The sequence below is a fragment of a genome, unplaced genomic scaffold, assembly GCF_019419815.1.
Source record: "Pyrus x bretschneideri cultivar Hongxiangsu unplaced genomic scaffold, Pyrus_bretschneideri_v1 Contig41, whole genome shotgun sequence".
Classification (NCBI taxonomy): domain Eukaryota; kingdom Viridiplantae; phylum Streptophyta; class Magnoliopsida; order Rosales; family Rosaceae; genus Pyrus; species Pyrus x bretschneideri.
The window spans coordinates 2,402,483-2,470,245 of record NW_025999735.1 but is presented as its reverse complement, the minus strand read 5'-3'; the positions used below and the strand labels follow the sequence as shown (position 1 = coordinate 2,470,245).

At 37.0% G+C, this 67,763-nt stretch overlaps 6 protein-coding genes and 3 pseudogenes across 9 annotated transcripts; 2 read left to right on the top strand and 7 right to left on the bottom strand.

The window, feature by feature from the left end:
- The first annotated feature begins 11,564 nt into the window (after window positions 1–11,564).
- LOC103961031 (E3 ubiquitin-protein ligase SINA-like 10) lies at window positions 11,565–16,001 on the top strand. Its single transcript, XM_009373537.3, is given in 3 exon segments — window positions 11,565–12,256; window positions 15,425–15,747; window positions 15,749–16,001. Coding segments are annotated over 3 exon segments (1,071 nt in total). The 5' UTR covers window positions 11,565–11,617; the 3' UTR covers window positions 15,858–16,001.
- A 3,931-nt stretch (window positions 16,002–19,932) lies between these two features.
- Window positions 19,933–26,044, top strand: LOC103961030. Of its 3 annotated transcripts, XR_007251637.1 has the most exons (9): window positions 20,235–20,327; window positions 21,978–22,105; window positions 22,201–22,258; window positions 22,359–22,493; window positions 22,568–23,170; window positions 23,263–23,406; window positions 23,478–23,609; window positions 24,181–24,264; window positions 24,853–24,990. XR_007251637.1 is itself a non-coding variant. In XM_048566464.1 (8 exons), exons 2-8 carry the CDS (start codon window positions 22,002–22,004, stop codon window positions 25,477–25,479), a joined length of 1,803 nt encoding a protein of 600 aa, XP_048422421.1. In that variant the 5' UTR covers window positions 19,933–20,154; window positions 21,978–22,001; the 3' UTR covers window positions 25,480–26,044. The 3 variants fall into 3 exon arrangements, 2 of the variants coding, with proteins under 2 accessions (XP_048422421.1, XP_048422420.1); XM_048566464.1 differs by lacking the exons at window positions 20,235–20,327; window positions 24,181–24,264 and adding an exon at window positions 19,933–20,154 and having other exon boundaries at window positions 24,853–26,044; XM_048566463.1 differs by lacking the exon at window positions 24,181–24,264 and having other exon boundaries at window positions 24,853–26,044.
- Window positions 26,045–33,025: 6,981 nt separating this feature from the next.
- On the bottom strand, window positions 33,026–34,533 carry LOC103961029 (heavy metal-associated isoprenylated plant protein 21-like). The gene is made up of 3 exons (XM_009373535.3): window positions 34,393–34,533; window positions 34,113–34,188; window positions 33,026–33,449 (listed from the first exon to the last, which is right to left on the bottom strand). The coding sequence occupies exons 1-3, from the start codon at window positions 34,462–34,464 to the stop codon at window positions 33,151–33,153; spliced, it is 447 nt and encodes a 148-aa protein (XP_009371810.2). The 5' UTR covers window positions 34,465–34,533; the 3' UTR covers window positions 33,026–33,150.
- Window positions 34,534–37,556: 3,023 nt separating this feature from the next.
- LOC103961028 (methionyl-tRNA formyltransferase) lies at window positions 37,557–43,329 on the bottom strand. The gene is made up of 11 exons (XM_009373534.2): window positions 42,542–43,329; window positions 42,363–42,425; window positions 41,618–41,752; window positions 41,177–41,279; window positions 40,298–40,368; window positions 40,081–40,185; window positions 39,275–39,308; window positions 38,767–38,867; window positions 38,598–38,657; window positions 38,334–38,537; window positions 37,557–37,847 (listed from the first exon to the last, which is right to left on the bottom strand). The coding sequence occupies exons 1-11, from the start codon at window positions 42,668–42,670 to the stop codon at window positions 37,728–37,730; spliced, it is 1,125 nt and encodes a 374-aa protein (XP_009371809.2). The 5' UTR covers window positions 42,671–43,329; the 3' UTR covers window positions 37,557–37,727.
- Window positions 43,330–44,153: 824 nt separating this feature from the next.
- Window positions 44,154–47,457, bottom strand: LOC125467920 (eukaryotic translation initiation factor 5B-like). Of its 2 annotated transcripts, XM_009373532.3 has the most exons (5): window positions 47,263–47,457; window positions 47,100–47,162; window positions 46,355–46,489; window positions 45,912–46,014; window positions 44,154–45,077 (listed from the first exon to the last, which is right to left on the bottom strand). In XM_009373532.3, exons 1-5 carry the CDS (start codon window positions 47,389–47,391, stop codon window positions 44,284–44,286), a joined length of 1,224 nt encoding a protein of 407 aa, XP_009371807.2. In that variant the 5' UTR covers window positions 47,392–47,457; the 3' UTR covers window positions 44,154–44,283. The 2 variants fall into 2 exon arrangements, with proteins under 2 accessions (XP_009371807.2, XP_048422239.1); XM_048566282.1 differs by lacking the exons at window positions 46,355–46,489; window positions 47,100–47,162; window positions 47,263–47,457 and having other exon boundaries at window positions 45,884–46,016.
- A 1,090-nt stretch (window positions 47,458–48,547) lies between these two features.
- On the bottom strand, window positions 48,548–49,526 carry LOC103961056 (annotated as a pseudogene).
- A 525-nt stretch (window positions 49,527–50,051) lies between these two features.
- On the bottom strand, window positions 50,052–51,351 carry LOC103961054 (annotated as a pseudogene).
- A 3,323-nt stretch (window positions 51,352–54,674) lies between these two features.
- On the bottom strand, window positions 54,675–55,510 carry LOC103961053 (annotated as a pseudogene).
- A 2,544-nt stretch (window positions 55,511–58,054) lies between these two features.
- On the bottom strand, window positions 58,055–66,884 carry LOC103961027 (protein AAR2 homolog). The gene is made up of 14 exons (XM_048566425.1): window positions 66,746–66,884; window positions 65,556–65,845; window positions 65,361–65,443; window positions 65,072–65,129; window positions 64,892–64,951; window positions 64,302–64,431; window positions 61,662–61,885; window positions 61,446–61,538; window positions 61,285–61,356; window positions 60,789–60,821; window positions 59,787–59,915; window positions 59,506–59,562; window positions 58,509–58,602; window positions 58,055–58,425 (listed from the first exon to the last, which is right to left on the bottom strand). The coding sequence occupies exons 2-14, from the start codon at window positions 65,649–65,651 to the stop codon at window positions 58,364–58,366; spliced, it is 1,191 nt and encodes a 396-aa protein (XP_048422382.1). The 5' UTR covers window positions 65,652–65,845; window positions 66,746–66,884; the 3' UTR covers window positions 58,055–58,363.
- Between the last annotated feature and the right edge of the window lie 879 nt (window positions 66,885–67,763).

Genomic DNA, 67,763 nt, shown 5'->3' with positions numbered 1-67,763 from the left:
ACCACTTAACACTAAAGTGCGCCGCCGAAAAGAGACACGCTATGGGTTGACTAGCAAAGGTTGGTGATGATGGCCTGACGACTAAAACTACCAAAAAATGATGTTCAAAAGACTAAATTATCCTAAGACTAAAACTTTATCCCCCTCTAAAATCCGGTATTTCTTCTCTTTGAACCCTCATCTCCATACCAATTATTCAATTTTAATACTCGAGGTCTCGAACATCTTTCCCATACTCACACATCGCTATCGGCTACTTTATTATGATTCGAATCGCAATTGTGGAGCTCGTCTTACAATGGAGGGCGTTAACTGCAAGGTTTGTGGTAAAATAAAATATAAAAAAAAAAAAATTTGCACTCGTTTGGGTTAAATGATTGGTGTTATGATCTCTTGGTTTAATTGCTCTTGCTTAGGTTAAGTGATTGGTGTGTTACTCTCAGTAGTGCGATGGTGCCTGGCCCCTGTGGTTCAACAATGGGGATGAGGTTTGAAGTAGAAAAAACAATCTTGGGAAGAAGAGAGTTTTAGTCTAACACTTTGTTTTGGATTAGAAAATTTAAGATTACTAAAGAAAATTTAAAATAACAAAATTTTATTTTCTAAAATTTGTGACTTTTATTTTATTTAAGAGTTTAATGGACTTATAAACTCTATCAAAAGCCTAACACTACATTTTTTTTTTTTTTGAGTCGAGCGATAGCGTTAGTAAGTGTTTGGACCAGATTTTACTTCATCGGCTCGAGTAATCAAGGCCGTTGAATGAGCTGAGTTCTAGACCGTTGGATGACAAATCGGTTGAGATAATTTTCAATATTATTAAAGGATGATATTATGGTTTTAATCATAATGATTATCTCTTAATAGTATTAAATTATCTAGACTTACCATTATCTGGAACACAGCTGGGTGATAAAGCAGTAGCATATGATAATGCCGAATAAAATAAATATTGCAATTGATGAACAATTAGTGTGGCATTGCATGGTTGCACCTATACAAATGAGTGGAAGAGGGAGTCTTTTGTTTAGATTAGGCTACCAAGGAAAGGAAAAGCACAACATGGGCTAAAGTGCTCAGACTTTGGTAATGCATGCACTTGGACGTGAATATGGGTCTAAACATTGCATGGTTATTTAGGATGCTATGGGAAGAGTTCCATGTGCTTGTAAATTGATCTGATTGCATGGTTACCATACGTGGATGACAATTATCATAGTGTAGCTTTGCTCATTTGGAATAATATTCATAGGAATATTATTTATTTCGATTGGATACTCCAAGTCACGGCAATAACTTCATAGCGTGTTCATCAAGGCATGTCCCTATAAATACAAAGCGGCAGACGACATTCAAACTCTCTCCAATTCAACACACAAACTGCTATGTGCAAACTCTTGCTCTACGCGAAACCTCTCAACAACCTTGAGATTTTTATTTTCCTTTTTCTGCCAACACATCTTTTGTTTGGATAAACAGCACTGTGAAGGCAACTGGCGAACATTTTCAGTTTGGATAAACAACATTGTTGCTGTAAAATCAGCCGACAGTGGAGCATTTTCAGTATGGATAAGCAACATTACGTCGATGCCAACTGGTTATCTATCCAAGTCTCAGTCGAGAAGGATTTTTGAATCCTTATTGGCAGAGGTCATCTCATTAGCCTTCTCGGCGAAGTAAGGTATTACAAGTTACTACATTCGGCACATTGAAAGCCAAATTTGATATTGAACTTCGCAGAACTAGCAGCTTTGTCTTCAAGCTCTAGAACTCGAAGGCCGAAAGGTGTTCTTTCCTCGGCCATAGTCGCAAGATCAAGAAGTCAGCAGCTCGCTCAACGCAACATCAACATATTTTACTCCTCGGCTGAGCTCGGCTAACGAGTTGGCACGCCCCGCACACAACTGAAGAACCTAGTTAGCTTTTTAATTACTCGGTCTGCGCACCACGTAGGCTCGGTAGTTTTTAGGGTCAACAATAAATTAGATGTTAGATTAACTATTGACGGAGTTGACGGGGTTTGAATCCACGCCGTCATGCAAGGGCATAACACCTTTCTACCACTGTGGTAAAAGGCCACTGTGGATTAGGAAATTTAAGATTACTAAAAAAAATTTAAAATAACAAAATTTTATTTTCTAAAATTTGTGAATTTTATTTTATTTTAAGAGTTTAATAGATTTATAAACTCCATCAAAGGCCAAGAATTTATAAATCCATAAAAAAATCCTCAAAATCTATTTGAAAAAAAAAAATCCTCAAGATCTCAATTGAATACAACCTCTAAAAGAACAACGAAACTTGCATACAGAATTGTTGTTTTTAAACTCTCAGTCATAAAAATTCAGAAGTAACACCTATTTACATGAAATTTAAACTTGGAAATTGGAAATCACAAATTCGTTTTTTTTTTTTTTTAGTCGGAAATTCTAAATTTCTATGTTTATACATTTAATTAAGAGAATTGGTGCATTTCAATTTATAAACAATGACTTTTGTCAAAATTTCAAATTTATTTCTCTCATTCTAACAGATTGTGTAAAGATAATTGAGTCTTCTCAACATCAATTTTTATTATTTTTATAAGAATTAAAAAAAAAGGTTATATCTCTAATCTCTAATCTCTTAATTAATAAAACACTCATTGTCAACCAAAATCATATGAAATTACCAGTTTAACCCTCTAATTAAAATAGAACATGAATAAGAAATATGTGGCAAAAATGTAATTTCACACAACCAAATTTTGCTATTTTTTTTCTTCAAAGCCTCACCTACATGTAATTTTAACATTTTACACAACAAAATTTTACTATTTTTTTTTTCAAAGCATCACCTACATATAATCTTAACATATCTCTAATTAAAAAATAATAATAAAAAAACAAAACAAAAACATCCGACTCTCTCCACGTTATCTCTCTCTCTCTCTCTCCCCTTCTCATTTTCTAAAAAAATGTGTTTATACATACAAAGTGTGTTGGCAAATGCTAGTTAAAAATAAAAAGAACAAAAAATAGTTACGTGGGGAAAGAATTGTTGACTTGTATAGTTTCCCATAATTTAGGGCTTCCTAGTTTAGGATAAATCTCTTGTAATTTGTGTATATTCCCTGTGTAATCTCCTGTAATTATTTTTCCTTATTTGATTAGATTAGGGTTGTATATCAATACCTTTTTATGAGAGAATAATATAGAATTGAAAGCATTCTTTCTTCTTGGCACCAGAGCCTTGTCGAAAACCAGAAACAAAACCCTATTTGGGTTGGGCTTGCAGTGCTCTGCACACTACTGCAACGAGTGACTCCAAAAAGTCATTGCTGCCTTGAATTTCATCCGCCAACAACAACAATTTCATTGATGTTTGTATTCTGTCAGCTTTTGATGATTATTTATCACGTTTGTTTACTACCGAATTCTTGCCGACAGCAGGCCACATGGCTGATCAGGATGTGAAGGCTGCTGCTTCAATTATGGTACATTCAGACAACTCGAGTTTCAATATTGGTATGGTACTGGATGAGAAGAACTACAATTTGTGGGCTCCTCTCATTCAGATTCATATTGCTGGAATAAAGAAGAAGGGATATCTTTGTGGGTCTATCAAGGCACCCAAAGATGATGATCCTAAATATGATGACTGGTTCTCCGAGGATCAAAGAATTAAGAGTTGGTTGTTATCATCGATGAAGCCGGAAATTATGAAGCAGTACATTCGATTGTCTACTTCAAAAGAAATTTGAGATTTTATTAAAACTGCTTATTTTGATGAGAATGATGAGGCTATAATTTACACATTGAATCAAGAAGCATCGCATCTTCGTCAAAATGGCAGATCATTGGCTACTTATTTTGGGGAGCTAACTGAGATTTTTCAGGAGTTGGATTACTTTAATAAAGTGGCCATGGAGTGTGAAAAGGATATCAAAACATTTCAAAAGGCGACTGAGAAACAAAGGGTCTATTTGTTTCTTGGTGGTCTAGACGATGAATTTGATCAAGTGCGTGGAGAGGTGTTGCGCAAGGATCCCCCGTTGGGGCTTTAGGCTGCTTATGCATATGTTCGTCGCGAAGCAGATATAAAAGAGGCTATGAAGATGGAAGGAGACAAGCATGAGCATGTTGCTATGGCAGCCAAGGCTCGTGGACCGTCTTCTCGATCCAACCGAACTGGGTCAGAATATCGTCTAGGACAAACCCTAACCAACCAAACAAGTCAAGACCGCCCTCCGTGTAAATATCCACATTGTGGTCTAACAGGCCATTCCAAGAGCTGCTGTTTTGAGTTGATTGGATATCCTGAGAATTGGGATAAGACACGTGATCCACGAAGCAATAAATCTCGTGCCTCTGTTGCGGAAACTAAGAGTGATGTGGATCATATAACGGACAAAGCATCAGCTATGATTGCTACGACATGTAATGATGGTAAGGCAGTCAATAGTTGCACTACTGTTTCGAATAATACATGGATAATTGATTCCAGTGCCACAGAACATATGACTTGTGATTCTAGACAGGTTCCATCATTAGAAACCTCCACTCAAACAATGGTTAGTGTGGCTAACGGTAATGCTGCTCCAGTTGTCGGGGAAGACACTGTTTCCTTTTCTGATACCATGAAACTTGAAACTGTTCTTGTGGTTCCATCTTTAAATTATAATTTGTTATCCGTTGCCCAAATAACCCTTGCCTTACACTGTTTGGTTATTTTTTGGTGCTCTTTTTTTGTTTTCAAGGACATCCGGACGCAGAAGATGATTGGTTATGGTATTAGACGAGGGAAGTTATATTACTTGGAGTTGACATCAAATAGTTCTGGCTTGATGACTCAAGCTCTTTCTGTTGCTGGTTCTTGTGGGGAGACTAATAAAGTGTCAAACATATGGTTGTGGCACCACCGTCTTGGGCATGCTTCATTTGGTTACTTGCATAAGTTATTTCCTAGTTTGTTTGTTAAGAATGATGTTTCTTAGTTTAAGTGTGATGTTTGTGAAATGGCGAAAAGCCATCGAACTTATTTTTCTCCAAGTTTGAATAAAAGTTCAGTTCCTTTTATGATTGTGCATTCGGATGTGTGGGGCCCATCTAAATTTGCTACTTTGGGTGGAGCTCATTGGTTTGTTACTTTTATTGACGATTGTACCAAAATGACTTGGGTTAGTTTGTTGAAGTCGAAAAGTGAAGTTAGTTTGGCCTTTCAAAAATTCCATAAAATGGTTGTTGTGTAGTATAACATGAATATCCAAGTGTCTTTGAAATGACAATGGAGGAGAGTATGTTAGTACGAAACTTTGGTCATTCCTTGATATGCACGGTATTGTTCATTAGACTACGTGTCCCTACACTCCTCAGCATAATGGGGTAGCAGAGCGAAAAAATCAGCATTTGTTAGAAGTGGTTCGTGCCTTCCTTCTCATGGCACGACTTCCATTGCATTTTTTGGGTGAAGCACTTAGATTCGCTGCATATCTTATTAATCGTCTCCCATCTCGCACTATCGACTTCCAAACACCGTTTCAGGCACTCATGACTCACAAAAATTGTTCACCAGTACCTAACTTGTCTCCTCAAGTGTTAGGATGTGTTTTCTTTGTTCATCTCCACCCGCCCCAACGACAAAACAAACTTGAGCTCCGTGCTCTCCGTTGTGTCTTTGTAGGCTATGCCATTGCCCAAAAGGGATACCGCTGTTATCACCCTCCAACGAAGAAAATATTTGTCACTATGGATGTCGTTTTCCACGAACATGAGATGTACTATGGTTCCTCCAGGTCCTCACTTCAAGGGGAGATGTGAGATGTTGAAGTCTGAGCCTTTGATTATTCTACGGATTAAATGTAGCCAATGGGGTTGCATGAACAATAGCAACACCAACAGCCAGCGCATGCCGAGCTGCATGACCAGTGAGATGGGCTATCAAAGCAGCAAGATGGCCCATCAGAGCAGCCAATGCATGCTGGGTTGTTGGACCAACAAGATGGGCCATTAATGCAGCAGGGAAGTCTTCATTCTAGCAGACTTAGAGCACTCTAGCCCGCATTCTCACAGGCAGCGCCAAATGCTTCGGGCCAGGGCGTCAGATAACAGCCCACCAGTCCAATCCGTTCGTTTCTCAGCAATAGGCCGTGGTGCCTGATTTGCACTGTCAACGGTCCATGAAATCTGGGCGTCTAGTTTCACACACTGAATCGGAGCAAAGCTCATCAAAATTATTTGATGTTAGGGATGTGGTCTCCAATAATACTCATAACCAATTGCCTACTGCTCAGGATGCTCCACCACTTGGTCGCCTTCCAGAGAGAATTAATTGAGGTATTCCTAAACCCACTTATGAAGCTGACCCTAAATGTAAACAAAAATATCATGTGAATGAACCACACTCGGACTCAGGGGTAAGATATCCATTCAACAATTATGTGTCCACTCGTCACCTGTCGAAATCAAATAAGTCATTTGTATGTCAATTATCTACTGTATTTATTCCTAACTGTGTGTAGGAAGCCCTAGCAGATTCTCACTGGAAATAAGCAATGAATGAGGAATTGAGATCATTGAAGAAGAGTGCTACCTGGGAAGTAACCGATTTGCCAGTTGGCAAGAAGCATGTGGGTTGCAAATGGGTCTATACTATAAAATACAAAGCAGATGGAACAGTGGATCGTTTCAAGGCGAGGTTGGTGGCAAAGGGGTACACACAAAAGTATGGGATTGACTACACTGACACCTTCGCACCAGTGGCAAAAATCAATACGATTCGTGTGTTATTATCCTTGGCAGCAAATTTAGATTGGGTGCTACAACAGTTCGATGTAAAAAATGCCTTCTTACATGGAGATTTGACTGAGGAGATATACATGCAACTCCCACAAGGGAGTAACATTCCGGATATGCATAGACAAAAGGTATGCAGGCTTTGAAAATCATTGTATGGGTTGAAGCAGTCCCCGAGAGTGTGGTTTGGGAACCAGGTCTATAAGAGCGTTTGGATATAAGCATAGTAATTATGATCACACACTGTTCTTGAAACGTCGGTACGGAAAGCTTACAACACTCATTCTCTACGTGGATGATATGGTAGTTACCGGTAATGATCCGGATGAACGTGTGGCCTTGCAAAAGTATTTATCTACAAAATTCGAGATGAAGGATCTTGGGTCTCTAAAATATTTTCTTGGGATTGAGGTATCAAGAGGTCAGTTAGGAATGTTTCTGTCACACAGTAAGTATATTCTTGATCTGTTAAAAGAAACTGGTATGTCGGCATGCAAACCCGTAACTACTCCATTGGTAGAAGGGACAAAGCTGAGTATTGATCTAAATCAAGTGCCAGTTGACAAAGGAAGGTATCAACGACTAGTGGGAAGATTAATGTATTTGGCACATACTAGACCGGATCTTGTTCATGCCTTGAGTGTCGTTAGTCAATACATGCATAATCCAGGGGAACAACATATGGATGCAGTTATGAGAATATTGAGCTATTTGAAAGGAAGTCCTGGGAAAAGGATTTTATTCAGAAAGAACGGTCATTTCAGAGTTGAGGGGTATACAGATGCTGATTGGGCTGGTTCAAGTGATGATAGGCGCTCAACATCTAGTTACTTTGCCTTTGTTGGGGGAAATCTGGTTACTTGGAGAAGCAAGAAGCAGGGAGTAGTGGCGAGGTCAAGTGCAGAAGCAGAATACCGAAATATGGCTCTTCGTATTTGTGAGATCTTATGGCTTAAACTACTATTACATGATTTGGGGGTTAAGCATAGTCAACCGATGCAATTGTTTTGTGATAATAAGGTTGCTCGTGATATTGCTTAGAATCCGGTACAACATGATAGAATCAAGCATGTAGAGGTTGACATGTTTTTTATTAAAGAAAAGCTAGAAGGTAAAATAATTGAAGTACCTCCAATCAGAACAGAAGACCAAATTGCTGACATCCTCACCAAAGCAATTTCTAGTGAAAAGTTCTCTAAGTTTCTAGACAAGTTGGGCATGTGTAACATATATGCACCAACTTGAGGGGGAATGTTGACTTGTATAGTTTCCCATAATTTAGAGTTTCCTAGTTTAGGATGGATCTCTTGTAATCTGGGTATATTCCCTGTGTAATCTCCTGTAATTATTTTTCCTTATTTGATTAAATTAGGGTTGTATATCAATACCTCTTTATGAGAAGAATAATATAGAATCGAAAGCATTCTTTCTTCTCACCATGTCCATCACGTTTGTTCAAACTGCATAGCAGTTCCGTTCAGCTTTCAAACTCCCACGTCCATTTATGAAATCCCTTCAAAGTTTGAGTTTTTTATTGACGTGTTTTTGGGATTTTAGGTTGCTAGTAGACCGTACGTCTATACTTTCAATGGGAAGGATAGTTTCGATCATTTTAGCCATTGCGTTTTTGGTACCATCTTGGCAATTGAAGATATCATACATGGTTTGAGTAAGCTTGGGATCATCTAGTTATAAGAAAGGTTTATATTTGTGATACAAACTAATACAACCTGGGTTGTGTGCAGTGGCTGCTCATCTTGCAGGAATTCAGTGCCATCAAGATGCTAAATAGCAAAATTAGGGTGCTTCATCACCATCTTCTTGCTATGCAAAAAGGTACGCATATACTTATAGTATACTTACACCCTGGTGTTCGTAGTGTAGCGGGGACATGGAATGCACCAAAGCATCTTGGGGATTTGCACACTTTGATTAGGTTTGTATCTTCCTTGGTTGATGTATTTTATTTTTTGCATTCAATTGGTGTGATTTTTTCTTTTCTTTACACCCTTTGATTAGGTTTGTATCATTCTTAGTTTTAATAGGCAGAAAAGTTCTACAATTTTTTCAGTGATTTTAATTCTGCTTTTACATGTACAATATAATATGGGAGGAAAAAGAACGAGAAGGAAGGCTACCAGTAGAAAACAAAACAAGAAATCGGTAAAGAAATTACACATTATGGATTCTAAAGCAAAAATGTGACAGCCCATCCCGGATTTTTCGTACCGTAGGGGTGAAATGACGGTTTTGCCCCTAGTATGTTTGTTTCGTTGTGTGGTTGTTTTGGGTTTTGTTTGGCTGGTTTTGGACCCCACACACACTCCCACACTCCCTCCCCCCTTTCCCTGTCCCGTATCCCTGTCCCTTTCTCTCTCTCTCCCATTTCCATCCCCATATGTACGGACACACCCAAAAACCATTGAAACCTTCATAGATCGAGGAAACAAATTACATATTTGTGCTCATGAGGTCTTTAGGAGTTCAACCATACCCATTTCAGGTAAGGATACCTTCGTTTTCACGTCGAACTCAAGATACCCCGATTTAGTCACTATTCATGCACACGTTAATTCTTGTGTTTTTGGGAATTTCAAGCTTGTAGGAAGCTTGGTGAGGTCCTTAGGAGGCTTGGGGTGGTTCGTTTGAAGGTTTTGGACATCGGGATCATGAGTTACAAGTTTGGCCGGAGTTGGTGGTGCTTTCCCGACGAGATTCCGTGGGTTTTAGTGCTTGAAAGTGGTATGGATTTGTTCCTCTTGTTGTAAGCTTCATTTTGGTACCAATTTTGTGAAATTTGGTTGAAAAACAAAGAAGATACAAGGTTTTAAAGTTTTCCCGGTTTTCCGGCTTCGGCGACGGCGCCGGAGTTTGGCGTGAGAAGATGACAGAATATTTCGTCAGTTTGGACAGAATATTGCTAACGGCGTTAACGACATCAGTTAGATTTAATGGAATATTCCTGACGGCGTTAAGTGATGCCGTCAGTGTGCCAGGCACGTGCCTGCGCGTGGGGGCGCGTGCGGCGTCGGAAAATTTTTCTAAAAATGTGGGGATGTTCCTGAGGTTGAGTAGATCACGTTGGTGTATTCATACACCCCATTTGAGCAGTGTATGAGAAGTTTTGGTTATGTGCTTTAAAATTAACGTTTTTATAGTTGTTTCGCATATAGGTAAGACCTATCCCGAGGACGAGCGCGGTCACTCGAGGCAAGGGGGTTACGACCCTTCTACATACCAGTGAGTGAGCTTTTGGTTTTCCGTATATACCTATATACTTACGTTTTCCCCAGAAAGTGAATGGAAACTTTTATACATTTATATGTCATGCATTATGTTTGCCGTTTGTTTATGCATTATTAGTAGCATATATATAATTGTATGTTGGTGCTGCGGCGCACAGGTAAGTGCCAGGTGAGTATGGTTTATACTTATATTCAGTAGTGATTTGAGATGCATAGAGAGCTCATAACCTGCACCCCCGGTGTTAGTGCTCCCGCCCAGAGTTGGGCACAGTCCTTCACGTGATGTTCACCTCTCGCACCACACACTCATCTTGGATCCAAGTTAGGTGCACAGTCCTGTCGTACAGACCACTTTAGGTGGTTCCGACTCGTAGGTGACCCGCGATTATTCGCCCAGCCTTCACGTGATCATAGCACTTGAGCGTACTTATATTACACCCAGTCCTGTCGTATAGACCACTTTAGGTGGTTCCGACTCGTGTGCAGGTACAGTTAGTGAGATGGAGATCTCAGCTCTAGATTCAGCTGTACAAGTCACGTTAGGTGACTCCGACTGACAGATTACATGGCATTGATTTGACATTTCTTGAGCATTTGCATTTTATTTAGAGGCATTTGACATGGCATACTTCCGAGCATGATTTATTTATATGCATATTATATTCTCTGGGAAGTATACAGGTTTTACGGCGAGGGATTAGAACTTTGTTTATAAAAAATGGTTTTTGAAAAACTTTGTTTTTGCCCACTCACGCTTTCTGTTTTGCGCCCCTCCAAGTTCTAATTGGCTAGCACTTGTGGTGGCTCCCCAGAGGATTTTCCCGGCATATCTGACAGATTATCACCAGTGTAGGACCACCTTTGGGTGTGTTTTTGTTGTGTTGTTTCTCCCGGACTGCATTAGGTCTTCGTGCTCTGAACTTTGTTTTCACACTTGCACATGTATGTTTCTACGCTGTGTATAGCTGGTTTTTATTTATTCATACTTTTATTATTTATTTTATTAGCTTTCATACTGTGCATATGGTTATGTCACTTCCACGTGACGGCCATCATGCCCTGATCTCGGTCGGGGTGTGTCACAAAAAATATGAGTTAGAGCAAGATTACAAATAAACGTTGTATATTTAAAAAAAAATTTAGGGGTGTATAGCACCTACGAGAAATAAAAGGTCTAACAAAAGAAGAAATCGGCAAAGAAATTAAACATTATGAATTAATCTAAAGTAAAAGATAGAGGGACTTAGAGCAAGATTTCAAATAAACGTTGTATATTAAAAAAAAAAAAATTAGGCATGCATAGCACCCGCGAGAAATAAAAGGTCTAACAAAAGAAGAAATCTGCAAAGAAATTAAACATTATGAATTAAGCTAAAGTTAAAATTAGAGGGACTTAAAGAAAGATTACAAATAAACGTCGTATATTTAAATTTTTTTTAAAGATGTACAACGTTTCAATTAATATAATCTGTAACGTAAAAAAGATTTTTCGCACTCAAGAACCGTGCAAAAAGGGTAGTTTTAATAAAATGCTGCTCAAATTGGCATATTTCTAAATTTCTCTTATTTTATTGGGGGGAGAGAGACTGAGAGAGAGGAATGGCGAGATTCTCGTTAGGCGGAGATGAGGATGGAGAAGGCGAGGGATCCCGCAGCCCCAGGCACAAGAGGCCTCGTCTGAACGGTCTGAATTCTCGTCGATTTTACGCATCCACCTCCGCCAGCACCCGCAGCACCCCCATCACAATCGTACGACCGCCGCCGCCGCCACCAGAACCACCACAACAGCTACAGACCGTCGAGGAAGAAGATGAACGAGCATCCGCAGAAGAAGATGATAGTGAGAGCGAAAACGATGTAGAAGAAGACGACGACGAAGAAAGTCCTGGAAATGAAGACGCCGAAACCGGAGACAGCGACGAAAGTGATGAAGAGGAAGAAGCAGCTGAAATTACCAACTTACCCCAACCACCACCACGCATTCCGCGGCCGCTTCTCGTTCGTTCGCTTGCCCAGTACCTCGCAAGAGACAACGACCGTCAAGTGGGTTCTGCTTCGGGCAGCCTTGCATCCGCCGCCACCGCCGCCGGAGTCCAAGTGGCTCCTTCTTCCATCTCACCCTCCGCCGCCGCCGCCACCGCCACCGCCATCGATGCCTCTGTTGTCTTCACCCTAACCGACTCAGACGTCCTTGATTGTTTCATTTGCTGTGAGCCCTTGACGGTCCCTGTCTACCAGGTATGCTCTCTCCCAGATTTGAATTGGTAGCCCTTTTCGTTTCTAACGTTGGGTCTGCACTGAGAATCTAGTGTCTCTGATTTTATATGAGCCGTTCGTTTGTTTGCTTTGATTCGTGTATCAGATTAGGAAATTCTCGTGATTTGTCTGCTAGGATTTAGAATCGTCAACAATTCAATTCCGGTTGAATTCGATTGGGGATTTTGAATGTAGTGATGTAGTTTTTTCATTGTTTTGAGGTTAGCTCTTGCGGCGATATGGTTTGGGGGCTAATTTAAATGTCTTGTTTATATGCTGAAACTCAGAACATCCTTTAATTCAATCCCGATTGAATTTGATTTAGGATCGTCATTGTATTGATGCAGTTTATTATTGTTCTTAGGTAAGTGCTTGCGGCAATATGGTTTAGGGGGTTAATGCTTATAAAAGTCTACCTACCACAAACTTTAGAATAGAGAGAGAAAAGGATACCCCTGAGAGAGGTACTTCAAAGGACATTGGCATGAGCTCCTTATTTACTGTCATTGACTGATGCGCACAAGAGTGTTGCTCTTTATGGAAAGTCAGCCACTTTCCCAGTAAAGCTGTATTTCTCTTCCCTAGGTTCCCAAGTTTTATGCCCGACCATTCTCCTTTGGTTTTTGTAATGAGAGCCTAATTTTTGCTAACACAGATCCCAATATGATAAGGGACAAAGATTACCCCCCAAGGAAAGATCCAAATAGCTTAGTCTCAAGACAACTAACTGCATCCAAATTCGTGGTTTATTATGAATTGATTATGGGACCTCCCATGATGATTAGTGGTGATTAGTGATGCAATAAAGTTGTAGTAATTTTCAAGGTGTTTTTCGATAAATTTATCACGTACCTTTTTGAAGCAACATGTTTTTGTACTTGTTTGTTGTCTATCAGTCAATATGTACGTTTGCCTAGTAAAAGGACAATACTTGGTCTAAAACAGCACCCTCTCTAAAACTCCTCCAAGATTATTATCTGCAGCCAAAGGGACTCCTCATTAGTCTAACTGGTCTCCTTACAGACAAAGACTCCTCCTTGGCTTGAACCACACCACCATGCCAAACGTTGTAGAGGTTCCCCTTGGTTTAAGGCTTAGCATGTCTGAGAGTTGGGTGGTTTTGGTTAGAAGTTGAGCAATTCCAAGGTTTTGACTAATAACTTCGCTTAAAGCTTCATCTGGCGTTAAAAGACACTCGTAGCATCTTTGCACATAAAAGATCCGTTGACTTGGCAAAGAGTAATCTTCTTTCTCCAAGTTGGTTAGTAGAAAGCTTGGAGCCTGAATAATAATTCTCATCATTAATAAAACTGCTCTATTTTGATGTAAAAATAAAAGCAGCATTATGGAATCTAGATGCACTCCTCTCTTTGGGCATCTGGTTGGTGTTAATTTTATCACCTCCTTGGGTCTCAGTGTCTAATGATTATAGGGGTGTGAGTTTGCCTGCCTTGTTGCTAGATTGGAAGACAGCTATTTTATTTGGTGCTTCTTTTTTCTTTTGTTCCTATGGCTAGTTTTTATTTGATCTTGTTTTGTTTGGGTTGCTGTATACAAATGGATTTCTGACCTCTGAAGTTTTTGGTAGTAACAAAGGACCCTAATCTTTTATTGTGGTCTGTTGTTAGTTACATGTTTTCATAACTTTAGGACACAAGTACAGTAACTTTGGGGTCCACATTGGATATGGAACCTGAGTTAACGATGGGCATGACACGACCCAAATGCATTCAACTATGCTATATGCAGCTTAAAAATTCATGAAAACACAGGAAAGCTTTTCTGCAACAGAAGAAGAAAGGTGTTGTAATAGTGCAAAAGCATTAGGAATAATGGTAACTTCCTCAATAACCTGTATTGTTTTAAATGCCGTGGGGACAATTAAACCCCCAAACCAGGGAAGCTTAAGCGTAAAAGAAAGAGTAGGATGATTTGGAATATAGTCAGTGAGCAAAAACTAACCAAATAGAAGGTGTGATCTGATTAATAGTGGAGGATGAAAAAAGTTCAGAGAGTTTAGACATGGCTGTGAGGGTGAAGGGAGAGGGAAAAAAAAACAGAAAGCTGAAGGAAGATCTTAAGAATTTGAGAGCAAATGTTGCTATAACACATGTACTTAAGCAAGCTCTAAGTATTGGTGTGCTATGCGTAAAAGTGGGTCCGGATTTGGACCATTTGCTTCATCCTTGTCCTGTTTCATTGTCTTTGTAGTCTAGGATGTTCGGGGAGGCTGATTTTAGTTGAATGATTCCACGTTCATCAGCTGCTTTTAGTGTGAGACGTATCTCTTTTTTTTTACAAGGGAAGTGTGTTGTACTTTAGGTTGAAAGACATGTATATATATGATATTTTGAGCATGTTTAGCAGGGGAGGAGGTGGATAATTTGTGGGTAAGAGTCTGAATTTGGGCAGCTTTATGTGCTTAGGTTCTCCAGAACTTATAGACTATCCTTTTCTGTTGTACTGTCCGATTGGAAAGTTGTGTCCTAGATTCTTGTTGTGGTAGCCTGTTATTTTTAGTTTTCGGTGACTGTCTTAATTTTATAGAGATTGCTAGTTCGTTGTTCTTTGGGCTCTTCGTTCTGGTTTTCTGTCTTAAATATTCTTCTTCTTCTTCCTCTCTCTCTCTCTCTCTCTCTCTCTCTCTCTCTCTCTCTATTTGCCAGTGCAAGATATATATGAGTACATGAACTGAATAATATAAGTATTATAGGGTGACAGTGCTACTTTGCTTATGTAAAATTGAACCAAATAGGCTTAGTTTATTTGTATCTATTTCGCTCTTGATATCCCTTCCAGGCACATAATTCATGCCTTAGACCTCGTTTGGTCATTAGTATTGGATTGGAATTGTGAATCCTCTAAATTCAAGGCATATTGAAGGTAGAGGAGAATGAATTTTCACTTTGAGGGGATTAGACATGCAAGAAGCTTCTCTCTTCTAATCCTACCGTTTTGGAGGGGATTGGAATGGATAAGTTTTCTACTGAGCAATCCATCTTCTACCTCCAAGTTGGACTTTCCATTTCTTCCTTCAACAAACGTTGAAAATCGTACCTTACCCATTCCAATACAATCCTGTATACCAAACGGGGCTTTTTAAGTTCATTAATCAAACCTCTAACTTTTAAATGCTTTTCTGGAATTCAGTGTGAAAATGGGCATATAGCTTGCTCCTCTTGCTGCACCAAGAGTAAAAATAAATGTCCCACCTGCTCCTGGCCCATTGGTTATAATCGTTGCCGAGCCATTGAGAACGTTCTGGAAGCAATTAGAGTTTCATGTCAAAACATCAAGCATGGCTGCAAAGAGTCGATGACTTACAACAAGAAAAATGAACATGAAAAGGCATGTATATTTTCACCTTGTTCATGCCCCCAGTCAGGATGCAACTTTGTCTCTCCAAGCAAGCAGTTGTACCAACACTTCAGCAGTAATCATGTGAACTCTGCAACGTGCTTCAGGTACAACTGTGTTTTTTCCATCACGTTATTTCACAAGGACAAATCCCATACTCTTCAAGAACAGAATGATGGCACATTATTTATCCTTGACAACAAGGAAGAAAGTCTTGGAAATATAGTGTCGATTAGTTGTATTCAACCCAGCTTCATGGGAGGCTTCTACTATGATCTTCTTGCTCGAACCAAGAATGGAAAGGGAAGTAGTCTCAGACTTCAGTCGTTCGCAAAGAGCATTCCTGGCCAGGTTAGCAACCCTTCTTCGACAGATCACTTGATAATCCCATGTGGTTTTTTCGAAAATGGCGGCAGCCTCAAGATGGAACTCCGGATATGGCATAAAGGTAAGCCTCCCCCAAACTTACTATTGCCCGCTCTGTCCCATACCAAAGCTTGTAGTATAAAATGAACAGCATGGTTTTGCTTAACCATTGGTCGTTAAGGCGTATCCTCAAAATACCGATATCACTCTGAACCGTTGGATCCGCTGTTTTTAATGTTTCTAAATGTTACTGAAGATGGCTTTTTCTTCTTATGGACTTCATTTCTTGTTACTGACTGCACCCGTGGTCACACCCACACCCACCGGTTATGCCTCTTGATGTACATGTATGCAATAAACGTGATGAACGTAGGTAGCTGAGTTGGTTCTTTTCTGTATTATTTTTCGTTTCTGTGAATCTGTGATTAGGACCAGCAGCAGTATGCCTGAAAACCATGTCCCATGTTAAAAAGAACTGAAATCCGGGGAACAGAAACAAAGCACCATTGTTTGTATTAAGATTGAAGATAAATATGGTTGAGAATTGGTTATGTTTATTTATTTTTTGGGTAAAAAAATTCTTTTTATTCTCATCTAATGATATATGATGATATATTTACATTAGAAGGCTAGGGAATAAATTAGTTTCAAATGCGTTATTTACTAGATTCGAATTTATGATTTTTTACCTGAAAGTGGAAAAATACTATTAAATCATAATATGACAACAGAAACATATTACTAAATCGTAATACGACAACAGAAACATATTATTAAATCGTAATACGACAACAGAAAAGAACAACAGAAACGAATAAAGAAAAACTTGAATGGGTTGAAATTCCTTAAATGCAGGTGGATAAAAGCCTCTTGGTCCTTAAATTTAATTTGGTAATGTGCTCCATTGATTACCACTTAGATTTCAGTGTTGTGTAACCATTATCAAATTTCGAACTTGAGATGCATCAGTAAAAATCTGACACGCTATCTATTAAGATATTGAACTATGTGCTTTCAATTTCTTATTCTTTATTAATGGAATAGGAAGGGAATCCGAAAGTCTTGGGATGAGTACTAGTTTAACCTAAAGGGGTGAATAGGTTCTAACTTTAAAAACATTCTCCAATTTTCAAATTTATTTTCACTCATATAACATACAAAAATATCTTACACTTGCAGGTAAATAAACAAATAAAATGTGCACACCGGATGTAGGATTTAGTGAGGCAAAACTAACCGCTCGAAAAGTCCTCGAGCTTTCAACTAGGACAAACACTAAGAGAAATGAGTATAGGAAGGCTTACAAAACTCATCAACTAGACACATATACAAGTAGACAGTTATGCCTTTATGCTTTGTTACTCGATCTCTCTTCAACTTTCGAGTGGAAGTGGCACAATAATTAACATGGCCATCAATTACTTTCTTGTTGAGCTTTTTAAGATACTAACACGATTATAAATAATATGAAATGTAATGATTTTCAAAAATCAACCAATTACAATAATCACAAGGTATATTTTCATAATTGATTTAAAAATTTTTTTTTTTGAACAAACAATAGTCTACGCTAAGGGAGATGGATGACTTAGCCTCATAATGAGTTAGCAATAATTTGGTTGAAAATTGCCTTTGGCAAGAATCGAATCTAAGATTTCTTACTTACAAGTGAAAAAGAAAACCATTAGACAATAATACTAAGTGGCCGTAGTTGATTTCGAATCAAAGCCAAATAAAAAAATAAAAAAACATGAAAAATATGATTTTCACTTAAAAACACATGCAGCCGATCAGCACATAAAGGTCTATGTGCTTGCAGATTGTTCTCTCTCAGTGGCAATATACGCAAGTGGCCTTTTACCATAGTGGTGGAAAGGTGTTGAACCCTTACATGACGGCGTGGGTTCAAACCATGTCGGTGGCTAATCTAACAAAATCTATCGTTTAACAAAAAAAAAAATGGCAATATTCATCTTTGAATTAAAAATTTTGTTGATTTTTTTTTTTTTTGAACAAAAGGGGTGGGGATGCAACACGAGAACTTTTAGGGGGTCACTTATTCTAGTATTATTCGCCTAAACTTGCTTAATTTTGGAGTTCTGATGGGATCCAATGCATGTGAGTTGATATGATTGGATCCTAAAAATTTGTTAATTTAGATCATTGAATATAACAAAACGTTTACAATTGATCTTTGTGGTTATGTAAAACAAATTTGTTAGTTAGATGATGTCACATGTGGATCTCACATGGCTCATATAATTGGACATGTGAAACCCACATGTGGCCGTATCATCAAACTAACGAAATTTCATACATAAAACTTTTTTTTGTTTTTAAAATAGTACGGAAGTTCTCTACACGAAGTGCTTATCATTTGGTACGTACTTTTGAGGAGGTAACAGGAAATGAACCGAGTGGGTCTTCTTTGGGACCTGAAACAAAATTCTTGTGGAAAGCTTCATGGAGGGCTTGTGTACCAGGAAAAGTTAAAATTTGTGTGTGGCGGAGTTGTATGGATGCATTACCAACAAGGGCGAATCTGTTAAAACGGAGAATCATCACGGAGGCCTCGTGTATGTTTTGTGAAGGTGTGGTGGAAACTACAGAGCACAAACTACGAGATTGCCCGCGGATGGCTAGAATTTGGCTTTCGAGCCCATTGGGTCTTTGTGTGAATGAAGCACGTCAGGTAGGTTGGCGGGATTGGCTTGTTAATTTGTCACATTTTATTCATGAAATGGGTCGCGTTGGTATTAGGCTGGATACAGCTAAATGATTCTATTAGATCTAATGTACTTATTAGATCTAATAAGTACCTTGTGTCAGAATTAAGAAGTTCTATGGCTCGAATCTTTAGTATTCTCTTATTTATTACATGTGTCTACTATTTAGGCAGAATACCGTCACCCATTATTACCAAGAAGCCGAAAGAAACCTTATAAACCTTAGAAATGGAAGAAATGGGGGAAAGTGAGGAAGAAACAGATGTAAAAATAGAAGCAACTTCTTAAACGAAGGGGACTAGACAAGACATGAACAAGAGGGATCCACTGAAGAAGATCCTTCCCTCTTTTCGGACTCACGCAATGGCAAGGGAGAGCTTTGATATGGTTTTGATGCTCATTTGGAGTATTTGGTAGGAACGCAACTCCTTTTATTGGAGTAGAGTCTCACAGCAGCCAATGGATATCCATTGTAGCATTCAAGCTTGGCCGCATAAATACAAAAAATGGCACGGAAAGAAAATGGCAATAAAGCAAGTTACTGCGAAGAGGTGGAAGAAGCCTGAGTTGGGTGGTTGAAATGCAATTTCGATGGGGCGTTGGAGGAAAATGGCGAAACAGGAGGAGTGGGCATGGTGTTCAGAGTTGAAATGGGAGAGTGCATGCCGCATCAGTGGAGTTCGAAGGAGATGCATAGTTGGTTCTTACGGCGCTACAACGGAATACAGAGGATGATACGTGTCCTTTGGGATATTTGGTGAATGATGCTCGACACTTCTTGTGTTCGATTCCCCACACAAGGCTGATTTTTACTAAAAGGGAGGTTAACAAGGTTGCACACAGGTTGATTATATTGGGTTTATTCTTAGATGAACAAATGGTGTGGTTCGAAGAACTTCTTGATGTAATCACTGATCTTACGTTTGAGGATAGCATAACTTTGTAATTTTCTTGGTGTGAGATGCTATTTTTCCTTTTAACCGGATTAAAGTCCATGATAAGGTTTTTTATAGAAATCTCTTAATGCACCTTAAACTTTCATTGTACGCTTATATCATTATCGAATCGATGAATACCTATTTTTTCTCAAAAAAATAATACGGAAGTTAACTGGAAGAACCAATCTTCTACCTTTTTATTCGATTCAAGGATCTAAATTAACGAATTTTTATTTTAAAGACAAAATCTAAAAAGAAAATATCATTCTGTTAAAAGAAAAAAAAAAGAACAAAAAAAAGACTGGTTACTCACCTGCTAAATGTGAAAGGAAAACGAAACACCATAGCGAAAATCCAGTTAGTTTCTTTCTCGTTCGACTCCCACTGGCATTCAGCAATCTCTCGTCGCTTTCTCGAAACCCTAGCTTTTTTGAATTCTCCCTTCCAGTTCGCCCTCTTGACCTCAACCGCAGGCTGCAAATCTCCGAAAATAGTACGGCTTCTCAAACTCCGCACAATTTTGTTACGTATTGATTGTGTGTGTGATGATTTTGGGTTCGTTACTTATTGATGAATGTACAATGGTAGATGTATAATTCCAGTTTTTGCAACGGAATGAGATCCAGAAAAGCACTTCTGTTAACCTTTTGCTTTTGGGCACGCACTGTGAGTGTGTTTGGATAGTTTGATTGATATGTGAATTCAATTGTTTGATATAGTTAGATTAGGCCGAAAGATAATTTAGATTGATCTGGTTTATGTACCTCTTGCTGTACTACTGATTTCTGAATTGAAGCATCCTATATTCTGTAAAGTTTCAATTTTGAATTTTTGAAAGAAATCTAAGGGTTGTGATTACGTTATAGAAACAAAGGGAAAACAATATCGCAATGCGTAACTTTGAAAACCATAAGGTGCCTAGAAAGGAGAAAAAAGGTTTGATCTTTATAATGTTAAATACTTAAGGAATCTTGTTTATTTCCTTTAAGAGTTTAATTCTCGGTGGCTGAGGTTGCTGTTTAGTTTTCGCTGATCGAACTGTTTCTAGAGCCTCGGACTTATTACTGAAGAGCATTATGGCTACTTATAGTTTGCTGTTTAGTTAGCGTTGAACTGCTGTCTGTTGAAGCACAATGGCTACTTGTTGTTTGGTGAATCATTGTGCTTTATAACAAAGACATATTCCATTCAGCAAAGAATGGGTTGATAGATTTTCGAACAAACTTATCGTTTGGATAGCCCTAGGGTCTGGCTGGGCTGCAATGCAGTGTAGTGGTGGTTCTTGGGAATCAATTGGTCGTTGCTTCGTGTCTTGCTTATTCGTAATTATGAAATGATTGGTAGAGCTGCTGCTTATGGAACATGTTGTGGGGGTGGAGCAGAGGAATGCATAAATGACGTAGGAACAATTTTTTATGGTGCATATTCAAGACCCAGCACAATACTTGTAAAAGCAGCCTATTTCACATAATTTATGATGTCTCTGGCCAACTACCTACCATGCATGAAACCTTCTGAACTGAAACCTTCTGGAAGTAGAACTAATAACTCAGATACTCACAAACTTAGACACAGAGAGACATACATGCATGTAGTTTTATAAGGTGCATCCAAAACTTTGTGGAAGGTGACCCGTTATATGGGATAACTGAGATTACCTACAAAATGTAACATTTTTTTTCAATTTAAATACTCACATTTTTATATTTAGGGTTAATAGTAGTAGCAAATTCAGGACATTTTTTTAACAAAGGCATGGACAAAAACGTAAATCTAGAATGAAAGTTGTGACTTAATCTTAATGTTTGTGACCTAAACTAAATGAATACATTAAACTTAAGTGGTCCAAGCTATGAAGCATGGATACGGGTACAGGGACGGCGCTACAATACAATTTGACTTTCAGAGCTCCTAAGAAGGACAAGGGCAAGAATGAAGGCAGAGCAGGTCAAACCCGCTGCGTATTGGAAGTAGCTGTTTCATGATTCGTGAGTCGACGCAAATCGGTGGAGAATCGGAAATGTCGCCGTACCCAGACGTGATTTGTCACCCTGGTGACGAATCAGTGCTTCATATGGTCCAACTGAAAAAAAAAAGTGGCAACTACTGTTTTGTCAACAAAAGAAAGCAACTTAGTATTCAGTCTAAATTTTCTGTGTATTGGTTTGCCTATAAAAGAAACACATTTACTGCTGTACCATTTTCTTTTGTTCTTATTGTATTGGTTTTCCTATATAGAAGATCTTCACTAGCTCAAATTGCTTGCTTGCTTGTTTTATTTTATTTTATGCTTCTTTTCTAAATCCAAACCCCCAGGTGCCAAATGAAGGAGATGTTAGGATGGTAAGTGCTGAAGAAAATGTTATGTTACAAGGGAAGATCAAAAGGAAGAAGAAGAAGCAAGTTACCACTCCTCGTCCTGCATGCTCATGGGTGTATTTTAGGTAACAATCAGTTTCTGTAACTTAAATTCCTTTCGTATTACCGTATGTCTTCTTCTCCACATATTCATTGCAAATGTCGAAACCAACTTTTATAGTCGGGATTTCATCAAGGAATACAGCGCTTCCCATCCTGAATCCTCTGGCCTTAAAGCTGTGAGTCTCGTTCTCTTTACTCTCCAAATGTTTGGCAGCGCCTAATCTACTTTGATAGTGCAATTAAAATATATTTAAAAATCATGACCTTTTATTTCAGGCCACGAAGGCAGCTTCAGATGCATGGAAGTCTATGAGCCTTGATGAGAAAGAAAAATACACAAGGCGTGCTCGTGAAGTGTGGGATAACTACTTGAGTACAGCTCCAACCCGCACCCCTAAGCCAAGAAAACAGGTATCTTTTGTTTTCTTGTGACAGTTGTTTATTTGTTCATTGGACTGGCTGAATCTTTAGCTTTGACAATGCAGGCTAAACTAGTCACAAGATGTTCTCCTGGCCGCTTATTCAATGTGATACAACGTCTTACAAATGAACAGAAGGCTGCAGTGAAAAGCATGGGATTTGGGAGCCTTCTTGACCTCAGATGCCGAACTCTCCGCCGCAGCTTGTGTCTTTGGCTCCTGGAGAGGTTTAACACTACACGACGTAGCTTGGAGATTTGTGGTGAGCGTATTCCTATAACACCTAAAGATGTGGAGCTTGTGATGGGATTAGCAGCTAGTGGGAAGGATGTGGTAAACTCAGGGTCTGATGACTTGATTGCGGATTTGCGGCACAGTTATGATGCTACAAATCATGGTATTTCAGTCAGACTCCTAGAGGAGAGGTTGGCAGAGCCTGAAGCAGGAGAGGAATTTAAGAGATCGTTTGTCCTCTATGCACTGGGCACGCTTTTGTCCCCAACAGCAAGGCTGGATGTTAGCCCTTCATTCCTTCACTTTTTGACAAATATGGATGTTGTCCATCAGTACAATTGGGGAAAATTCTTACTTGACCGGCTAGTTTGCGAGGTATCTCGTTTTCATCAAGGGAAGCAACGTGCAGTGGGTGGCTGTCTTTTGTTTCTCCAGGTAAAATAATCCTAAAATTAAATTCATCTTAGTTATATCTTAGTTATTGGTACAAACCAAACAGTATTTTCTGAAATCTTATGTTTTCTCAGCTCTTTTATTATGAAAGCATCTCTGTTGAGGAGAATGGTGCATTGGCCCCTGCCCTTGTTCCATCCTTATCTTCATGGGGTGAGGACGAGATTACTGAAAGGGAGAAGCGGGAAAGAGAGCTTGGTGGCTATGGATGTGGGGAGGTACATTTACATTTGGAAAGTTTGATACAAAGCCATATATTGGGTTCTCAATGCTTGTTGCTCCTTTGCAGGTGGTGTGTAAGGAGAGGTGTCTTGATCTGGATTCTTGCGAGTTTATGGGCCAATTGGATAGGCCACCACCAGCATGCAGTACAATTAATGGGGTTGAGGATGATACTCTTCTTGAGCATAAGGAGAACAAGGTAATGATGGATGGATTTTGCTTGTTGTCCAACAATGGGGTTGGGCATGATGCTCTCCTTGTTGGGCTTTCTTTTCCTTGGTTTGGTTGGTTGGTTAGCTGTGGTGATCGGTTTCTCCTTTCTCGTGTCTGTCTTTCGGATTTTTTGCATTAGCTGCTCTGGCAGGTAGGGTTTTTTTTTTTGCTATCCCTTTGTTGTTCTTTTGTTCTTGCTTCCTGGGTTTGCCTTGTCCCCGAGTCTCTTAATGAATTCATGTACTTACCAAAAAAAAAAAAAAAACTCTTTCTTCTGTTGTAATTGTTTACCAACATTTCTTCCCTCGACAGATTATGAACCCGCAAAAACTCATACTTGTTTTTGGGACTGCCTCTTAATGAGGTTTCTCATTTTCATTTTGTTGTTGCACCATCTGGTAATTCACTTATTAACTGTACAACAACAACAACAAAGCCTTATCCCCCACTAAGCAGGGTCGGTTGTATGCATCCTAGAATGGCATTGGGCTGGTTTTTGCGCCAAGTCTTCCGTTAGAACGCCACTGCGCTCAATTAATATTCTCTTATTAACGTAGGGAAAGAAAATGACATAAATATTTACAATGTGCTTATGTACTCTGTAAGTTGAAGAGCAGATTGGTGAAATTACTTCAGAGGAGGTAATAAATTCACTGCTTTTTCACTTGTTCCTTGCATATTCCATGTCTTCTCTTGGATATGATGATTTTGTTTGTTTGTCATTTTTAAGCTTTTGTAGTATTTTCCCTTTATGTATTTCAAGTACGTAGTAGTGAACTAGCAGATAACCCTGACTCTGAGAAAAGTAACGAATAACAGATCATCCTGCCATGAAAAGTTTGAGGAAAAGAATCGAAAAAGGAAACAACAATAGAAATAGAAGATTTAAATTTATTTTCTGTCCATTGTCTTGCTCTGTCATTTCCTATAAAGGTGAATCCCTTGATAGAGTTCTCTTCCTAAGGTTAGTGTAAGTGTAACAGGAAACCGTTGTGATATTTGCAATGTTTGGTAATCGAAGCGATAAATTTTGGGTCCTAACCTAATGTGCTTTAAAGAGAGAAGAAAAGACAGAAAAAAAAATATAATGAGACTTCTGTTTACTAGGATGTCATGGTTACACAAGTAAATCGATACGTCAGTAAAAGTTATGTTACCAATTTTGAATCTTTAACTGTTTGTCCCGCATCATCTTGTTGTAAATAATCTTCGTTAATATGTTTATACAGGAAAATATGCTAGTCTTTGTTGGGAATAAGGACATAGTGTGTGGTGACATTGAACTAGTAGTTGAATCAGTCAGAACACCGTGTCGGAACAGAGAGTATGGGTGTGAGGAAATAATGGATTACATGAAGAATATTGACCATGAAGAAACATGCATCTATGCACCATGTCCATGCCCACTTCCAGACTGCAACTTTGTAAGCTCATTTGAACAGTTGTCACTGCATTTCAGCAGTAAGCATTGGGATTCTGGAAGGCGTTTCAGGTACAACACCCCTTTAGCTGTCTCATTGGGGATAAACGAACAATTTCTTGTTCTTCAAGCAGAGGAGGATGGCGCTCTCTTTCTACTCAACAAGGGTACAGAAAGTATTGGAAACACAATCACGATAACTTCAATCAGACCAATTTCTTCAAGGGGAAGGTTTGCGTATGACCTTGTATCAATACATGGAAGCAGTTCTCTCAGATTAAAATCAGTGGCAGAAAACTTTCCGGGTGGGGTGGAAGGATTTCGCTCAATGGACTTTCTTCTGGTTCCATTTCGTTTTCTCACTGCAGCCGGGCAACTGAACCTAGATGTGTGTATACAGAATTCTAGTGAGCTCAGTGTGCATGTCCTTGATTGAGTTATTCGTTGGTGAAAATTGTAGTAAAGGACGTGACAAATAATGTTACCTCAGCTGTCATTATGTCCAAGCTAGGTTTCCTGGAAAGTCATTTTGTAAATAGCGATCTCGAAAGTGACTAAACAGCAGGGAAATGCCGTTCGCCAGCCATATAAGGTATGTGTTGAGAATCCGCGACAGGTGTGACTAGGAGTTGATCTGCCTATAAACTACAGTTAAATTGGAGCTTGCAATTCTCCTGCTTCCTGGAAACCCTCTGCAGAGCATCGTTGTGAAGTTTGATCGGTGACACGTTGATCTGTATATACGATATAATCCAGCACGAAACTGATGAAATACATATGCAGATTAGGATATAGGTTACAGATGCAACTGGGAAATGACGGCGATGCAATTTGTACCATGTAGCACAAATCTTGAGCTTTGTTTCTTGTACAGTAAGTTATGTTTGTCCAAATTTTAGATGAACAAGTTGATCATCGTATCAAGTAGTCACACTTGTAACTTTTAACAGATTACAGAGCTGTAGATTAAATTGTGTAGATGTTTGATCCATTTCTCTGTTGATTTGTTTTGCTCAACAAACATTACTCTATCAGTGCTATTCTCCCTGGAATTGAGAATCAGCAGCCCCCATCCCTCCTCTTCTCTCTGATTCTTAATTCGTCGTAACCTTCCGGCTTGAGTGTTGGGGTTGAAATCTTCTCTGCAACAACAAAATGGTTATGCAGGACTTCTAAGGTTCGCATCGAACTTCCTCTCACGATGAAGTGGGACGGAAATCTACGTGTGGTTCCGGTATCATTGTGTGAGGAAGTCCTATAATGTCAATTTAGTTAAGTAGCTAAGGGCTCGTTCACGTAACTATAATCAAATTTGGAGAAATTGGATTGAGGAGAAATTGAATTGAGCTGGAGCTGAAATGGCAGGAATCAGAATCAAATTCTCGTTGAATAATTTACTAAAATTATCAAAAGTTGGTGTACCAGATCATATAAACTGTTTACTAATTCATATGAATTGAAATTAAAATTAATGTGATTATTAAAATGCCCCTATTCTAGTGATTTATTTCATATGCTAATTGTTATTATTATTATTTTTTTTTGTAAAACTTTATTTTATTAAAAAAAAATTTAATTCTTTTTAGTTTGAATACTTGATTTTTTTTGTTAAGAGAATAAAATTTGGTGTCGGGTTAATGTGAAAGGCAGTCTTGGAATTTTAGAAATAAGTGAGGGTATAATGGGGAGGAAAAATTCATTCTGATTCCCTCAATAATCCGGAATTCAATTCCCATCAAATTGTTAGAAATCCAATTTCTCTAAATTCTAGAGTTGGATCCCAAAATTTGTGTGAGTCACACCACATTTTTGATTCCTCAATATTGAATAAACACCAGAGTATTTCGTAATTAGAATTTGATTCCACTTTTTTTTTTTTATCCCAATTACCCTTCCGTATATGTGCCATAAAAGTACACACAGGAGCTGGGTGGTGCCGATTGAACATCATAGAAAGGAGGATCAGATGATTAATTACTTAATTAGTGGTGTGAGTGTGAGTTGGGAAATCCTGCAAATCCAAGTCCCCCATTGCCATGAAAACTTGCATTATTGCCCATCATAGAAAAAACATTGCCATCAGCTCCAATTGCATTTCCATTTCCATTTCTGTCCACACAAATGTGATCGAATTCAAAATTTTGTCCTTTCACTGCCAATCATATTTGGTTGGTGGTGGTGGTGCTTGTTCTTCTGGGATCTCCGTTGGTGTGAATCAATTGTTGGTTGGAACTTGGAGACTAAAGAAAGTTGGGGTTCCTCAATAAAATTAATTAGTAATATGAGAAATAATTCAACTACTTATAAGCACATACAAAATCTCTCTCTCCCCGATAAAGGATGATACTCTCCACAGTCCACACGGCCCCTCAATTGTGGCCGTTGGGCTTCACATGAGGGACAACCTACTCTGATATTAGAATTCCAACTTTCTTCATGGTACCAGAGTGGGTTTTTAGATATGGGCCTAAATTATTGGGTTCACTTACAAACATGATCAATGTAGCTCCACGTCTGGCCAACTCAAAAGCAGTCCGACGTGAGGGGGCAATGTTGAATAAAGCAAAAGGTCCCATATCGGTCTTCTTACAAAATAAATCACAATTTTTTTATGAAATGATTCCACTTTTAATTGTATTGAGATCATTTGCATAAAAACTTCACACCAATTGATTGAACAAATAATTAAATGGAGACAATATTAATGTTATTAGTGGTGGACCGTAGCCCGTCTCTCTCAAACTTTAACAGAGGCCGAAGCTCTGGATGTTTGCCAGCTCTCACCAACTTCGTAATTGAAGTAGAAAACTCTACATTTCCTATAACTGCGATCTTCTCTTCTTCTGCCTCTATGTTTACACTCTAAACACCTAAATTCACCTCAAAATTCAAAAAGTGAGAAGGGCATTCTGATAAGTACACAAGTAATGTTAATAACTCAAAAAGAATCTGATAAAATGTTTATGCGCCATATGTGAGTAAGACAAATTGGCTAAGGCAGCGTGACCGTTTCTTTGCATTGAAGTTTGAATCCTACTCCTCATAACTTAAATTTATTCAGAATATCACATTGCCACAAACCAAGAAGTTAAAGATTCTAACAAATTTGCACATACCGTACTCCATCACTGCTGGGGCTGACTAAAGGCTTCCTATGTGCGTTTTCCCTCACGTAGTTACTAACAAAAATAGCCTTTTTCTAAACACAAGGGACTAGTCTCAATTGTTAAGAGTATTTTACTTTGCATCTGAGATCTAATATTTGATTGTTTCCCAATCCCCAATATAGTAGTATGATGGTAGGTTGCCTTGGTGGATAGGACTTCTCTTCAAGACATTGTGTTTTAGGTTCAAACATTCCTCATTCTCTTAATTTAAATAAATTAATATAAATTATCTTATCGTTTATGAAAGAAATAAAAAAAAAAAATATTCTTTTACACATTATAAAGTCAGCTGAGATCTAATATGGGGGCTAGGGTTAGTTGGAAAACCATTATACACATTAGAATCCCAAATGCCACCCAAACGAAGTGTTAGAAACCAACCAAGAAAACTGCTAGTTTGCAACAGTCATACAAACAAGGAAAACCACAAATACCAGTAAAAACTAAAATCTATATCAAAAAACAAAAATAAGGGGTAAGTGGCCCTAACCCCATCCGTGACTAATCTAACATCTAATCTAACAAGATATATCATTTGACGAAAAAAAAAAAAAAAAACAAAAAAGCAAGGGCATGTTCAAGATATATAGAACCTTGGATCTTTCCAAGGAGTTTTTTAGCTGTCTGCTTACATCCTTCACAGTTAATGTATATATCCAAGTACATATTATTTCTGGATCTAAAAAAATTGAGCCTAAGGATTAAATGATTCGGATCATTGAAATTTGATTCAACGGTTACAAATAGGAGGCCCCTCTAAAAGTTGTAATAATTGTAGCCGTTTGATCAAATTTCAACGGTCCGGATCATTTAATCCTTAAGCTTAGTTTTTTTAGATCCGAAGATGATCTGTACTCTATATATCCATCCTTGTCAAAACGGATGGGGTACATAAAAAAGTGAGTGCTGAGTCCATGACCATTTTGGTCTGTTCATATTCAGTCATTCACTTAACTGGAAGAAGTATTTGAAAAAAAAAAAAAAAAAAAAGAACTCAAAAACAAGGAAGAAGAAAAACTCAAACCGAATGTCATGTTACATTGATCAAAACAAGAAGAAGAAAAACTCAAACCATTAGTCTTATTCCATTGATCAAAACAAGAAGAAGAAAAAAATTATAAATTGACAAGGCAACTACATCTTCTTAAATACCGAAACATTCTAACATAAATTACACCAAAATTCTAATTTTTCCAACAATTTTGGTTTAAAAGTCTGAAAAATATAATACTTGAGAAAAATTTACCGCTGAATTATTTTTTATCTACTAAAGTGGTGTTTATCAGTTTCATGATTATCAGTGCCATTGAAAGAATTATGAGGTAAAAAGCTTAAAGATGCATAAAGTACCAAGCAAGTACTTGGTTCGTGCCCTCCTCTTGTTTTTTTTTTCCTAAACCTCCACGGTATGAAGTAAATTTAATTAAAAACGAAAAAAAAAGTTACAAAAGGGTATTTCTTCATTATGATGAGTGAACCCCCAGTGCATATAATAGTTGGATGCATCAAATTAAAACCCTTTTTATTAAATAGTAGAATATTATGAAAAGAAGGCAATAATTCATTCCCACTTTCATCCTAATCGAGTGCATAAAACTTTACTGGGGCCAAAAGAGAGTGGAGAATATATAGAACACATTTCAGTTGGCCTAAAGCATTTGGATATAGGAAATTCCGGCCCCTCAGAATTCAAAAATATTAATTTCAGTCCTGATGTTGTTATCAATTGTAAAAATTAATGCATGATTTTTGAGAATTATTAACTCTATTTTTTATTAGAAGTTTGTCATTTCCTCAGTTTTTATTAGAAGTTTGTCATTTCCCGAATATAATGAGTTTCACCTTCTGTTTTATCCACTTTAGGTCAAAGAAATTCCCCGATATACTGGCACAGAAAAGAAAACAAGAAGAAGGAGAAAAGTGGGCAAAAGAGAAAGTCAAATATGTAAACTTATTAGTTAGGTTTAGGATCCCAAGGACATGATTACTACTTAGTGGTGCTTATTATAATGCCAGTTTGATTGGTAAAGCAGGATCATGACATTGACTCCCCTCCCTAACAGTAATGCTTTATGGAACACTTTGTTCAAAGCCAACGGATTCAAATCACTGATCACTCGTTTAAATTTCTTCGGCCTTTATTGGCAAATTTCATTGGTTTACTATCGTAAGATCAAAGATTCAGATCTTTTTCTTTTAAACAATTCGAATCTTTAAATCCATCGACGTCCGACACAGAAATCTGGAAAACGTCTCGATTCCGCTAACAGAAGCTTCAGTTCTTTTGTTCTAATCTTCGTTTAAAATAGTGAAAAGGTTTATTGTAAACAAATGGTGGTGCTCTTATAATCATTCTCCTTTGCATTTGAATAAAACATATTGGAATGCTGTCTCCATTGTCTATTATTTTAATCATACTTAGCGGCGCGCGGTGTGCAACAAAGATAAGCCAAACACCATGATATGAGTAATGCTAGGGAAACTCAATTTGAAGGCTAAATTTTCCAAACTAAAAAATATAGAAATTGATGATTGATTTATTAGTTAAGTGTTGATGGATTTGCTCATTTCTATTGGTGGCACATCATTTAGTTTGCAATTTTAGTCTTTAAATTTAGTTTTCCTAGCATTACTCTCATGATATATATATCTGTTTGACCCCCACGCATGTTTCTTCTACACATATTTCTAAATTTAGTCTCCCTAACATTACTTCCACGCATGTCAAGATTTTAGACCGATGGGCTAGTGGCCAACTCATAACTATAATAATATTGCGTCCTAACTTGCACCCATATCACCTGCACAATAAGATATATATGAGAGTTTAGAAATCGAACTCTTTAAATTTGTTGTCATGTGGCCTAGCTCAATAATATTATGTTATGGGGAGAAAAACTTACATATGACATAACATTTTTAGACCAGAATACCACAACAGCAGTGAATCGATACCATATAAGTCATTCTCAAAAGAGGATCACGGAAATTAATATCCAAAATTTTATAGCTATAAAATGATTATAATAACCACCCTACCATAGTATAACAACAATGATGTCACTCCATTCGTGTAAAAGCCTAAACTTAGGGATATGTCGTTGGAAAATGGACACTGTGAGGCGCATTAATTATTAAGCCAAGCAAACACTTTTTGTTGTTTTGATTAAAGGATACCAAAATTTTTTACGAAATTTGCAAATAAGATGATTTATTGTTAATAAAAAATAAACACGTTAATCAATGTTTAAGTAATAATTTAATTATTAACAACAACATCATTTGGTTTGCAAATTTTATTTAAAAATTTAATCTTCATAGTATTATCCTTTTATTAAGGGGTGTGCTATTCACACATCCTATTTTACTTCTCACACACCGCTTGATAATTTCTGTCCGTTGATTTTTTTTAATTCATCTGATCCGACGGCCGAAAATTAAAAAGGTATGTGGATACCACACCCCTTGATTAAAGCATCTTATTCGATATGTCACGAAGAATTTTGTTTATTTTAACATATTGCTTTGTATTGTTCCTGTGTGCGTCTGTATATAATTGAAGACATCATTGTAACATTATTAGAAAGTTATCAAAATTTGAGACAAGTAGGTGACTTACTATTGTTGAAAGAAGATGGATAGATAAGTTAACTCATTTTTTATCTAGTGATATGTCTCTGTTCTTAGTAGATTTTTCAAGTTCAAATCCCCTGAGAGGATATATATATAAATGTCAAGTTAATTTGTCTTCTTAAGAGTGGTGAAATGGGTTAAGCCTCACAATGGACTAATAATAATGTGGTTCAAATTCGTTTTCGCGAGAATCAAATCTAAGACCTGTCACTTACAAATAAAGAGGAATACCACTAAATTGTAGTATTAAGTTGTTATATGTGTATATAGTTTCACTATAAAGAAATATAGCATGAGATGAAACAATCATTAGAGACAAAATGTTTTAACTTTCTTGACACATACCACCTAGCTAGTTTCTTTCATGCTACTTTCTTTACCTGGTTTATAATCTTCTATGTTTCAAGGGGCATATGATTTGAGCACGTGGATTTTTATGCTTTTGACTTTGCCTCGTCATACGTTTTTGTCACTCTAACATGTTTCACATAACTAATTCCAAACAAGTAGGGTTAATTACTTCAATTATCTCATTGTTCATTGTCCTATCATACTATCTCATTGTTCATTGTCCTATCATACTATCTCATTGTTCATTGTCCTATCATATTACTTTGAACCATTACACTGAGTCTCATTCTCGTAGATTCTATGATTTAAGAAAATTATAGTCATCCACTGTTCGGATCAAAGGCAGAGAAAAAATACAACAACAAAAATTAATGACCATCTACTGTTAAATTAAAATCGAACAGCCAGTGATACAATTTTCTTAGACCATAGAGTACGAGAACGAGAGTGCCATCAAATCAAACTAGCGTTCTTTGGCACATGTTATGTAGCATAAGCCATGCGAAAGTGCATATGATTTTAAGTATATTTACGTACACCATCAATTTTTAAAACCATTCATCATCATTTTTTTTTAACCATCTTGTCCGTGCCCTACGTACATAAGGCAAATGTGTTTTGATTATTTTGACATCATGATGGCTGACTAAATATTTCAATGATGGAGTTTCAAACTTGAGTGTAAAGGTGAATTCACATTATTTTAGTTAACTTGATTAAATTCAGATCTGCGTGTTTATTGGTTGTTATAGGTAGCCGGTCCCATAAGATGTTGAAGCGAGTGCATGATTAATGAACTAACTCAAATCAAATCAAAGCATAGTGCATAATTAATGAACTAACTTATCTCAATTACACACCTCCCTTAAGGAACAGGGATTCTCCAACCATCAAGCAGTACGTTGCCTAATTAAAAAGAAAGACTTCAGCTTTCATGCAGGAAATAACTGTTACCGCTACATTACGGAACAAGCATTGACATTATCATCACTGAAGAGGGTGACCATGTTCTCCTCAGGTGCATTTATAGACGCCGGAAAAGCTTGAACCACATTCCGGACATAGCCTTTTGGTGCCCGCCAGTCGTATACTCCAGAGGCGTAGGGATAGCGTACTAGATGTTGATCAATGTAGGGCCAAAACTCAGCTCTCTTCTTGCCTGTGCTTTTTACTCGCTTCAACACCTTGTTCGGTTCTACATACCCGCTCACTATCACCCGGCTTTGTTTCCGGTTCACCTCCACAGATTTTACACCTAATTTAGACACCGGTATACACAGCAAAAAACAGTTACTCATTGATCATGTATTAGTCATGACTAAACAAATATACAATATATACTTCCGTGAATAATAAAAGAAAAAGTTTTTTTTAATATGTTGGTTTACATATTCTAAGAGTGGTACGTAAGTCAATAAAAACATAGCACTTCTCCACCTTCCTTTAAAATCCAAGTCTTTATGAAAAGAAGGAACTATGCTGTTATGCAAGAGACCAACCTGCTGTGTGTTTTCTTGTTTTCTCTTACTATTAATTTCTTTCAGTTAATTAGTTAATTAACGTGCTCAGTTTCACCATTATTTTAGAGGCTATCAGCCATCGATTTATATATAAGAACCGATGTAATGAAGTTTCAAATATAGAGTATGGTTAGAGTAGAAAACTTGTAGAGTTGGAATATTATTATGAAGTTATATCATTTAAAATCACATTTTAGGGTTTGAAGTTAGAGTATCGTACGAGATGCTTTTAGAAAGTTAAACCTAAAAGATGGTTGGTTTTTTCTTTAAAATGTTGTTGTATCCAGTTCTTGTGGTTGGTTTTCTGAATATGCCAGAGAACTGCAACTGCAACTGTAGAACCAAAGCTTGAGAGAGAGAGAGAGAGAGAGAGAGAGGAGAGAGAGAGAGAGGAATACCTTTCATAGAGGTAACAGCATGCTTGACTCTTCTTTCACAGCCATCACAGTCCATTTTGACTTTGATCTCAACTGTCTGAGATAAATCAAAAACAAGAGAAAGCCATCTTAATTAAATACTTTTAGTTAAGAGTTAATCCAAACAAAAAAACTAGCTTATAATTAACCCACAATAAACGCAGATTAAGTAGTCTAATTAAGCCTCTAAAAAGTAGTGATCAGGGGCTAATTGGTTGGTGATGAAGATAATTATCAATGATGAGTACTGACTGAGTAGTACCTGCATTGCTTTACGCTTGCTTCTTGTGCTGGTGACTGTGCAAAAGTTTGAAAGATAATCAAGAGCACCCATTTTAATTGCTTCTCCTTAATTGGAGAGAGAGAGAGAGAGAGAGAGATGATTGATAAGGTGAGAGTTGGTATCTATATACTACTTTGTTCGGGTGTTATGTATGAAACATTTCTGCTTAAAAGTGCTTTGGCCGAAAGCACTTTTTGTTAGATATGAACATCAACATTTTTAATAAAACCGAATGGATCACTTTGGAAGTGCGCGTGGAGCCGCTTCTTGATAGACTAGTTAGTAGTTATATATTGAGGGAGTACTAATTTTTATAGAGGATATCCACACACCCCATTTTATTTCTCACACACCTTTTGAATTTTCGGCAGTCAGATAGGATGAATTGAAAAAGATCAATGAACAGAAATTATCAAGGGATGTATGAGAAGTAAAATAGGATGTGTGGATAGCACATTCCTTTTTATAACTCATGTAACACTTTGTTAGACTCAAAGTACTTACTGTATTCTAAAATAAAAAACTCTTTTTTCTTTTCTGATCAGGTGAGAAGGATCCGAACTTTAAATATCTTTCAATATTATGAATAAAAATACTAATGAACCAATTATTCGTTCGTTAGTTTCGAAACGCTCTCAAACCCTAAGAGAGCTTCATTTTAGATTTGACGAGCCTAACCTAAGGAGATGAGCAGGAAAAAGCAGTATCTAGCGAATATAAAGTCAAATTGTATAACATAGAGTGAAATGAAATGCCAAAAGCATAATTGAGAGTTTTAACGAAAAGCTCACGATACTGTTCATTTTAACGAAAAATCACATTTTTACACTAAAAGATCAATCTTGGTACTATTCATTTTACCCTTTATTTTGTCCTTATCATTAAAACTCAAAGTTTTCAAGCTTTTTTCATTAGTTTTTCTAAAATTTTATGAGAGGTCAACAATGCTTTTGAATGTAGATATGAGTTTAGTCAAGTTGACTAGAAGAAGATAAAAACTAATCGAGTAATTTGGGTCAATTCAATTGTGTATTCTTCTCTCCTGAGTCATGACGAACGTTGTTAAAGCATTATTCCACACCAGAAGTGGCTTTGTTCGAAGGAGACCACTTCGAACTCTATCAAATATATCACCGAGTTTAGCAAGAAATTCATTAAGTACTTTTAGTTGAAAAACATAATACCAAACGGAAGAACATGTCATTTATGAAACTACGAATATTATTGATGGAAAACAAATAAATAAAGAATGTTAAGACGGCTACAAACTGAATACTACATCTTGACTAACTTGTTCTCAACTAAATATCAAAGCATCATATTTATAATAAACTACTCCAACCCCTAATAAGTAAGACAAGGAAAACCTAATTCTAATAGGTCAGGCCCAAAACCCAAACGATAAAATTAACCCAAGTATAAATATTTTCCAACACTTTTTTCTTGTCAAGGAAAATTCATTTATAACTGCAAAGATAACAAACTAAAGGCCCAAAAACAGATAAACATAAACAAGCAAAAAAGAGGCCAACCTAACAAACCCACAAGAGCTCAACCAAATAGCTAAAGCCGCCCCCCCCCCCCCCCCCCCCCCCCCCCCGGGGGCACAAAAAAAAGGACAAAATCGAGAAATCTGCTGCTACTACCTCTGTCGGAACAGTGCATCTTGACCTGCACAAATCCACGCCCACAACTGACCATCGCCTTGCCAAACTCATCATCCAACCCCAAATAGTTCCCTGACCACAACCACAAAGTAAAGATGACCAACAACGATGAAATGAGACGACTCTTAAGAAAAAGAAGCCTAAGGAAAACCATGAGCAACACTGCCAGAAACGATAGGCAATAAAGAGAAGGTGGTGGTGTTGAGAACACCGGAGTTGGTTGAAGCACTAGAACTCTATGCACAATCCCCACGGAAAGTATGACTAAAGATCACGTCTTAGATGAACGAGGAGGAGAGATGCCAATGAGGTAAGAAGAGGAGAACAAATTGAGATGGAGAGCAGCATAAAAGGGGCAATGAGGACACAAAGAAAGAAAGGGGAGATCGGCCACCAACCCCAGCCGAAGCTAGAGTCGACACCACTAGATTTGATCAGGATCAAAAACACCCACACAACCATGGGAAATACTCTCACAAGCATAGAGAAGGTCTCTCACAGTTAGGCCTTATATTTTCCAACACTTTTAAATATCGTAACATTGACAAAACTTATGCGAGAAAGTTGGAGCAATGGTCTCTAAATTTTGGCTCAATTAGAGCTTTTGTCTCTGAACTAACCGTGAGTGCTGGTTCCTGAACTTGTTATAATGTAGAGCAATAATCCTTTTGGCTAACTCTATAAGAACTTCCATCCAAAATAAAGGGTTTAAAGGGGCAGAAAAAAAAAAAAAAAAAAAAAAAAAGGGTGGAAGTTGAATAGAGATAGCTAAAAGGATCATTGCTCCACATTATTACAAGTTGAGGGGACCTATATTCATAAAATTTTAGTTCAGGAACCAAAGTTCCAATTGATCTAAAATTGAAGGATCATTGCTTCAATTATCTCAATTCATGCAAAGGACTTCAATCGGAATTTTTCGAAAGTACTTGCACCTGAATTATTCAGTATGGAGCGGTATCAAAACATTGACTGTGGCTTTGCATTAAATTTATTATTTATTTAGAAAAAGAACCCGGAATAATGGCTTCTAATGGATTATGGAATAATCTATCCAAAATTACAGGAGGAGAAAAGGAGGAGCTGTGCAGGGAAGGGAAGGAAACAGCTCCACCATTCACTGCTCCACTCAAGACCCAGCCCAGCAACTGCAGCCGACGCCCTCGCAGTGGCAGAAAACTCGGTGCTGCATGTCAGTGACAAATGATGGCGTTTGGGTTTCTGCCATCGGTTGGGCGGCCGGCAACGAGTATGGCACTTGAATTATGCGACCAAATGTAATTGATAGTGTTGTTTTCTATTAGTATTATCTTTTGGAGGTTATTTTCACACCTTTCTTAGCTTCTCACAGACTTCTCTTTCTTGTAGCTGTTGAATTGAATGAATCAAACAGAAACAACATACACGATTGTATCAATTCCCGTTATGTTTATCATTTGATAGAAAGAAAATTACCAACATTTTGATACGAACCAATGGAAATAATGTTCTACTTGTCCATATTTTGATTTCACTAAATCATATTGGTATCTTTGTACCCTAAGAGATCAATACAGGAAGATTTCCAATAAATATTACATGTATTTCCAATAAAATTAATTAAAAGAATGGGGGATGCTACTCAACAAAATTGCTCACCCCTTTAAACTAACTAGAATTACCGTTTACATTGGAAGCATGGTATATCTTCAGTTTTTGACCACGCAAACCATTCCAGAAGGCAGCTGCACTTATTGCCTTCTTACCCGGAATCTGAACCTCCAATACCTAAATACATTGTCAAACGCATACATTCAGTTGGAGAATTGACGGACCAAATGTATCATCCTAAACATACCTTTTCCAATATGTATTTAGATTGAAGACAGTAAAATTAAATTAGCCTCGCCAAATGAGGTGTTAGTGCGCGTCAGCATTTAATTTGTTAGAAAGAAAGAGAGGGACAAAGTGTGTGTAGCTTTGAAAAAAATTTAGATTTGGTAAGTAAATATGAGGAGCATAACAATACGGTCAGTTGGATGGTTGATCACATACTTGAATGTTGAGGGGGGAGGACTTAAAGGGGGTATTGGGATAGAAGTTGTTTGATCACAATTTTGGCCAATGACTTGCAGAAATAAAAGACAACAAATTTATAGCTCACAGAGGAATAATGATAGGAAATGAAAAGGCATGAGCTCTGCGTTATAACTGCTAAGCTAGCAGTAGCAGCAAGACTAGACAATAACAGAAGCTGACAGAGATAGAACGTACCTCAAGGGCTGTGCCCCGTCCACAGGGAAATACTAATGCAGGCTTTATAAAGGTGATTTCATCCGCTTGGTTGACCTGAACATTTCTCTGGCTGCAGACTTTAGTTGTCATAATTTTGAATTCCATGATATTCTCTTGACCAGTTTTGTTGTCAATAATTACAACTTTAGCTCGAGTTCCAGGCCACCCTGCAAATGCACGAACCTGTAGGGGTTGTGAGTCATGACTCCGTAATCCATTATGAGGCAAAAGAAGAGAGCATACCTTATTATGTAGAACTGAAGCCTCCTGATCAAAGGACAGCCACGATTCTTCCGGAGCAATCTATGCAAAACACAAATGAACTCAAAATTAAAATCAAAGGCAACCCTAGAAAACATATCTGGTCCCCATTGTGTCGTAGCATAGAAGTCACTTCAACTGCAAGGTTTACCTTGGGAGCTAAGGTAGCTTTAGAGTCATCCTGGGGACATGCTTTCACCTTAGCTGACCCATCAAATATAGAAGGAAGCTCATTGATCAATAGTTTAGATCCTGCACAGTAAAACAGTAGGTTACATCAGTGAAGTGTAGTTGAACCAAAGCTGCACTAAATTGGTAAATATGGCTGCAATGGCGTAGATCCGACTCAAACCAATTCGCACAGGTGACTGCTCACGGAATATGTACAGGATAATGACACATGAGAAAACAATATATGCCAAGGACTAAACACCATGTTTCAGGAAGACTTAAGGAAATGTATAATGCATAATGTCAAATAAGATTCTCGGCGGGATAGCTTAGTAATTTATATTCTGCCACTGAATTCTAAGCATCAATAGATTAGACTGCAGTATTAAGCTAAAGTATAAGTAAGTTATAAACTATAATTAGCAAAACTGAAATTAAAACTATAGAACATATCAGAAAAAAGGGGGAGTAAAAGGAACAAAGCACACCTTCATTAAATAGTAGTGCAAGTAGATCCGGTGCCTGCATGAGAACTAGAATAAACATTATTAAAAAAAAAAAAAAAAATTGCTTTGAAAGTGGCAGCAACCCTGAAACTAGGCTCAATAGGGAAGAAGAAAGTAGTCTTGAACTAGGCTTTAATACACCTAAAAGTTTCATATTTCCCCAAAATATACACTCAATTTATGGCCGCAAAAAATCTCCCTAACCCAAAGAAAAGTTTCCAATGTACTCTCACCGTTACTTTTGAAGTTTGCAACTATGCGTGTGCATGGGTGTGCATCCACTCATATTGCACTCACTAAGCTTAACCTTTTTCCTCCCTATTTGGTGGGGAAGTGCTATTAACTTGTAGGCCCCAAGATACACATGTACATACAAACCATCCCATCCCATGGATCTTGCACCTCAAGGATGTCAGATACTACTTGATCCAGACAAATCGTTACTGACTCGAACCCAGAAATAACACAGCTCAGATGAACATCAAAACATCAACATTGTTACGCATGAAGATCAACTTTTTTTGCCCTTCTTTTTTACGAGGAATGTAGTTTACTTGTGGGTACATAGATATATAGAACGTGTACATAAACCATTGTGTATTAAAAATCTGGTACATTTTTTATTTCTTTGATAGGAGAAGATGTTGTACCTAAGGCATGTTAATTGCTAACTTACTACTTCATCGGTCCTGACAAATGATTACCGACTTTGACCCAAAAATAATACAGATGAGATGGATCCTAAAACTTTTGCATCCATAACTTCACTAGATAAGCATCATTCATACCTTAATTTGATCATCAATTTCCATTCTTTCACAGGCAATGACAGGCCCGGCATCCAGTGCACGAACAGTGAACGCTAAGGATACTCCTGTTTCATTAACACCATCCTAATTCAAACAAGAAAATGCAGAACTTCTTATTCAGATATAATAAATGTGACTATATAACACATGCAAAAACTTATAGCCTAAGAGATAGGGAACATCAAAGCCTAAAAACCTGCAAGGCTCTTTGAACAGGTGCAGCTCCACGATACAATGGAAGCAAACTTGGGTGTATATTGACCGTACCTGAGAAAATTGTCACTTTGGATTGAGAAATAATGCTACCAGCTGATTAGGTTTGAACATAGCAATCTCAACTTTAGAAATTCATTTATGCTCACTAAAGATATGCAACTCGCCAGTTCACATTGTGAATAAAAGATGCCGTATCAAAGTAAAAACAAGCATGGTGGAATTAAAGCATACACTGCAGTAAATAATCATGAACCATCTATTATGATCTTCAGACCACCAATTGCCTCGAAAAGGTTTAAAATGAATGCAGAAAAAAAAAATCTTGATCTGCTAACCAAATTATTAGGAACAAAGTTCATCTGCCAACCTTCCTCCCCCTCAAAGGTTAACTTAAATTTCCCAGGTACAGATACTGAATAATCTAATAAGTGTGCAATATCCCTTAAAAGGCAAGCTCTAAGAGCCAAGAAACATTTCGAGTTCAATTACTAGTCTCATGCCTCCATATCACTGATTTACCCTTGGTACATGACTACTAGCTGGACAGGGCGTCTCATATTTGAAGCATTGAGAGGATTACCCAAATTGAAGGAATCGGAATGACCAACTCTCATCAATCGTCTGGATTGCAATGAGAATAAGGTTGGTTTCTGTTAAGATGTTTTTCATTTCTCCTTAATTCTTTCTATTCTAAATAAACGTTGGAATGGGGACAAATGGCAACAATTCCCCATTCCAAGTAACCGTGCTGAGATTATACCCATCTGATTCCAAAGTCAAATGCAGAAAAGTGCATGGAAAATTAATATGCAGCAGAGAACAAGAATTCACTTTTGTCAGGGAAATTCATTCGACTAACCCAATGTTGGGATATTGAGAAACTTGGTAGGTAAAATGTTCCCATAAGCAGCAGTTATGCAAAGTTGTGGCTGCAAAGCTCTTAAGTCGGACAAAAACACATCCTGCACGAACATTAATAAAAATGAACCCTCTTCGTCTAAATTCACTCCTAACACTATCAAAATCTTTGAAAGACAATAATCTAATGAACACTAAGAATATATGGAAACCTATTTTAATCATATAGAGCAATAAGAAGCAGTATTGGGTTGTTTCTAATGCACATGACCTTCGGCATAAGAAAACCTAAAATGCAGCTCTAAAGAAGGTGTAGCACCCAATATCGGAGATTTCTAAGGATAACTCCATGGTGCTCATAAGCACATCTCTAGTCACTACATGGATTACTCGTAAGGAATAAATAGAGAAATCATTTCCTACAAAAAGATGATAGAATTACCTCTCCAGCCCGTTCAGGTGTGAAAATAAGGTTTGAAGGGAAGCCTCTGTCAAGAGCATGCTGTGCTAAAGGAGAAGGCATCAACTTTTTCCCCCTAGACTTTCTGGATGGGGGCTGAGTAACAATAGCTGCAACCTAAATGAGAGCAAATTATTCATTCATAATCCAAGCAATTACTCTGTATTGTTACACTATATCAATAGCGAAAGTATGCATCACCATTTTTCCTGGCCTATGTCAGTCCCTACTATCTTCCCGAAAAAAAAAAAAAAGAGTAAATATGAAAACAAGTTTGACATAAAACCGATATGAAATATTAGTAAGCTCATATGCAACAAGCCTAGGTTCAACAAGTTTGGCATAAACTAATCCAATTGAACCTTTAAGATGCCTTATGATGCCGCAACACAAGAGAAGGCAATGACCGAAACACAACACAACCAGCTAAATGATAAGTCTACTGACTGCCTAAATTCCACAACACCAGAAATTAACCCCCATTCACAATTCAATCCGGCACGAACGCGACATAATGTGCTTAAAAGACATGTCACAACACTAAATTATGTAACCCAATAAACCAAGCTTAAAAACAATCAAATTGTGGAATTCTAATGGCATCATAAAGTGAAGAAAACCCAAAATTAAAAATTGAAAAAAAATAAAAAATAAAGAAGAAGAAGCCAGAAAAGAAAACCCATTTGAGGTAAAGTTGATAGCATGGAGAAGGGCATCCATTGAATACCTCAAAGATTGAGTCTGCGGCTGTGGATGCATTGAGAAGGGCATCCAGAACAGTTGCTGACACCTTCAAAACCAGTAGACATTTCATCACCTCATAAACACAAATGTGTGTGTGTGTGTGTGTGTGTGTATAGAGAGAGAGAGAGAGAGAGAGAGAGAGAGAGAGAGAGAAGGCAGCACCTGAGGAGAGCCTAAGAAGACGAGGGGCTTCTTGTTGGAAGCGAAGCATAAAGTAGAAGAAGAAGAAGATGAAGAAGAAGTTGCGGCACTGAAGCACCAGAAGCGACGAAACACCAGCGACGAATTCATGCTCACAATTTCACTTGCCTCCTCGTACAAACCTACCAACTGAGAACGCTTTGGGACTATATCTACTACTGCTTATCCGCTTCTTGCAATTCTACTTCGGCTTATTTTCTTTTGTGCCCTCAATCTCGGGCCCGATTCTCTCCCCTCCTCTTTCTCACCCCTCCTGTGCCCTCCCTTCATCCACAGCCGTCCACAACATCTACAAGTCGATCAAAACACAAGATTGTGCCACGTAAGAAACAAATGAGGCGCTGAAATAAGATAGTCAACAAAGGCGCCATCAACCACCGTGCTGCCGAGGCCCAATACGATGAGGTGGAGCCAGTGGAACCTCTTCTGCATGTGGGAGCCGAAGCGAGCTCGGACGGCGCTCATTTCGTCGTCGGAGACGGAATTGGCCTGGCGACCGAGGCGGGACGGTATGTGAGCTATGGATCGGATGTAGGCCTCGAGGCTTGAGAAAGAGGACAATAAGCTATTTCGACACTGGCTGGATTGATTGCAGCCATGGCATTAGTGATGGAGGCAAATGTTGGAGACGACGGGGGGAGAGAAGTAGAGGGGAATGTAATTGGGGTTGTAGGACGTTGCATAGCTCTTACCCATTGGACCTGGTTTGAATGGTCTCTATTATAAGGAGGGAGATGGGAGGGAGAGAATTCGAGTCTTATCAAGCTACATTTTAATGTTCTCTTTTTTTATCAAACGTTATTTTACTTATAAGAGACCATCTACAGGAAATAGATTGAATTAGGTCACATAATAGCGATATTTAACGCATAATACATTTGTGTTATCTTAAAACTCTATTTTATTTAAGTTAAAATTTAGATCTCTGATTTAAGGAGAGTTTTGGTAACTCTTATGTTATTTACTTAATTTGATGTAGAAATAGGTTGAGGGATTTGTCTAAATACAAGTGTGCCACTATTAGGCACTAGAAAGTGAATGATTTGCTCCTTAAAGAAAAGTAACACTGACTTCCAATCAAGTAATTGTGCTCCAATGAATGAATTAACTTAATTTTATCTTTTCAATGCCTCTAGTGAATGAGAACTTGACAATTCAACTAGATTTAGAGGGTAATTTGGCAAACAAAAAAAAAAAAAAAAAAAAAAAAAAAAAAAAAGACACATTTCAAGTGGCTACATGAAACAAAAAAAAGTTCAGGTGATAATTTGACACGAAATAGTGATGACAATGATTCAAACATAACTCATATTTTAGAGTAAATCTTAACAGTTTTGATGGTAGGTGGTATTTATGCAAACAAGTTTAGTTTAGGTGGCAAATGTCACAACAAAATTTAAGTGGTCAAGTATAACCGTAAAATTCAACTAGTATTACTAAAATTTTCCTTCCTCTTTTTTGAAGCAAGCCTAACATCACTCTATCTTTATGGCACTGCAATCTTAACATAGAAAACTATGGGATTGCAAACATGTGCGTGATCACATTAGAAGTACAACTGGACGAGAACCCGTAAGAGAAGTAGAACATATATGGTACTGAGAAACACACACCATAATACCAGCATTTATACAATATAACATGTTATAGTTTGCAAGTTCGACAGATTCAAACAGTAAAGAGGAAGAACGATGAGGATACAGTTAGCGCTTTTGTGCTTTCCTCCGTCTAGATTGTACTTTCTGCCATTTCTTTCTAGCAACTAGTTTGCTCTTTGGTTTCAACTTCAACTCAGGTGAGAACTTATAATTAGGATCTCTCATACGCATTTGTATATCCTTGAAAAACTGCATATTCAGTTTCTTAGGCCCTCCCTGTCTAAGCTCTGCATATTCTGGCCCTGATACTATATTTTCAAATGCTCCTACCAAAATATCCAAGTCACTCATGACCTCCCACACGTTAATATAACGCCCGTCTGGCCCTTTCTTCAACTTTTTCAAGGCATTCTCAACTGCAATTTTCCTAGCTTGCTTTCCAGGGGACAACTCCTCTGGTTCCTGCTCAGCTTTCAATAATTCAGAAATTGTCCGATACTTTGACGTTTCTTCAAACTCAAATAGTTTGTCTATATGTTTATCACTACTTTCATTTGGGTAGGCTTCAGTAGGAATATCGTCATCATCATCATCTTCACTCCCAGTCCACAGAGACTTCTCCTCGTCGCTTCCAGACCAAACACTTCTCAACTCATCACTATCATCGGCATCAATCAGGTCAGAGTGCTCCCTCGCCTGCTGTCTTACTTTACGAATCTCTTTTTCAAGACGACTCTTTTCATCCTTTTCATTGTCACTTTCGTCTTCACTCCCTGTCCATAAAGTATCATCTTCATCAATCTCTTTCTTCCAGGCTTCCCTAAATTCCTTGTCACCAGGTTTTCCATTTCCAAAGAGATCATAAGGTTTATGATCACCACGAGCATATGATCGTGAAACTGTAACAGTTCGAAACAGTCATACAGGTAACACAAGTACAAAAGTCAGAGGGAAAATACACGTCTATTTATACACCTTTTTCTGCAAATCTGAACTTGCAAGGAAACCTATTTTATATAGAATGCATCATATTATGTAATATGTATATTAGTTTACAGATCAACATCAGATACTTGGCTTGAACTGCTAACCAAATTATTAGCATACACTGCAGTAAATAATCATTAACCATCTATTATGATCTTCAGACCACCAATTGTCTCGAAAAGGTTTAAAATAAATGCAGAAAAAAAATCTTGATCTGCTAACCAAATTATTAGGAACAAAGTTCATCTGCCAACCTTCCTCCCCCTCAAAAGTTAACTTAAATATCCCAGGTACAGATACTGAATAATCTAATAAGTGTGCAATATCCCTTAAAAGGCAAGCTCTAAGAGCCAAGAAACATTTCGAGTTCAATTACTAGTCTCATGCCTCCATATCACTGATTTACCCTTGGTACATGACTACTAGCTGAACAGGGCGTCTCATATTTGAAGCATTGAGAGGATTACCCAAATTGAAGGAATCGGAATGACCAACTCTCATCAATCGTCTGGATTGCAATGAGAATAAGGTTGGTTTCTGTTAAGATGTTTTTCGCTTCTTCTTAATTCTTTCTATTCTAAATAAACGTTGGAATGAGGACAAATGGCAACAATTCCCCATTCCAAGTAACCGTGCTGAGATTATACCCATCTGATTCCAAAGTCAAATGCAGAAAAGTGCATGGAAAATTAATATGCAGCAGAGAACAAGAATTCACTTTTGTCAGGGAAATTCATTCGACTAACCCAATGTTGGGATATTGAGAAACTTGGTAGGTAAAATGTTCCCTAAAGCAGCAATGATGCAAAGTTGTGGCTGCAAAGCTCTTAAGTCGGACAAAAACACATCCTGCACGAACATTAATAAAAATGAACCCTCTTCATCTAAATTCACTCCTAACACTATCAAAATCTTTGAGAGACAATAATCGAATGAACACTGGGAATATATGGAAACCCATTTTAATCATATAAAGCAATAAGAAGCACTATTGGGTTATTTCTAATGGGCATGACCTTCGGCATAAGAAAACCTAAAATGCAGCTGCACAGAAGGTGCAGCACCCAATATCGGAGATTTCTACAGATAACTCCATGGTGCTCATAAGAACATCTCTAGTCACTACATGGATTACTCGTAGGGAATAAATAGAGAAATCATTTCCTACAAAAAGATGATAGAAAATTACCTCTCCAGCCCGTTCAGGTGTGAAAATAAGGTTTGAAGGGAAGCCTCTGTCAAGAGCATGCTGTGCTAAAGGAGAAGGCATCAACTTTTTCCCCCTAGACTTTCTGGATGGGGGCTGAGTAACAATAGCTGCAATCTAAATCAGAGCAAATTATTCATTCATAATCCAAGCAATTACTCTGTATTGTTACACTATATCAATAGCGAAAGTATGCATCACCATTTTTCCTGGCCTACGTCAGTCCCTACTATCTTCCCGAAAAAAAAAGAGTAAATACGAAAACAAGTTTGACATAAAACCGATATGAAATATTAGTAAGCTCATATGCAATAAGCCTAGGTTCGACAAGTTTGGCATAAACTAATCCAATTGAACCTTTAAGATGCCTTATGATGCCGGAACACAAGAGAAAGCAATGACCGAAACACAACACAACCAGCTAAATGATAAGTCTACCGACTGTCTAAATTCCACAACTCCAGAAATTAACCCCATTCACAATTCAATCCGGCACGAACGCTTCTTGGACATAATGTGCTTAAAAGACATGTCACATCACTAAATTATGTAACCCAATAAACCAAGCTCAAAAACAATCAAATTGTGGAATTCTAATGGCATCATAAAGTGAAGAAAGCCCAAAATTAAAAATTGAAAAAAAATTAAAAATAAATAAGAAGAAGCCAGAAAAGAAAACCCATTTGAGGTAAAGTTGAAAGCATGGAGAAGGGCATCCATTGAATACCTCAAGGAGTGAGTCTGCGGCAGCGGATGCATTGAGGAGGACATCCAGAACAATTGCTGTCACCTTTAAAACCAGTAGACATTTCATCACCTCATAACCACAAATGTATAAATATATATATATTGAGAGAGAGAGAGAGAGAGATAGAGAGAGAGGGCAGCACCTGAGGAGAGCCTAAGAAGACGAGGGGCTTCTTGTTGGAAGCGAAGCATAACGTAGAAGAACAAGAAGATGGAGATGAAGTTGCGGCACCGAAGCACCAGAAGCGACGAAACACCAGCGACCAATTCATGCTCACAATTCACTTGCCACCTCGAACAAACCTACCGAGTAATCTATGAGACTATGTAACACTGCTTATCCGGAGCGGAACTCATCCACACGTGGGCATGTTTTTAGGATTTATTAAATCCAACTGTTGAGGTTGAATATAATTAAATCTAACGGTCCAAATTTAAATCCAACGGCTAAAATAATTAAAAAAAATCATTTAACTCAAAATTCACCCAAATTTAGTGATTTTTCAATATTTATCGAAATTTAATATTTTTAGGTTAAAATATTCATAAAATTAAATTATGATATTGTACAAAATTTTTTTTAAAATTACTTTAAAAGAAAAAAAATAGCCTAAATTTATTCTGTAATAATCTCAGGCTAAAAAATTTAGGCCAAAAAAGTTGGAGTAGAAAATCTATTTCTGGGCTAAAACCTAAATTTTTTGGGCTAAACATTTCAAGTTTTAGCCCAAATGTTCGAGATGGTCTTAATTTGATGTAAAAATAGGATAAGGAATTTGTCTAAATATGAGTGTGCCAATATTAGGCACTAGAAAGTGAACGATTTGCTCCTTAAATAATAGTAACACTGACTTCCAATCAAGTAATTGTGCTCTAAGGAATGAATTAACTTAATTTTATCTTTTCAATGCCTTGAGTGAATGAGGACTTGACAGGGTAATTTGGAAAGAGAAAAAAAAAAAAAAAAAAAACCATTTCAAGTGGCTATGAAACAAAAAAAAAAAGTTCAGGTGATAATTTGACACGAAATAGTGATGACAATGATTCAGACATAACTCGTATTTTAGAGTAAATCTTAGCGGTTTTGACGATAGGTGGTATTTATGCAAACAAGTTTAGTTTAGGTGGGAAATGTCACAAAACAAAATTTAAGTGGTATTGCTAAAATTTTCCTTCCTCTATTTGGAAGCAAGCCTAACATCACTTTATCTTTATGGCACTGCAAACTTGACAAAGAATAGTATGGGATTGCAAACATGTGTTTGATCTCATTAGAAGTGCAACTGGAGGAGAACTCGAAAGGGAAGTAGAACATATATAGAACTGAGAAACGCACACCATAATACCAGCATTTTTACAATATAACATGTTATAGTTTGCAAGTTTGGCAGATTGAAACAATAAAGAGGAAGAATGAGGAGGATACACTTAGCGCTTTTGTGCTTTCCTCCGTCTAGATTGTACCTTCTCCCATTTCTTTCTAGCAACTAGTTTGCTTTTGGTTTTAACTTCAACTCAGGTGAGAACTTATAATTTGGATCTCTCATACGCGTTTGTATGTCCTTGAAAAAATGCACAGTTTCTTAAGCCTTCCCTGTCTAAGCTTTGCATATTCCGGCCTTGAAACTATATTTTCAAATGCTCCTATCAGAATATCCAAGTCACTCATGACCTCTCACACGTTAATATATCGCCCATTTGACCTTTTCTTCAACTTTTTCAAGGCATTCTCAAGTGCAATTTTCCTAGCTTGCTTTCCAGGGGACAACTCATCCGGTTCCTGCTCAGCTTTCAATAATTCAGAAATTGTCTGATACTTGGATGTTTCTTCAAACTCAAACAGTTTGTCTATATGTTTATCACTACTTTCATTTGGGTAGGCTTCAGTAGGAATATTGTCGTCGTCATCATCTTCAATCTCAGTCCATAAAGACTTCTCCTCGTCGTTTTCAGACCAAACATTTCCCAACTCATCACTATTGGCATCAATCAGGTCAAAGTGCTCCCTCGTCTACTGTCTTACTTTTCAAATCTTTTTTTTCTTTCAAGACGACTCTTTTCATCATTTTCATTGTCAATTTCGTCTTCACTCACTGTCTATAAAGTATCATCTTCATCAATCTCTTTCTTCCAGGCTTCCCTAAATTCCTTACCACTAGGTTTTTCATTTCCAAATAGATCATAAGGTTTATGACCACCACGAGCATATGATCTTGAAGCTGCAATAGTACAATACAGTCATACAGGTAGCACAAGTACAAAAGTCAAAGGGAATGTATGTGTTACAAAGCTCTATCTATATACCTTTTTTTCCTACAAATTTGAATTTGCAAGGAAACCTATTTTATGTAGAATGCATAATATTATGTAACATGTATCTAAGTTTACAGAGCAACATCACATACATAGCTCGAACTGCGACTATAAACTCGTCATTTTATATGGGCCATAAAATTCACACAGAATGCAGTGGCGTTATACGATTCATACAGCTGATCCCACCTAATAGGATAAGGCTTGGTTGTTGTTGTTGTTGTAGTTCAATTCTAAAACAATTCAAATTCAATCAAGAAAGGCACAACATCATACTCAATATAAAAACATCACAGAACATGACACAGTGGAAGTTCGGAATATCGCTTATGCACTTTCTCGTGGTTGTTTCCTTGTTTTCGAAAATAGAATGAATCCTCATTCCACAGGCTAAAGGTTTCAATGACAAAACGAAATAGTGATGACAATGATCCAGACATAACTTGTATTTTAGAGTAAATCTTAGCGGTACAACTGGACAAGAACCCGTAAGAGAAGTAGAACATATATAGTACTGAGAAACACACACCATAATACCATCATTTATACAATATAACATGTTATAGTTTGCAAGTTCGACATATTGAAACAGTAAAGAGGAAGAACGAGAAAGATACACTTACCGGTTTTGTGCTTTCCTCCGTCTAGATTGTACTTTCTGCCATTTCCTTCTAGCAACTAGTTTGCTCTTTGGTTTCAACTTTAACTTAGGTGAGAACTTATAATTTGGATCTCTTATACGCGTTTGTATATCCTTGAAAAACTGCATATTCAGTTTCTTAGGCCCTCTCTGTCTAAGCTCTGCATATTTCAGCCTTGAAAATATATCTGCAAATGCTCCTATCAGAATATCCATGTCACTCATGACCTCCCACACGTTAATATAACATCCGTTTGGCCCTTTCTTCAACCTTTTCAAGGCATTCTCAACTACAATTTTCCTAGCTTGTTTTTCAGGGGACAACTCATCCGGTTCTTGCTCAGCTTTCAATAATTCAGAAATTGTCCCATGCTTTGATGTTTCTTCAAACTCAAACAGTTTGTCTATATGTTTATCTCTACTTTCATTTGGGTAGGCTTCAGTAAGAATATCATCGTCATCATCATCTTCACTCCCAATCCACAGAGATTTCTCCTCATCACTTCCAGACCAAACACTTCTCAACTCATCACTATTATCGGCATCAATCAGGTTAGAGTGCTCCCTCGCCTGCTGTCTTACTTTTCGAATCTCTTTTTCGAGACGATTTTTTTCATCCTTTTCATTGTCATTTTTGTCTTCACTCCCTGTCCATAAAGTATCATCTTCATCAATCTCTTTCTTCCAGGTTTCCCTAAATTCCTTGTCACCAGGTTTTCAATTTCCCAAGAGATCATAAGGTTTATGACCAATATGAGCATATGATCGTGAAGCTACAACAGTTTGATACAATCATAGAGGTAGCACAAGTACAATAAGTCATAGGGAAAATGCACATTTATTTATACACCTTTTTCTGCAAATCTGAACTTGCAACGAAACCTATTATATATAAAATGCATCATATTATGTAATATGTATATAAATTTACAGAGCAACATCAGATACTTGGCTTGAACTGCGACTACAAACTCATCATTTTATCTCATGATAGTTAAATTTCTAAAACAATTCTTACTCAATCAAGAAAGGCACATAATCATACTCAAATCTAAAAACGTCACAAAACAAGACACAAGGAAGTTAGGAATATTGCTCATGCATATTTCTCGACATCGTTTTGTTGTTCTCGACAGTAGAATTGAACCTCATTCCGTAGGCTCGAGGTTTTTCACAATGACATACATGTCAATGAAACCAGTAACCTCGAGTTGAAAAATGCGCCGACAGACAAACAAGAAAGCCTATTGAAAGACCAATCTTCCATTATGTGGGGCATTTTATCAAGCACGTAGATTGCATATCATAACTCCAACGACATAAACACAAACATACATATGATTGATTAATTAATCGTAAAATTTTGAAAAATTGAAGCGAAGGAAACCAACCTTGAAAATTTGGAGAAAACCCAGAAAAGAAAATCGGAGTTGTTGAAGCGATTACAGAAGATGCAAAATCAGACATGTTTTGCAAGGTGAAGGAGGAGGAGGAGAGAGAAAAATGGGGATTAGGGTTTTTGCAAATACAAGAAAGGAGGGGAAAACGGGAACACAGCCTCCGAGCTATCCTATCGTATCATATCACGATCATCTTCTGCGCCTTTTGGGGTTTTGTTTACTCATCAGCAAGGTGAGAGCACTTTTTCTTCATTTCTCTTTAAATTATAATTTGGCATTGTCTATTAAATTTTAGTTGTATTTTCCGCATACGATAATATTTACATTTAAAAAATGAATTTGAATCAACTTTGCCATCTACTAAAATAAATTGGTTAGTATAACTTAGGTAAAATGATATTTAAGCAATGAATAAATTTAAATGATATTTATACTATGAGAATAATAAGTTTTTAAATGTTATCTATGCACTTAGTACTATAGTTTTATGGTATTCTTTTCCACTTGCAAGTGAGAGTTCTTATGTTCAATTCTTGCCACAGGTGAATTTGAACCACATTATTAGTTGTCATCTATGAGTATAAATTTACATGTGGTCTAATATCTTAGTGGAGTGTGTTAAGTTTTAGCCCTCCCTTAAATTATGGTAATAGTTTCAAAACTATCCCTTCTTCTTAGTAATAATTAAAATAAAATAAAATAAAATAAAATATAAACTTGTCATCTATGGGTCAAAACTCAAAATGCTCATTTCAAATTTCAAAAAATGACTAGTTTTTATAGCATGTTGTCAATATCTAATTAATGTCACTAATCTTTGGTATAAATTGTCCATTTTCAATTTTTCTCAATCATCAATTAAAATTTAATTTCTAATCATTTTAACCAATTTTTCCTTTTTTGTTTGTAGAACCCAAATTCTTTGCATAATTGTTATATTTTTAGTAAAAAGAAGTGTGCAAAAATCACTTTCAGTTCAACCTATGAAGCACAAATTCCAACTGAGAGATCGAACGTTTTTACTCTTTCAGCAACAAATTCAGACATTTTTCCCTCCCTGTTACGTTACAAACTGCTAATGCGACAGCATCTGAGACCGAAGTCATAAACTGTTGGCTTCGCTACAACTTGGGTCGTCCAACTTTAGAATCATGAGATTAAATTATTGATGAGCGTTGGGGGTAGAGGGAATTAAGTCTTAAACTACTGGTGCTTCACTAGAACTTAGGTCATCCAGCATTTCAACCACATAAGCATACTGCAAATGTTTGACGTTCAGGGATGTGAGGAAGAATATGTGGGGCAAAGTGATGACAGCTCAATTTGAAAACAAATAATCAATGACCTCATCATTGTCTTCAAACTGCATCCCATCAATTGTACGGTCATTATGGAATTCCCATCCAATATTGTTTTCAAGCAACTCCTTGAGCTTCCTCGGCCACTTCCCCTGAGCCTAACGACACTTTTTCCCATCCGACAACCATCATTTAAGGATTGTTGGTTGATCCAACGGTCTAGATTCAAATTTCATTTAAAAAAAAATATGTTTTAAAATACATTGAATCCAATGGCTGAGATCGAATATAATCAAATCTAACGGTTAAAAAAAAAGATCTAATGACCCAAATTTAAATCCAATGGCTAAAATAATTAAAAAAAATTATTTAACTCAACCCAAAAACTCTATAAATACCTATGTATTTGTTCAAACATCCACACAAAACTCAATTTTCTCCTACAATTCTTCCAATTTATCTTTCTACCATTTCTTTCCATTTCCAAATTGTTTAACATGGCAAGAGAGCATATTAGAGTTCATAATTGGACATGTGAGGAAGTTGTTGCTTTATGCTTGGCATGAGTTTCTGTTAGCGAAGATGGTGTAGTTGGCAGAAATCAAAATAAAAAAGTTTTGTTGGATAAAATCATTGCAAAGTTTCAATTTCAGCTTCGGCGTTGATCAATTATGCATCCTCAATCTCAATCCTTGCTAGGTATTGTGTCATCTGTATTGCCATGCTATGCCTTCTTCTATCACCCATTGATGAGATATTAATGATTTTTAGGAAACAAAAACTCTTTGAAAGTTGAAATGTTCATAAAATTAATTTACTATAGTCTACATATTTATTTTAAAAAAATTAATTTAAGAAAAAAATTAGCCTAAGTTCATTCTTTAATAATCCCAGGCTAAAATTTTAGGCTAGAAGGGTTGGAGCAGAAAAATTGTTTCTGGGCTAAAAACTAAATTTTCCGGGCTAAAAAGATAGGAGGGAGAGAATCAGAGTCTTCTCAAACTCCATTTTAATGTTTTCTTTTTTGATCCAACATTATTTTACTTATAAGAGACCATCTACAGAAATGAGATTGAATTAGGTCGCATAATAACGATAATTTACGTATAATATATTTGTGTTATCTTAAAACTCTATTTTATTTGAGTCGAAATTTAGATCTCTTGACTTAAGGAGAGTTTTGGTAACCTTATGGTATTTACTTAATTTGATGTAGAAATAAACTAAGGGATTTGTCTAAATACGAGTGTGCCACTATTAGGCACTAGAAAATGAATGATTTGCTCCTTAAAGAAAAGTAACACTAACTTCCAATCAAGTAATTGTGCTCTAAGGAATGAATTAACTTAATTTTATCTTTTCAATGCTTTCAGTAAATGAGGACTTAACAATTCAACTAGATTTAGAGGGTAATTTGGCAAAAAAAAAAAAAAAAAAAAAAAAAAAAAAAAACATTTCAAGTTGCTATATGAAACAAAAAAAAGTTCAGGTGATAATTTGACACGAAATAGTGATGACAATGATTCAGATATAACTCATATTTTAGAGTAAATCTTAATGGTTTTGACGGTAGGTGGTATTTATGCAAACAAGTTTAGTTTAAGTGGCAAATGTCACAAAACAAAATTTAAGTGATCAAGTATAACATTGTGTAAAATTCAAGTGGTATTGCTAAAATTTCCTTTTCTCTTTTTTGAAGCAAGCCTAACAACACTTTATGGCACTGCAAACTTGACATAGACAACTATGGGACTGCAAACATGTGTGTGATCTCATTAGAAGTACAACTGGACGAGAGCCCGAAAGAGAAGTAGAACATATATATTACTGAGAAACACACACCAAAATACTAGCATTTATACAATATAACATGTTATAGTTTGCAAGTTCGACATATTGAAATAGTAAAGAGGAGGAACGAGGAGGATACACTTAGCGCTTTTGTGCTTTCCTCCATCTAGATTGTACTTTTTGCCCTTTCTTTCTAGCAACTAGTTTGCTCTTTGGTTTCAACTTCAACTCAGGTGAGAACTTATAATTAGGATCTCTCATACGCGTTTATATATCCTTGAAAAACTGCATATTCAGTTTCTTAGGCCTTCCCTGTCTAAGCTTTGCATATTTCGACCCTGATACTATATTTTCAAACGCTCATCTCAGAATATCCAAGTCACTCATGACTTCCCACATGTTAATATATCGCCTGTCTGGCCCTTTCTTCAACTTTTTCAAGGCATTCTCAACTGCAATTTTCCTAGCTTGCTTCCAGGGGACAACTCCTCCGGTTCCTGCTTAGCTTTCAATAATTCGAAAATTGTCCGATACTTTGATGTTTCTTCAATCTCAAACAGTTTGTCTATATGTTTATCACTACTTTCATTTGATTAGGCTTCAGTAGGAATATCGTCGTCATCATCATCTTCACTCCCAGTCCACATAGACTTCTCCTCGTTGCTTCCAGACCAAACACTTCTCAACTCATCACTATCATCGACATCAATCAGGTCAGAATGCTCCCTCGCATGTTGTCTTACTTTTCAAATCTTTTTTTCAAGACGACTCTTTTCATCCTTTTCATTGTCACTTTTGTCTTCACTCCCCGTCCATAAAGTATCATATGCATCAATCTCTTTCTTCCAAGCTTCCCTGAATTCCTTGCCACCAGGTTTTCCATTTCCAAAGAGAGATTATAAGGTTTATGACCACCACGAGCATATGATCGTGAAGCTGCAACAGTTTGAAACAATCATACAGGTAGCACAAGTACAAAAGTCAGAGGGAAAATGCACGTCTATTTATACACCTTTTTTTTTTTTTTTTTTTTTTTTTTTTTTTTTTTCTGCAAATCTGAACTTGCAAGGAAACCTATTTTATATAGAATGCATCATATTATGTAATATGTATATAAATTTACAAAGCAACATCAGATACTTGGCTCGAACTGCGACTACAAACTCGTCATTTTCTCCCGTGATAGTTAAATTTCTAAAACAATTCTAACTCAATCAAGAAAGTTAGGAATATTGCTAACAATGCAAATCTAAAAATGCCACAGAACAGGACACAAGGAAGGGATTGCACTACATAATTACACTCAAATCTAAAAATGCCACAGAACGGGACACAAGGAAGTTAGGAATATTGCTCATGCATTTTTCTCGACGTTGTTTATATTGCTCATGCATTTTTCTCGACGTTGTTTCCTTGTTCTCGACAGTGGAATCAAACGTCATTCCCCAGGCTCAAGGTTTTTCACAATGACATACATGTCAATGAAACCAGTAATCTCGAGTCAAAAAATGCGCAGACAGACAGACAAGAAAGCCCACTGAAAGACCAATCTTCCATTCTGTGGGGCATTTTATCGTGCACGTAGATTGCATATCATAACTCCAACGACATAAACACAAACATTCATATGATTGATTAATTAATTGTAAAATTTTGAAAATTGAAGCGCCCGTAGGAAACCAACCTTGAAAATTTGCAGAAAACCCAGAGGAGCAAATTGGAGTTGCTAAAGGGGTTACAGAAGATGCAGAATCCGACAGGTTTTGCAGGGTGAAAGAGGAGGAGGAGGAGGAGGAGGAGGAGAGAGAAATGGGGATTAGGGTTTTTTCAAATACAAGAAAGGAGGGGAAGGTGGGAACACAGCCTTGGAGCCATCGTATCATATCATATCATATCACCATCATCTTCAGTGCCTTTTGGGGTTTTGTTTACTCATCAGCAAGGTGGGAACACTTTTCCTTCATTTCACTTTAACTTATAATTTGGCATTGTCTATTAATTTTTAATTGTATTTTTTACATACGATAATAATTTTAATTAAAAAAATGAATTTGAATCAACTTTGCTATCTACTAAAATAAATTGGTTAGACCATCTCCAACCAAAGGGTTCAGAGGGCAGAAAATAGCTCAAAAATCGTCTCCAACCAAAGGCTAGGCCAAATGGCTCGTTGGCCCCACTGGACCAAAAAAGGGCCAAAGGGCCAATCGACTGGCCATCTTTAGCCAGCCAGCCAGCCAACTAACCCATTTTCCTCTTCTCCTTTTTTTTTTTTTTTTTTTTTTTGTTCTTTTCCATTTGCCCAGCCCACTTCTTTAGGGTTTAGGGTTTTGGATTTTTTTTTTGTCCGAGCTCACTTTTTATTTTATTTTATTTTTATTTTTATTTTTTATAATTTCTAATTTTTTTCCTACAATATTTCTCACATATTTTTTACCATTCCATAATATCTTACCTCATTTTATTTCAATTCTTCATATTTCATACTATAGCCCTTTGGCTCTTGGTTGTAGATGATTTTTTTATCACAGGGCTATGTTAGGCCTATGGCCCTCTGGTCCCTCGGTTGGAGATGGTAAGAAATATAACCCTACATTGTTCATTAAAATATTAATTTCTTGGAGAGCTAGAGGGCTAAAACGAGAGCCCTCTGGCCCTCCTTTGGTTGGATATGGCCTTAGTATAACTTAGGTAAAATGATATTTAACCGGGGAATAAATTTAAATGATATTTACACAACGAGAATAAATTTGGATTAAGTCGTTATCTATACATTTAGTACTATGATCTAGAGGGATTCATCTTTACTTGTAAGTAAGAGGTCTTAAGTTCAATTCTTGCCAAAGACAAATTTGAACCATATTATTAGTCGTCATTTATGAGCATAAATTTACATGTGATCCAATATCTTAATAGATAATGTGTTCAATGTCAACCCATTGTATGTGGTCCAACTTTTAGTACCCATCGTTTGAAACTCACTCTCCCTCAAATTATGGTTATAGTTTCAAAACCAACCCTCCTCAGTCCATAGTAATAATAAAAAAAAAAAAAAAAAAAAACCTTGTCATCTGCTTGTCGAAAACTCAAAATGCTCATTTCAAATTTCAAAAAATGACTAGTTTTTATAGCATGTTGTCAATATCTAATCAATGTCACTAATCTTTGGTATAAATTGTCCATTTTCAATTTTTCTCAATCATCAATTAAAATTTAATTTCTAATCATTTTAACCAATTTTTCCTTTTTGGTTTGTAGAACCCAAATTCTTTGCATAATTGTTGTATCTTTAATAAAAAGAAGTGTGTAAAAATCACTATCAGTTCAACCTATGAAGCACAAATGCCAACTAATGGATCAAACGTTTTTACTCTTTCAGCAATAGATTCGGACTTTTTTCTCTCCTCCGTCAGGAAGAAAACCGAATCTTTAATGCATCAAGTAAAATTACCTAATGCAGTTTCAGAACTGAAATAAAATTTTGGATGAATGGTTAAACCATTTTAAGGGCACCAGTCACATCCGTCTTAACATTTAGCACAACATCAGCATATATATAACATCCATCCTTATCACTTTACATGGAAATTTCAACTGCATGTACAAGGTTTACACAAACAAAACCAGGCCATCGTTGAAGGATATCATACTGATCCCTTCCTGTTATGCCGCAAACTGTTAATGCGACAGCATCTGCAACGGAAGTCATAAACTGCTGGCTTCACTACCAACTTGGGTCGTCCAACTTCAGAATCACGAGATTAAACTATTGATGAACGTCAGGGGCAGAGGGAATTAAGTCTTAAACTACTGGTGCTTCACTAGAACTTGGGTCATCCAGCATTTCAACAACAGGAGCATACTGCAAATGTTTAACGTTCGGGGATGTGAGAAAGAATGTGTGGGAATAGTGATGACAGTTCAATTTGAAAACAAATAATCACTGACCTCATCTTCTTCAAAGTGCATCCCATCAACTGCACAGTCATGCTGGAATTCCCATCCAAGATTGTTTTCAAGCAACTCCTTAAGCTTCCTTGTCTTTAAGAATAAGAAATACGGAACTTAGGATTCTTCTCAACACAGTTATTCAAAAGGAGACAACTTGCAATAATTCAAATTTCAAGCGCTATTCGTTAATGAATCTATACATATACATCCTGCGTTACTTTAATTTTCTACCGTATAACACAACTGTATTCTCTGACCAAGTTTACTCTAAAAACACAAAAACAGATGACTTCACGAGAAATGCTTCAACTCAGGACTCAATTTATATGAAAAAACCCATCAAATGGCGGTAATAACATGAATAAACTTTGAGGTAGCAACACGGCACATAAAGAGGGTTGCAATAATAGTTTACTCTTCTTGGGCAAACGTGCAGGATTTAGATGTTTACATCTTTCTCATTGGCCTCTCTGTGATATTACACCGCTCACACATACATTTTACCGTTTCTATCCTGTAATTCCATAATTATACAAACAAATGCTGTCTCGGAAGACGAGTGCCATGGGTTATGAAGTCAATTTAACAGACAGGTTCTAAATTGCTAACGGATGAAGGGAAGGCTATTACGAGAAGATCTGGGTTATATGCAATTATAATTTTAAACACAAAAGGTAAAAAATCCAATCTGTTCCAGATTCTTCCCATCCGAGTTAGTGTTAAACTAATGCATAAAGAGAACCATACCTTATCATATTATACACTCCTTTAAAGTAACAAAATAAAGGATTCTGTTTATTTATGTTTGCATATTCATATCATGATAAATACAATGGAAAGTGTGAAGATAAATTATCAGTAATTTGAATCATCTATAAGGTAAAAACAAGAACTGTAGATAATTTCAAGAAAGAGCATATGATTCTTTTGATACCTTCTTTTGCTTGATAGAATATAAAAGATTAAATTAAAAACTAGGCTTAGATTGCATACCCATGACAGAAGATCTCCATCAACAACTGAGGCATCTTGCACCAACAAAAAAAATTCCTGGAATCACATTTATACATTCAGTCAATAAACTCAAGGTTCTACACATCTGATGGAAATGATGCTTTTCTTTCGTTGAATTTCTTTTTCATTAGAATAACAAACTGAATGCAAAAAAAGTTACAAGAAAACTATGAACGAACTTGATCAATGGAAAACTATGAATGAACTTGATCAATGGAATGCAGAATCAAGCACCCAATTAATGGTATATAACCTTGTACCTTGAAAAGACGGTGCAAAAAGCTATCAGCAGAAAACCATGATTCATCTAACAATGATGACGCAATGCTTGTGTCTGTGCAACCTTTCTGAAGTCCATGTTTCAATTGATAGTAGATGACTTTAATAAACTGCGAGATTCCATCACATGTCATTTATCAGAGTAAACGAATGGACAAAAAAAGGAAAGCATTGTTCACTGTTAGTTTACAACTTTACAGGAAAAGAAAATTAGTTTAGATCAAGAATAGCTAAATGTGTTACTTTCTCTGGGCAGAAAAGTCAGTAACCTAGAATTTATTGCATTTCCTTCTCTTTTTTAGGAGAAACAGAATCATTTTATTACAACGAAAATAAAGACAAAACCCCAGTGGACACACCAGCTACTCAAAACTATGTGAAACCTCTAAACTACCAGATGCTCAAAACATCATAAAATGTCCCAGGATAACACGAAAAGAACAATACAATATATCTCCATCCCCTTTCAGAAACCTCGATGATCCAACACTCTACCTCCTATATATCATTATTTAAAATTTGGGAAAGTTTTAACACCCTTCAATCCCGGTTCTTCCATTCTCCAAAACCTTTAACTTCCAAAATAATATCCGCCAAGTCCCACTCCACACAATCATTTTCCTTTTCCCAATTTATCACACAAACCAACCCCGCTTTTTTCTTCTTCCGCACTTCCTGAACAACCTCTTTGCCATACCTACTGAACCAAAAAAAATCACTCTGATGCTAGATCAGCTACAAGGCTCTCAAAGGCTAAGTGGGACAGTTAGCCAACTTGACTTGGGTCTTAGCCGGCTGGGGGTTTTAGTTGTTTCCGTATACTTTATTGGTCTTGTTTAGATTTAATGTTTTACTTTTAGTTGGTAGATCATAGTTATGCTCCTACGTTTTCAAACTGATAATTTTATCCCAAATCACCATGACGATTTCTTAGTTATCTGGCAAAAAGTTCTAGTTATAAATAGCACAAGTATGGACATTACCTTTGCAAATAGCAGACTTCTTGTACGGAAAGGCTGCAATAATGATAGAATTGTCAGAAACTTATTTCAGCTTTCCTGTTTTTCAGTATCAATTTCCTATGATGCAAGCATCACTTCAAAACTCCATATTTTAGTATAAAAACTTAACATAGTAAATGGGAACAGGAAAGACTATATTTATTTATTTGTTAATGATTATAGTATTAATGATTCCCCATTTAGCTGATTATGCAAGTATCTTAAAGAAAAAGACAGTTCAGGTAACTGAACTACAATGCAGAATGCAGAGAGGCCCCACTAAGTAGAACAGTATTATTCGGAGGATCCCTATCCTGGAGGGAATTAAATATATGTATGCATGTAACATGGACATGTATATATAAATTTAAAACACTCATGCAGAATGCAGAAAAAATAAAAATTACAATTATACAAATTTGGTAGCGTGAATAAATCCCAACAATAAGTAATGTGAAACATGGCGACCAATACTTACAGCTTCAGTGCATCCAAATAAAAGACTGACCAAGGATTTCCATTGTAGAAATGCTTCAAGTGATTGGCCCATCTGCATAAGCTCGGAATATCATAAAGATCTGAGTATCTGACAGTAGTAATTAACATAAAATTATGATCAAGTCTGCATTCTCCACGTACCAAAAATGCAATAAAGGCAAATTGCAGCTCTGCAAGAAGCAGGTCCTCAGAACCACCATAATCTTCTAGCAGTACACTTTCTAACAATTGTGTCTAGACATCCAGTAAAAAGAAGAAAAAATTATCAGTGAAAGCTTACAGCTAAATCAGCTATCTGTAAACATTCAAATAAAAAAACCAACAAAATAACTTAAAAGAGTAGAGGGGGGTTCTCACCTTGTCAAGATTCAAAGAAGTAAGTTGTTGGCCCTGGATTCCCTTTCGTTTGATAACACGAGGAATTGATGTGTAGTAACATCCTCTCATCTGAGACTTGTCACTGGGTGTTGAGAACTTGCTAGCATTCAACTGCTCATCTAGAGCTTTCTCCATCGTTGTGTTAGGAGTGTTTATACGCATTGCAGATTCAGATGAAATAGTAATTTCTCCTCCAATGGGCTCTGTACAGTAAATCGGCCGTTTAAAATTCAAAGGTTATAGGACAAGAAAAGTGAGTTTATTAGAAAGCCTTAGAATCAAATTCAGGCACCCTATTTAACACCTCTGTCATGAAATTTCATGAGTAAAACATTTCCCTATATAGCAGCAAGCTTTAGAAGATATGATCAACTGTTTTAAGGTCAGGTTGTTCAATTAGCTTAGTTCAAGGCTAATCTTTTGAGTAGATTTATGATTTGATGTCCTCCATAAAAACGTGTACTCTATTCTGAAGACTTTCCAACACTTCTAAATGAACAAACAAATGCATGAATCTAGAACCACTCATAACCAGCATCCCCAAAAATTTCCTCCCAAACTTAACCCTTACTCGCCCTGCAATACTTGGCATCTTTTTGCATATAAGAGACAGATTGGGAAACACATAAACATTAGCTCTTCTTCTTTGAATAAAATAAATAATATTATATATCATATATAATATCAACTCTATTATGAGCAATACTGAAGCAAGGTTCTTGCTTTCCAAATCATGGGGGATGGATTGTAAATGGAATGAGATAGCTCGTTAATCAGTCTGCTAAAGTAAAAATTTCACCTAAGCGAAGGGACCTGAAAACTAAATCCCAGAACCTTCCATTCAATCTAAAAGATTGTAATGAGATACTTCCATCAAAGAGAGTAAATAAGAAATTTCCATATCATTCAATTTCTCCAGAATAGAATTCCAATTGGTTGGAAAGCAAGGGACAGCAAACATATTGACCATGGATGCATAGATAAAGAGACTACCCTCTCCAGTAATTCTCCCCAAAAACTCAATTTTCCCCATTACCCACCACAAATGAAGATTAAGAGAGAAGGAAACAATGCCTAATGAAATGTCTTTTGCAAGCTCAAGGATTTGAGCCTACATTAAAAATCAGAATCTTATTTTTTTCATGTCAAAGAGAATCTTAATTACTTGATGTGACCCACATTTTCTTCTTTTAAAAATGTCAAGGGACTCCTTTTCCATGGCAAATCTTCACAACCACTTCTCAATTAGAGCCATGCTTCCATGATGATTTCATTCAATGGTATGTTTTATAGAACTTATGTTGAAAGTGAGTCACCACTTCAAACAAAGAACAAAAGAAGCTTCTTTTGATGTTCAAGAAATCAAGATCATTTTGTGCTTCTCTCCTCCAGTCACTAAGCTCTAGCAATTTTAACCAAAAAAAGCCGTTAAAGACCTCCCTGCCGAAGAAGCAAGCTAAAATATTACAGACTCCATATAGTTTCTAGCATCCATTCTCAAGTGGGAAGAAAGTTCATAGCTAAGCATGTGAAAGGAGCCTAACAGCCTTCTAATTGTTTATTCCTGATTGAATTCCCTCCATGGCCTTGTCTATCGAGCGGTCCTTTTGGCAGATTTTCTCTCCCTTCTTCTTTTATGAACATGAGGGCTCATCAATTATTAGGACATCTTGGTAAGTAGAGGAAGTGTGAAACAATCTGCACTGTGCTGAGCTAGACCTCAATACATCCTACCTAAAGTGAATTAGGCCTGGTCATGAATTTGGAGGAAAGGAAGAGCTACTTCTGTCAGTCTTTAACAACTAAAAAAACAGTGCCAAAAATTATGAAATTGTGTCCAAGTGTCACTATAACTATAAACAGAAAACATCTGACATGCAATGTTCTTTTAGATTTCCTTGCAGTCTTATTGGTAGAAGTACTTCTAGAAGAAATTCTTTTATATACTTTTAGAAAGTTTTGCAATAATAATCTCCATTTCGATGCAGAAATTTGTACGAAAAGCTACATAGGAAGATTGTTATGAAAGAGCTATCCATGCACTGTACAGAACTTCATTACTTTCATGGTACCTTTTTCAATTCTGGTCATTACCTATTTCATCATGTCTACAAGCTCGTAGCTAATACCACTATACTTAAATATCATATGAACTCTTTGCAAGTGAGCAGATGCACCACCCTTTAAGTTTACTGGACAAGAAGTCATAACAAATACTTCGTGGAAAATTAAGATTCTCACCATATGTCCATGTTGAGAATTTTCCTAAAACAGATTAAAAAAAATACTTTTTTTAATATTTTCATATTTGCTCACACTCCACAGGGGCCTATTGTACCTTATGACAAGATAAATACTCAGACAAAGAGTGTGGTTTCTATCCCAAAAAAACAGAAAAAAAGAAAAAAAGAGGACACGCATTGCAGATCTGAAGATAAAGAAAGTTCAAATTGAAAAACTCAGAAGGAGAGACGGAGAGAAACGCAGTAACAACAGCAGCAGTTAAAGCATTAAATGTATTCGCTTCACAAAACTCTAGCAACAAAACTGAAGAAACACCTGGTGGAAAACCTACAATAATGGTGAATGTAAGCTACTGAAGTTGTGAATAATGCTTACCAATCCGTTGGATGATGCTCTTTGTAACGTAGCTAGATAATTGTTTCCAATCTCCATACTGGCTTAGATTATAAGGACCAAGATGTCTGTCAAACTCCAAACTTCTAACTGCTTGGCAGTATCTCTCTTCCTGATGGAACAAAAAATATAGCGATATGAAATAAAAATCTTACACTGAAATAAAGAAAACAGCTACTGTCTTTCCAGCAAAGAATTTTGTTTGAAACAAAAATAAAGAAATTCCCCTCACTCCTTTTAAAATTTAATAGTTTCACTAATACAATAAAATTGGACCAAAAGAATGACAAAGAAATTAAATAAACAAAAAGATTTTCAAAAAAGAGATATTGGCCATATTTTCTTGCTTCTTAGTACTTCGGCAGGTTATATAGTTTATGCATCAACTTTGTTTTTATTTGCCTCAACCTTCTCTAGTGAGTTTAGACTTCATATACTTCATGCAGCTTCTTGGAAATTGAGGTTGAATAATATCATCTATAGTGTCAGCCATCCATTTGGAATCACTTTGATTCTGTACATGGCAGAAATAAATATAGTAAGACAATCTTGCAACCAACATGAATACAAACCTCTTCTTCTGGTACTTTGACTAATCGTTCGTCTTGTTGATCCCACTTACGAACAATTACCTGTTACACGAGAAAAGTGAGTCTTGCTCACAATTGTTTGGGTGGGGTAAAACAGCACTGAAATGTTACAACCCAATTGGATTTAAGCTGACAATAAAGAGACGGCATTGCTTAACTAACCTCCGATGGCCCGGCATCAAGAAAAAACCCGATAATTGGCGCAAACTCCTTGCCATCTCTGCGTGGCCAAAAACCAGACACATGAAACCAGATTTTTCAAATAAAAATACAGCAGAAACATGCCACAGATAAATACGCGAAAAATGTCGATTTCCATCCAATCAACTACCATTGGGAATTTACAGAAACTACAAAACAGAATCACCCCCAAAATACTTCAAAATTTAAAATTCAAAATTACATTCTCTGACAACATTCAACAAACATATGGTGAGCAAGAAGAGCTAACCTCGTGGATGAGCTATAGTACACAAAATGAGGACCAGGAGGAATCATCTTTATGCCTTTGAATTCCGGGCCCACAGAAAACATCTGCAAAACAGAGAATCGAGTGTTGAGGGTCAAATTTTCTCGCATTTTCTCGGCAACCAAACGCAGCACGAGCATGTGTTGGTTGGGTTAGTACTTAGTAGTAGTATTTTACCTGAGTGTCAATGCCGATGAGGGTGTGCTGAGGCACGTCGAGGAAGAGAAGCGTCACGCCTCGCTTCACAAGCTCCAGCGCCGTTTCGGAATCCATCGAAGTTTCTGCAATTTTTTGTTGGACTTCAAAGTTGTCGCTCTGAAGTTCTGAACACCTTCCCGCTTAGAAAGCTCTGGTAAATGAAGTGGGTGCTCCGACAGTCCAGAAGCCTCTTCTAATATGGGCCTCGAAGAGGTATGAAAGAAGGCCCAAGATCTAAGCCCATTGGGCATCGGCCTACTCTAATCATACTAGGACAGGAAATATCGACGATTTTAGTAAAAACTAAACAGTTCTATAATGAGCAAATTTGTTTGATAAATAGGCATAACAATTGTTTTGCTTGAGTGTTAAATGATGGTGCAACAAATATGGAAGAAAATTCATATACAATTTATCGAGCAGATTCAAGATATATTCTGAATCAAGCAATCTCTATTATATAGGTACAAAAATCTACATAAAAAGTTGAAATCATGGCAAGAAGCCCTTACAAAAACCAAAGCAATTTATCAAAGGGACAATAATCTAGCCAATGAGGTAATGACATTTTATTGTTAATAATTTTCAAATGTAATTAACATGTTATTATTTGGACCGTTAGGTAATTAAGAGTAATTATTAGATTAAATTATTTTACAATTTTTCTTCAGTAACTACAAGTATAAATGTGATTCAATCTTCATAACAACAGATCACAAAGTACGAATATTGAAACATTGTAAAGCATACTCCAACAAAATTATGTTATATGTTGGATATCCTAACACCACACATTGGATGCCTTAAGTGGTAGATTACTGAAAATAATATAGTTTTAAATACTAATGATATGCTTTTACTTTATATTTGAAATAAATTATTCAAATTAGTTATTTTCAAAGAAAAACTAATGAAAAGGGATTGAAAACTTTGAGTTTTAATGATAAGGACAAAATAAAGGATAAAGTAAATAGTACCAGGATTGATTTTTTAGTGTAAAAATGTGAATTTTCGTTAAAATAAACAGAATCGTGGACTTTTCGTTAATACTTCTTATTTTCAATTACCAAAAAAAGAAAAAAGAAATAGTAATTATTATTAAACAAATTTACAACAAAAAGAAATATTTGTAAATACTAAATAGTAATTATGAAGAATTGACCACCGACTAGTGTGAGAAGACAGTAGGCGATCTTCTTCGCCCCCAAATCTCTGCACCTCTGCCCGCCCTGATCAACGCCCGCAGCTTTCTGACAATGAAGCGCAAGAAATGGTCGGAGCTCGAAGAACAGACCCTTCTCACCAACTACTTGGACCTCCACAACTCTGGAGCTCTAGCCAAGCTCAAAACCCGCGAGAAAAAGTTCAAGCCCATAGCCGACCACGTGAACTCGGCGCACCACCTCCGCGACCCAGTGACCTTTCCGTTCCGGTGGTCCTGGCGCGACGTCTCAATCAAGGTGCAGAACATGCGGCACCAGTACCTGGGCGTGAAGCAGAAGATCCGGGTCTCCAAGGACGAATTCAACTGGAAAGACGGCGAAAACCACTGGGAAAATTTCTTGAGGTACAAGGAAGTGTTTGGAGATGTGGAGCTTGATGTTAGGGGGAAAAGGGGGTGTGAAAGTGAGAACCTTGATGTTTTTGGGGATTGTGGGGATTTGGGGTTTGGGATTGACTGTGACGATTTGGAAGAAGAAGAAGACGATGAAGATGGAGTGCAATTGGAAGAAGGTGAAGATGGAGAAGAAGAGGAAAGTAGTGGCGGCGGCGAAGGCGACAATGGTGTTGAGGAATTGGGTAGGAGTGAAGGTGGTGAACTTGTGGGTGAGAGGGCAATTGGGGAAGTGGGTTTTGCGCAGAAAAGGAAATTGGGTAAGGTTGGATTGCATAGGAGGTTGGGGTTGGTGACTGCACAAGTTTTGGATTTGAGGGATGTAGTGGTGAAGAGGGAAGAGAGGAGGAGAGAGAGGGAGTGTAGGAGAGAGAAAAGTGAGGTTGAGAGAGAGGAAAAGAGGAAAGAAATTGAGTTTAGGAGAGAGAAAAGAAGGAATGAGAGGGAGGACTGGTTGGAGGATAGAGAATTGGAGTTAGAGGAGAGGGAGGTGATGTGGGCAAGAAGAGAATTCGACAAAAGGTTGAGGATGGAGAGGGAGCTGGATGATGAGCGACGGAGGAGGATGAGGA

Excerpts from the sequence above, each read along its gene's own strand:
- LOC103961027 (XM_048566425.1), bottom strand. The coding sequence starts at position 65,651 with ATGGATTCCGAAACGGCGCTGGAGCTTGTGAAGCGAGGCGTGACGCTT. Across the intron at positions 64,952-65,071 it reads TTGATGCCGGGCCATCGGAG|GTAATTGTTCGTAAGTGGGA; the intron begins GTTAGTTAAGCA and ends CTCGTGTAACAG. Across the intron at positions 58,603-59,505 it reads ATGGAGATCTTCTGTCATGG|ACAAGGAAGCTTAAGGAGTT; the intron begins GTATGCAATCTA and ends TTATTCTTAAAG.
- LOC103961030 (XM_048566463.1), top strand. The coding sequence starts at position 20,250 with ATGTATAATTCCAGTTTTTGCAACGGAATGAGATCCAGAAAAGCACTT. Across the intron at positions 20,328-21,977 it reads TTTGCTTTTGGGCACGCACT|GTGCCAAATGAAGGAGATGT; the intron begins GTGAGTGTGTTT and ends CCAAACCCCCAG. Across the intron at positions 23,407-23,477 it reads GTGGCTATGGATGTGGGGAG|GTGGTGTGTAAGGAGAGGTG; the intron begins GTACATTTACAT and ends GCTCCTTTGCAG.
- LOC103961028 (XM_009373534.2), bottom strand. The coding sequence starts at position 42,670 with ATGAATTCGTCGCTGGTGTTTCGTCGCTTCTGGTGCTTCAGTGCCGCA. Across the intron at positions 40,186-40,297 it reads CTGTTCAAAGAGCCTTGCAG|GATGGTGTTAATGAAACAGG; the intron begins GTTTTTAGGCTT and ends TGTTTGAATTAG. Across the intron at positions 38,868-39,274 it reads TGCACTACTATTTAATGAAG|GATCTAAACTATTGATCAAT; the intron begins GTGTGCTTTGTT and ends TTTACTGTGCAG.
- LOC103961029 (XM_009373535.3), bottom strand. The coding sequence starts at position 34,464 with ATGGGTGCTCTTGATTATCTTTCAAACTTTTGCACAGTCACCAGCACA. Across the intron at positions 34,189-34,392 it reads GCAAGCGTAAAGCAATGCAG|ACAGTTGAGATCAAAGTCAA; the intron begins GTACTACTCAGT and ends GATTTATCTCAG. Across the intron at positions 33,450-34,112 it reads TGCTGTTACCTCTATGAAAG|GTGTAAAATCTGTGGAGGTG; the intron begins GTATTCCTCTCT and ends TGTCTAAATTAG.
- LOC125467920 (XM_009373532.3), bottom strand. The coding sequence starts at position 47,391 with ATGAATTGGTCGCTGGTGTTTCGTCGCTTCTGGTGCTTCGGTGCCGCA. Across the intron at positions 47,163-47,262 it reads TCTTCTTAGGCTCTCCTCAG|GTGACAGCAATTGTTCTGGA; the intron begins GTGCTGCCCTCT and ends CTGGTTTTAAAG. Across the intron at positions 46,490-47,099 it reads CCGCAGACTCACTCCTTGAG|ATTGCAGCTATTGTTACTCA; the intron begins GTATTCAATGGA and ends GCTCTGATTTAG.